General features: G+C 37.8%; 4 protein-coding genes and 1 pseudogene across 4 annotated transcripts; all 5 read right to left on the bottom strand.

Moving 5' to 3' along the window:
* Window positions 1–10126: 10126 nt before the first annotated feature.
* On the bottom strand, window positions 10127–13109 carry LOC113058970 (P2Y purinoceptor 14-like). The gene is made up of 2 exons (XM_026227212.1): window positions 12918–13109; window positions 10127–11210 (listed from the first exon to the last, which is right to left on the bottom strand). Exon 2 carries the CDS (start codon window positions 11206–11208, stop codon window positions 10207–10209), a length of 1002 nt encoding a protein of 333 aa, XP_026082997.1. The 5' UTR covers window positions 11209–11210; window positions 12918–13109; the 3' UTR covers window positions 10127–10206.
* Window positions 13110–14042: 933 nt separating this feature from the next.
* LOC113058969 (P2Y purinoceptor 14-like) lies at window positions 14043–17783 on the bottom strand. The gene is made up of 3 exons (XM_026227211.1): window positions 17724–17783; window positions 16112–16506; window positions 14043–15275 (listed from the first exon to the last, which is right to left on the bottom strand). The coding sequence occupies exons 2-3, from the start codon at window positions 16489–16491 to the stop codon at window positions 14684–14686; spliced, it is 972 nt and encodes a 323-aa protein (XP_026082996.1). The 5' UTR covers window positions 16492–16506; window positions 17724–17783; the 3' UTR covers window positions 14043–14683.
* A 12441-nt stretch (window positions 17784–30224) lies between these two features.
* On the bottom strand, window positions 30225–33048 carry LOC113058968 (transmembrane 4 L6 family member 5). The gene is made up of 6 exons (XM_026227210.1): window positions 32850–33048; window positions 32405–32599; window positions 31819–31887; window positions 31507–31661; window positions 31045–31237; window positions 30225–30771 (listed from the first exon to the last, which is right to left on the bottom strand). The coding sequence occupies exons 2-6, from the start codon at window positions 32579–32581 to the stop codon at window positions 30757–30759; spliced, it is 609 nt and encodes a 202-aa protein (XP_026082995.1). The 5' UTR covers window positions 32582–32599; window positions 32850–33048; the 3' UTR covers window positions 30225–30756.
* A 2480-nt stretch (window positions 33049–35528) lies between these two features.
* LOC113058886 (E3 ubiquitin-protein ligase rnf168-like) lies at window positions 35529–38923 on the bottom strand (annotated as a pseudogene).
* A 2290-nt stretch (window positions 38924–41213) lies between these two features.
* Window positions 41214–71147, bottom strand: LOC113058178 (anoctamin-7-like). Its single transcript, XM_026225848.1, has 24 exons — window positions 70948–71147; window positions 69402–69555; window positions 69088–69145; window positions 68750–68898; window positions 67478–67585; window positions 67256–67392; window positions 66119–66176; window positions 65719–65829; window positions 65255–65420; window positions 62524–62614; window positions 62350–62446; window positions 62084–62227; window positions 61836–61973; window positions 61645–61743; window positions 45173–45275; window positions 44981–45092; window positions 44847–44901; window positions 44535–44632; window positions 44282–44436; window positions 43274–43479; window positions 42750–42886; window positions 42115–42205; window positions 41691–41810; window positions 41214–41586 (listed from the first exon to the last, which is right to left on the bottom strand). Exons 2-24 carry the CDS (start codon window positions 69486–69488, stop codon window positions 41449–41451), a joined length of 2658 nt encoding a protein of 885 aa, XP_026081633.1. The 5' UTR covers window positions 69489–69555; window positions 70948–71147; the 3' UTR covers window positions 41214–41448.
* Between the last annotated feature and the right edge of the window lie 942 nt (window positions 71148–72089).

Below are 72089 nucleotides of genomic sequence, written 5' to 3'. Positions count from 1 at the left end.
ATGGACAAAGTTTCAAAAATTAAGTTGTACGTTTGAAGGAGTATTTCTGTTCCAAAAATACTCCTTCCGGTTTGTCACAAGTTTCGGAAAGTTTTTTTCGAGGATGGCTCTGTGTGACGTTAGATGGAGCGGAATTTCCTTATATGGGTCCTAGGGCACGTCTGCCGGAAGAGCGCGCACTCCCGTACAGCAGAGCACTGAGAGCAGAGGCATTCAGTGATCAGAGCGAGAGCCTCGCGAAATGTCACAAAAGAAGTGTATTTTTGGTTGCCAGGGCAAGACAATCCTGCACAGATTACCAAAAAAAAAACAGCATTAAGGGACCAGTGGATGGAGTTTATTTTTACAGAGCATCAACGGAGTTGTGCAAGTGTTTGTGTTTGTTCCCTGCATTTCGAAGATGCTTGTTTTACAAACATGGCCCAGTTTGACGACGGATTTGCGTATCGTTTATTTCTTAAGGATGATGCAATCCCAACGAAAAAGGGTCAAGATCGTATGTTGGAACCGCAGGCGGTGAGTAAAACTGCTTCAAATATCTCTGCCTCCTTGTTAGTGCGTCCGCCTCCCATGCCGAGACCCGTGTTCGAGCCCCGCTCGGAGCGAGTCATTGCTGCTGCTGCTCTCGTTCAGTTTCAGCCTCGGGATCTGATTCTGGAACATAAATATACGCTGAATCTGACTGTTAGCCTTGGTTTGTTTTGGTTGGTTTTGTCCTCACGGTGTCACAGCTTCCACATGCTCTTAACGCAAAAGCCTACTGGCGCTCGTGATTCTTTAGCTCCGCCCACACGTCACGCCTACAGGCGCTCGTGTTTTTCCGGGAAAAATCGGTACAGACTATCTTTCTCTTATGAATATAATAAAACTAAAGACTTTTTGGAGTTATGAAGGATGCAGTACTACTCTATAGGTACTCAAGATTAACAGGATATTGAGTGAAAACGATTATTTCACCCCCCCTTTAAGGTTATAGAACATTAATTTTAACCTTAAATTTAACTCCCTAGAATAATAGTAATGTAATTTTAATAAAGTACAGCATTTTATTTACTCAAAAAGAAAAAGAAAAAATAGAGATCTAATGTTAGTCAATAACCCGCTGTGGTTAGTCATCTTTTCTAGATTTTGACCAAATGTAGGCTACTAAAAAAAATAATAATAAAAAAATCTATCAACACTTTAAAGACATCAAAGTTATTTTTAAGATATTTAAAAATATTTGGTGCATTAAAAAAAAAAGATTGCGTTTTGAAAGTGGAAAAAAAAAACTAAAGTTGTGGCATTGCATTTTACTAGCCCTATTACTTTACGAAATAATGAAGGCTAAAATGCCTAGTCTAAAGCAAAATGTTTACAAACATTAAAAAAACAGCTATTAGTATCTCTCGAAAACAAAACAAGTTTAGGCTATAAAAACGTCAATCCAAAAACAAATTAATTTAAGCTGAAGCTGATGCCTGCATCTCTCATCCGGCACAAATCCAAATGCTTCCATGTTCCCGACGTATCTGGATGCTAAAATATTATTTATTATATAGTGTTTGTACTTTTATCTACATAAAACATCATCCTTCAAATCGGCTTTACTACCACAGTGAGGCGCGGTTACTCTGAACGCAACATGTTGTACAATGGAGTAATCTAACTTTTTATTTGTTTCTTTAACTCTATTTTATTTTGTTAATGTACAGGCTTTAATAAAGCAAAATTATGCTGTGTCAGCGCGATGGTCATACCAAATCTGGTTGATTATATAAAGGCGAGACATCATTCAAAGCTGTCAGCTTTTGCAAAATAATTTAAACTGTAAAACTTTTGCAAAATAAAGAAAACTTCTCTCTGCAGTTTCGTTTTCCTTTCCGAAAACTTTGGAACGTGTCACAGTGAACAGTAATTTAGAACACTTTTTCTTTCATTTCGTTAATCTGTCAATATGATTTAAGTTAAATATATTTAGTATATATGCCTATATTCTTCTTTTATGTAAGCCTATATGGGTTCGTTTTTTCAGTTTTCTCCATTCAGAGAAGTGCTGCATGTGTGTGATCTGTTGAATTCATCTCACACTATCCTCAGATAAACTCTAAGGGCGGTGCATTGCCATTGCGACATAAGTTCACTGCTGAGTGGACATTTCACTCACTGGCTTCAGCGTCACATTTGCATATGCTGTACTACTGGAATTCATGTTTCATTGACAGCAAATTTCAAATATTAAATGGAACGATAAAATAAAATTATTAACCGGTTAATGGCCATTTCAAATTTTCGATTCTGTTCGGAACTATAAAGTTTGATTTCGTTTCTGGTTCTGTTCCTGTCAAAATTTAGTTTGTTTCCGGTTTTCGTTTCCGTTCCTTGAACCGGTTCAGAGCCCTGCTAAGAACCCAATCAATTTAAAAATGCCATTCATCCATGACCCTTACCTTACGTTCTCAAAACTCAGGCAATTTGATAATACCTAGAATATCAAAATCAACTGCGGGCGGCAGATCCTTTTCTTATTTGGCGCCTAAACTCTGGAATAACTTACCTAACATTGTTCGGGAGGCAGACACACTCTTGCAGTTTAAATCTAGATTAAAGACCCATATCTTTAACCTGGCACATAACATACTAATATGCTTTTAATATCCAAATCCGTTAAAGGATTTTTAGACTGCATTAATTAGGTAAACCGGAACCGGGAACACTTCCCATAACACCTTGCTACATCATTAGAAGAATGGCATCTACGCTAAAATTAGTCTGTTTCTCTCTTATTCCGAAGTCTCTGTAGCCACCAGATCCAGTCTGTATCCAGATCAGAGGGTCACTGCAGCCAGATCCATCCAGACCAGATGGTGGATCAGCACCTAGAAACGACCTCTACAGCCCTGAAAGACAGCGGAGACCAGGACAACTAGAGCCCCAGATACAGATCCCCTGTAAAGACCTTGTCTCAGAGGACCACCAGGACAAGACCACAGGAAACAGATGATTCTTCTACTCAATCTGACTTTGCTGCAACCTGGAGTTGAACTGATGGTTTCATCTGATCAGAGGAGAACTGGCCCCCCAACTGAGCCTGGTTTCTCCCAAGGTTTTTTCTCCATTCTGTCACCGATAGAGTTTTGTTTCCTTGCCGCTGTCGCCTCTGGCTTGCTTTGTTAGGGAAACTTAATTTCCAGCAATTTCGTATACTTGATTGCACAGATACAATTTAAACAGAACTGAGCTGGATGATGACATCATTGAATTCAATGATGAACTGCCTTTTTGCTTTATTGACACTATTTTCCTATTTAATGCTGTTTAGTCGCTTTGTTACAATCACAGCTTTCTTCTTGCTGCCATCAGGGAAGAGACTGCAGAGTCTCCAGGCCAGGACCAGCAGACTGAAGGACAGCTTCATTCATCAGGCTGTCAGGAAGCTGAAATCCCTCCCGATCTTGCAATCAATTATTTGTATGTATTTACATGTGGAATAATTGACAATAAAACAGACTTGGAACTTGTATAGTAAGGGGACACTCACCAAAGTGTGTTCCAGCATTGTGTCCAAAATACAGAGGAGAAATCCTCAGGGACCTAAAGTGCCTGCACAAAAATGTGACCAGATTGGCACCATAATCTTTCTTGAGTTTGACTTCAAATGTAATCAACCGATCCAGTCTCAGATGAGGCGAGTATATGGTCCATTTGGATGTTATATAATAGCCAACTCCTATGGTCGACCTGACATTTTTGTTATTAGGTTTTTAGGAAAGGTGGAGGAATGGTGGCATTTAGAATAAGACTGTGGTGATGGTCTGAGTGAGGTCAAAATAGATTTGTACCTCATATTGGTTTCATATGGATTACTTTTTCAGAGACTAAATGTTTTAGTTAAGACTTACTTCATTTAAGTAGACACTTCATGCTTTCTGGAGATATATCTCTCATGTCTGTGTGTAAAGTAATCACAGAGTTATTTTATTTATTTTTTTGACACGTTTCAGAAATACGTTTTTGGAGACTGAGATGGCAGAGTCTGCACCCTGTTTGTTTTCTTTATTTTTCAAAAGAACAACATTATGTTGTTATTATGAGTGTTTTCAAATAAAAGTACAATTAAAAGTAATGCAGTAAATTGGGCAGGACATTCAAACATTCACCTATCATCCATCGACTTCAAATATGGCTTATAATCTGAAATATGTAAGTATTAGAAACGTAACATGGCTGCCAAATCAAATTTTAACCTAGAGAAATGTTCACTGTTTGAGTGTGTGTGCGGAAAAGCTGAACTGTAGCGCACTTACTGCAGGACAGATGGAGGCACAAGTGTGCTCACTTGCTCTTAATATAGGCTACTCCATCATTTTCGGTCATTCAGATAAGAGTAATACATCTTTTAAATCTATAAAGACTCAACGTTACACTCACAATATTGCACTTTTGTAAAATAATGAAATAAATTTAGGATGGACTTTCTAAAGTTTCAGTCTGTGAACTTGAACATGAAATTCTGTGTATATCTTTGCCTTTCAGACATTAAAAATACATTTAGAGAGAGTGAAATGTCTACCTTAAAATGGACCAATTCAAATGGAAAACAAATATTTTCATATACGTACCCACATAGCAACATTGTGTCGGCCAAGATCTGGCCCACATCTGGCACCCGTGGAAAGATGATCTGGCCCACACGCAGAGTGGAATGATGGCCCTTGGGCGGACCGCTCCTGTTTGCCAGATTTGAGCCACAAGCAGGCCATAGCAATGCCACATGTCAGCCAAGAGAAAAGACATTAACCAGAACTGGACCTTATCAGAGCCACAAAATATGTGTATATATTAAATATGAAGTAATTTCAGCCTTAATAAGCCTGTTAACAAGCAGAATAACTGAAGGAAAGAAGAGAACAGAAAAAGAGATGAGCAGAAACACAAGAACTACAACTGACTTCAGCCACAACCTTAGATGAAATCAATTGAAGATAAAAGATATTAAATCGCTCAAGATCTCAGCAGAAGAGGATTAAACAACTCCACAAACAGCTTTACCAACTTCACTTATTACTAACCAGACTGACTTTATTTCTGTTAGACATCTACAAAAGTTTTTATTGAGAATGAACAGAGGTTTAACTCTAATATGTATCACCATAACAGTGATTAGTGTTTCCATTAGTTGCGCTTCTTAACTCTTATTATACATTTTGGCTTCTGTGATGGTGTGTTTGTTAAACACATTTGCGGCATCAAAGAAGGCTAAAGAGAATTGAGCTCTGGTGATGGCAGTTTTCTGTTGATTTATAATCATTATGAAACAAGCTGATTTGCCTTTTTTTATCTAACAATTGTTTCATTAATATATTCACGTCACAAACCATGGGTTTCTGCAGCATGAGATCCAGCAATATTACAACAATCAGTTAGAAGATTTTAACGAACATGAAAAAGGCAGTCTATGATGAAACACACAGACATCAACAGTCAGCACATGAATATCAACAATGGTGACAATCAAATGTACCTTGCTGCAATGCATGATGGGTACTAGCATAGTACAAAACTCCAAGCATTGCAAGATGAATAAATTATGCAAATGAATTGTCCTATTATTTTGTTTAATTCTTAATATTTTCTTATATTTTTGCTGTTGTTTTTGTTGTGACTTAGTAGCTTTTCAGTGAAGTTCTGAATTGATCGGTTTATATAAATATTTTTGATTGTCACCATTATTGAGATTGATTGTTTATATCTGTGTGTGGCAGCAAAGTTATTTATTTTTTTTTTTTAGCTCATGTTTGCTAAACGTTTTTAACTGATGGTTATAATACTGCTGGATCTCATGTGACAAACACAGGGTTTGTAACATGAAAGTATCATTTGAACAACATAATCAGTGAACCAGTGTACTACATAATGATTATAAAACCATCAACAGATAACAGCCGTCCCTTGATGTTGTGTCACTTTAGCTTTCTTTGAAGCTGCAAATGTATTTAACAAACACACCGTCACAGCCGCCAAAAAAAGACAAAATATATAATAAGAGTTTAAGAGACCAACTAATGAAAACACTAATCACTGTTATGGTGATAAACATTAGAGTTAATCCTCTGTTAATTCTCAAAAAAAACTTTTGTAGATGTGTAAAATAAATAAAGTAAGTCTGGTCAGTAATAAGTGAAGTTTGTAAAGCTGTTTGTGGAGTTGTTTAATCCTCCTCTGCTGAGATCTCCAGAGATTTAATGTCTTCTTTTATCTTCAGTTGATTTCATCTAAGGTTGCGGCTGACGTCAATTGTAGTTCTTGTGTTTCTGCACATCTATTTTTCTGTTCTCTTCTTTCCTTCAGTTATTCTGCTTGTTAACAGGCTTATTAAGGCTGAAATTACTTCATATTTAATATACACAGATTTTGTGGCTCAGATAAGGTCCATTTCTGGTTAATTTCTTTACTCTTGGCTGACATGTGGCATTGCTATGGCCTGCTTGTGGCTCAAATCTGGCAAACAGAAGCGGTCCACCCAAGTGCCATCATTCCACGCTGCATGTGGGCCAGATCATCTTTCCACGGGTGCCAGATGTGGGCCGGATCTGGGCCGAAACAATGTTGCTATGTGGGTTATATGAAACAAGTTGCATCATTATGGCAGAGATGAGGAGTAAGTGTCGCCAAGTGCATCTCTTAAACCGAGAACAAAGCAGGCACTAATTTATCAAATTGTTAAAATGTTAATGCAGTTTCTTTACAGTTTTGTAACACATTCATAATCATTAGGTTACTTCTGCCAGTGTGCTGTGGCAAGCCTTATGTGTGTGCTTAAGCGCTTATGGCTATGTAGGCAATTAAATATTCATTATAATTATTTAAACAGTTTATTAATTATTTTGCAATTAGTTGACTAATGCTTCAAATGAACGACCACTAGTCAACCAGAAAATTCCTTAGTTGAGTGCAGCCCTAATCATTATGCTGTTACAAAGAAAAATGCCACAAAACATGCCTGCACGTTCATCGACCCCAGAGAGTTAACTACAGATGCAACAATCAGACGTGTCTCTGCCATCTATTGACACAGATCAGTATAACAGTCTCTGAGTTGTATGTACATTATACTGATACTAGTAGTGAGTTTAAGAGAGCTGACTACACAATAACTCCCTTACCCCTTACAAGTTAAAGAAAAACAGAAGGATTACTCAGGATTATCTCTGTTATCAGATCTTTTTGTGCAGGTAATTTTGTTTGTTTGTTTTTTTGCTCTTTTCTGCATCTTTGATACTACAGATCCTTATGTCTCTGCTAGAAAAGTGTGGTAGTCCATTTATAATTTTCCTTCTTGATTATTGAATTCTGAGTATGGGTCAACATACTTGGTTATATGTCATGTCACTTTTTCACTTTCATCATTGCAGCATGGAAAAATACAATGAGAGGCTTGTATAAACACTATTTAATAGAAAATGATGAGTACTTCATCTCATTCTACACCATTCAGAAGACATCACAAAAACACAGTTAATTTATTATATGTTGTAAGCTATCACCAAACTACCGAATGCCCCTTTAAATTAAGTTAAAAAAATAAATATGCAGATTTTCTTCTATAAATGTCTTTTGATTTAAAGAAAAATATGACCAGGATATCATCTACTCAGGTTTTGAGTGATTCACACTAAAACAGTAGGTTCTGTGATTCATTTAAAACAGATTCAGTGTGTCTGACAGGAGACTTGCATTTACAGAGTATGAACAAAATATTGCCTCAAACAGTCAACAGTTATTTTTGTAAATAGGCCTGTCATGATAAAAACATTTTATTGTGCAATATATTGCCCCAGAAATAATTGCGATAAGCGATTTTATTGTTCTTTTAAAGACTGAAAATATCATCATAATGTAACAGCATAATAATGCAAGAAGTCCTACACACTAAACACAACAAACTTTTAAGAATATTTAAATCATGTAAATTAAGTATCAATATATTAGATACCTTAAAAAAACTGAATAAATAGTAAATACACATTTTTAAACAAAAAGTGCAAAGTAACAAGTAGGAAAAAAAATGCACAAAGAACTTGTAAGAAGATTTTTCCATCTACAGAAATTTCCCTTGCACCCTTTTGTCTTTTTTTCTGTAAGCTACAAAAGACACAGGCACAAGTGAAATGTACAAAACATGTACATATATATGTGTGTGTGTGTGTGTGTGTGTGTGTATATATATATATATATATATATATATATATATATATATATATATATATATATATATATATATATATATATATATATATGTATATATATATATAATATTGCAAAAGGCCTACATTTATAACATAAAGAAGTTGTAACTGGCATAGTTAACTCCCCCTCCCTCACCTGTGAGAGCTAGAAACTCCTAGTGACACTCCAACAGGAAGTTTAAGGTGTATAATCTTGTCAGCAACTGACCATTAAACACAATGACAAAAATAATTATCTCTTACACTTCGACCTATTTTAAAATAATAAGCAAATTACCCACACAGGTATGATAGGCCCTACAAGCCATAATTCATTCTGGCGCTCGCGGACTTACATTCTCCTTTAACACACATAGATTTTTGCTCACATGGTCAAATGTTTTAATGCACACATTCGTAAAACTTTTTTGAAAGATAATTAGTGGAAAAACAACATTATTGTTTGTCTGTAACTCATAGTATGTTGACATCCATATCAAAACCACTGTCTGTGTCAAAAATACCATTCATATTGGGTTATGCATTCTGGCATTGTTGACTATGCCGCTCTGCCACAGCTGAAGAGGAGTTTGCCCTCTTGAGTCGCAAGACCATGCTTCTGAAATTCAGTGGCATTTCTTTGAATTCATGGCAAATAAATATAATGAAGACAAAATAAATGGAGCTCATTAAGTATATTTAACATATACTCCAAAGTAAAAAAGATTAACAAAATTAAATTGCACTATTCTATTTAGCTCTGCCAATAATCTGTCAATTATTTGATTATGCACTGATCTTCCAGTTTAATCCTCTCATGTGAAGCATAAAAACACAACACCAGTGGTTTGAGAGTGGCTTCCTGGTTTAAGAGGAAGTAATAGATCCCCCACCCCCCTTACATACCTACATATGAGTAAGAATGAAGGTTTGTAAGAGTGTGTGAAAGTGTAAATATGTGAGTGAAAGTTAGAATATAAATATGCTAAAAAGTAAAGCATGTGCTTAAATATATATATATATATATATATATATATATATATATATATATATGTGTGTGTGTGTGTGTGTGTGTGCGTGTGTGTGTGTGTGTGTGTGAAAGGAAACTGTTTGTGAGAGAGACTAAATATATATGTTAAAGGAGAATGAGAGTGTGTGATGAATGAATTGTGGCCTGTACAGCATCTCTCCGAGTAAAACCAACTGAAATGTGTTTCTCTGTAAATAGCTTAGAAAAGTTCAAGCATATATTTCTTAATAACTAAATCCTACAGATTCACTACTACTAGAGAGATGCTGCCAGGTAAAACTAATTCACACACACAATCGCTCTCACTAATGCATTCATATAAATGTAATCTTTATTCTGCTACTTTATCTATTTCTGATTTAGAACGAGCAGAAATCTGTGAGAAATATAACAACCCAAATACAAAAGAACGAATAAAATTAGCTGATATAGAAGCAATAACCACGTGGGCAGCGCTGTGTCATATGCCATAACTGTGCACAAGATGTTTGAGTCTCAACTCCAGAATGAAGTTCATTAATGACGTTATCATCGCCTAGTCAACTTAAACTGACTTTCATCACATAAAAGTCGATTTTAAAAAATCAGAAGTCTTTCAAACCTGAAAGGTTCATCACAGGGAACCCAAAAATGGTTCTTGGAAATTGCATTGCTGCACAAAAAAAAAAAAAAAAAAAAAAACATTATTTTTTTGAGTGAAAGATTTATAATAAGATTAGGTTCAGAAAATTGTCAGATTTTCTATTTATAAGTGAACTCTCCAGTTAAGGGTTGACTTTTCTTCAGTAAATGATGTTGGCAGCTGTGGTTGAGTTGTGGTGCTTTATTTTTGTTTTGAAAATCCATTTCTTCATTCTGCATTTTCACATGCAATGAAACCACAGCTAGTGGTAGCATGTGGTTTTGAAATCAAAATATCTTTTCCATCTGACATATGGCCAGTGCTCATTTCCTCTGTTGCTCTTGATTTTACAGAATGCTGATACTTAGCCCAATGCCTGTTGGAGGCCTCTTGTTTTCGCGGTTTACAGATGGCATCTTCTTCAAAAGCAACTCTCTGAATCTCCTGCACATGAAAAAGTAAATGACAGGATCCAGACACACATTGAGGGCAGTCAGGAAGAGCGTAGCTTCTTTCAACTGGAAGAGGATGAAACAGCTGTAGGAACTAAAATCAGCTTTGGGCATTTGGCTTATTGTGTAGGGCACACGACAAACATGGTAGGGAACAAAGCAAAAGACGAACACAGCCAACAAACTAAAGATGCTTCGATTTGACCGCCTTCCCGTCTGGCTGCTATCCTGTTGCACCCGTTTGTAAGAGCGGTACACGTGACAGGCGATGGAGGTGTAGCAAAACACCATTAGCAGGAAAGCCACCCAGAAGATTCCAACATTGAAGTGGGCTGAAATTTCGTGCCAGCGCCGTCCTAGGTCGCTCTTGACGGCCATGCAGGAGAAATCCTTAGGTATGGGCTGGTTAGATAAAATGGAGTTTGGCAGCATGAAGAACATCATGATGACCCAAGTCAGCAGTCCAAGAGCCTTCGCTACCGAAATGCGCTGCAGAAAGGAAGACACGGCAGAGGTGCTGCGGACAATTTTAAAGTAACGTTCCAAGCTGATGAGGCTCATGAAGGTTATTCCTGTGTACAAGCTGAGGTAGAAAAGCACAGCAGTGTAGCGGCAAACTATCAGCTTCAGCTGCAAGCCACCATAACCAAGGTCACCCACTACACGCCACGGGTAGGTAAACAGCATCAGAACATCTGCCACCAACATGTTTTTTAGGTAAACTACTAAGGATGAGGAGCTGGGAACCCTGTAGAAGATCCAAACGGCGAGTCCATTGAGGACGAAGGCACAAGCGCAGATGATGGAGTAGAGTACAGGCAGAACCTGATGTGTGAACACGCTGCTGACATTCGTAAAGTTTTTTGATTCAGTCTGTGTAGTATTGATGTGGTACATATCTAAAATGGGAAATAAAAAAACTTCTTTAGCTCTGATGATATCAAGAAATATTGTGACATGATTCAATGTTTTAACTTCTGCTATGCGTTTGTGGTTATGTTCAGAAATTAAAAGTGCCGTTTATGCCACTTTTATGAAAAATCTTTGTAAAGTCTTTTTCCTTACATCGTTTTATTTCTACTTCAGATTCTCTTGACAAACCTCTGATTAAATTATTATTATTATTATTATTACTATTATTATTTTGTACTTTGTCAAATCCAGTACAATACCTTGTGAAAAAGTACACTTAAGCATACTTTAAAAAGTGTGTTATGGAAATAATATACTTTAAAATAATATACTTAGGAGTGAAGTGAATGTACTTGTTTCAGACATTACATGAAGAAACATGACCTCCAACCAATATGCCCACATAGGTTGTTTGTCAAAATCTCTGCAATACGACCGATCAGAGCATATACTACAATTACAAACTTTCATTTTAATTCTTCGTACTCTTTTATCTGCGTAACACTTCGGGTTTCGTATAGCTCAGTTGGTAGACTAGAGTATTGTGTTATATGACAATATGCAATAATGGGTTTGATCCCAGACAATGCATGTGCTTATAAAATGTATACGCACTGTAAAGCATGATTTCTGTGAGGTGTGGTTTTCATATAAAAATTCATATGAATTGGCCACCCAGGAAAATATATACAAATTGCTGTGAGATCGGATTGGATCATAGAAAAAGTATTTAGATAAACACACATTTTGATTGGTAATGACAGTCATACGTCATTTCATGACAACATAAGCAAAGAAACACTATTTGTACGCTCGCTAGAGGGCACTAAACTTCAAAATGTAAATATAGGTCATAATAAGGTGCTTGCACATATGACCTATAGGGTTGTTTTTTTGTTGGCGGACAGTCTGACATGAAAACATTATTGTTTAAATGTATATTCAATTAAATTAGCTGAACTTAAGAGTGTTTTGTATTTTTGACCTACTTAAGCAGCACTTAAGTACATCTTTATATGTCACTTCATAATTACTTCTCGTGTCTACAAAATAAAATACATTTCATAGAAATTAAACTATATGTCATATATTTAAATATATTTGAATTACAGCTTTGCAATGTTGAAGTTGCAACTAGTACATTTAAAATAAATGAAATATATAATAACACACAATTAAAATTATAATTAGTTTACATCTACTTTATTTATAACTTATTATTCTATTACATAACATAATAATCAAGAAATAAAAGTAAGTATTCTTCTTAAAAGCATGGCAAAAGATTGTTAGAAAAATAATTTAAAATGTACTTTAATAGAAAACTTTTAATTTGGTATTCCAAATTGCATTTTATTTTAGTAATATTATCCAAGTAGTGTATACTTTACAATTTTGAGTACACTACGGGTGCACATTATATACAATTCAATACAATAAAGTTTCTAACAGTCTGTCTAATGTCTTTGTGTCATATTTTGTTTAATTTTTTTTTTTTTTCATGTAAACTACTGCATTTCTTTTTGTATCTGCTGCCTGTACTAGATGACTTTAGCCATATCATGTTGCTATTTGTACTCAATTTCAAAATTGTAGATCCCTCAAAGTAACTTTATCTCATATCCTGATATTAGATGGAAACAAATTATAATGCAATTAATTACAAAGTTTTCTCACGATGATAAGAAACTTACTTGAAGAGTTGAGTCAGCTTGTATCACGACAGAGAATAAGAACAGCGTTGTGAACAGCCACAGACAATATTTTAAAGGAAGGGGGCGTTGAGTTTGAGACAGGAACTAAAACCCAACCTGAATGGCTGGGTTTGTCTTGTGGGTGACACTTGCTCAGAACTGCAGGAGTTTCCTAGCACTTATGTCTTTACACAAACAGCTTCCTCCACCTTTTCTCCAACATAAACCCACAGGACAATGTAATAGCTCTTTCATTGCTCATTAGAGTCAATAGAGTCCCAGTTGTGTTTCAGTAAAACGTGTTGTCTCAGAAGTTTCTAAATTCAAAAGAGCTTTATTGTCAGCACATTCGTACACAAGTATACAGAAGAATGAATGATGCTACAATGAATGGTGTGAGAGGTACAACAAATATGAGACAATAGGACAAATCTCTACCTGGTTCTCATAGCATAAATGTACCTGGGTGCACTTTTTATCGAGAAGCAAAACACGTACCAATAAGTACATATCATGGCAGTTTCCGTGATATGTACTTTCGATTAATAAAGCATAATTTTCGCACAGTTACTTGAAAAATATAATGTTATGACAAAACAGTATTAATATGCTGAGAGATTTTAAAACGGATGCTTTTGAACGTTCACGTCGCACATCTGTTTATATACCAGTTTTGCATTTGATAACACTATCGAATAGGTTTAGGTTTGGGTTTGGTTTAGGGCATATTCCCAAAACTGTAAATCATTAACTTTTAGCAACAGTCCACGGATATTTGAATTCTGATCCGCCGCAATATGAACCAGAAGCAGCACAATAAAAACACAGCAATACGTACCTATATCAACATAATAAAAACTTGCCAGGCTTCACGTATTGAACCTGTGTTTTTGCGCCACTCAGTAGACATTTATTTTTGAAATTGCAGCGAAACGTGCAACAGTACGTAAAAACGGTGTTACACAAAAAGTGCACAGAGGTACGTATTTTTATTAAACTAGGTTGACAAATCTATATTATATTTTTAACTTTAAGTGCCATACGCTATGTAAATTAGCTACTGTGTAATGTAAACACTATAATTTAAAGTAACTTTAAATTTAAATACTTTGTCATTTTTACAAATACAATAAAATCCAGTCAAATAAATTACAGTATAAAAAGAATGTTTACAAAATAAACACTTGATAACATTTACCAACATTTGCCAGTTGTCTGAAAGGTTTTCCTAATTTATTATTATAAATCCCTGCAGTCACCCAATTGAGGATTTACTGGGGGTTCAAATCGGGTTTAAATATGGATGTTATGTTTGTCAAGTACAGTTTTAGATGGTCTTCTCTCTCACCCAATGCTGAGTGTTGTGAAAAATGAGACCATAATAAAGCAGCATAATATAAGCAAAGAGATAGTTTACTCAAGTTTACGTTTAATCGCCCTCAAGCTGTTGCAAACCTGTATGATTTTCCTTTTTCTTCTGAACACAGTAGAAGATTTTTTTTATTTTTTAAAGAATGTTTGTAACCAATCAGTTACTGGTCCACATTGACTTCCATAGTATTTTTGTCTTCCATAACGGAAGGCAGTGGCTACCATCGACTGTTAAACACATCCTTTTTTTGAGTTTAAAAGAAGAAAGAAACACATACAGGTCTGAAACAACATGATGGTGAGCAAACAGTGTCAGAATTTTCATTTTGGGGTGAACATTCCTGTAATTCAACTTAATATTTACTTTTAACCCAGAGCTTTATATCTCAATATGATTAGCAAAATCTCTGAAGTTTAAGCTGTGCTCTGAAGGTCTTGCAAAAGACAAAGTGGATAAGTGGATCCAAACAGGCATTTAGTACTGCGAGCAGGACGCTCAGCTCCTTCAGGAAGTAGAAAACCTGCTCTGTTGTGCAGTCGTTCAGCAGGGGTTTAATGAACACGTATGGCAGTCTCACCAGATGATACGGCACAAAACACACGCAGAAAATGACCACCAAAACCCGCATATTACGCTTTGACTTGCTCAGCTTAAAATTACCATGCTGATTTGGCATCGTAAACTGCGCTTGACAAAGCTTCCGTACGTTCAGCCAGTAAAACAGAATCAGGGATACCAGCACAAAGAAAAACATTACAAAGGACATGATCTGCAAGGCCAAGTAGATCTGTTGGAGAAAGTTGTTATGAAAGCTGTCACAGTCGAAACCACTGTGGGCTAAGGTTTGTTTATCAGCGCTGAAAAATGCAACAATGTAGGGACAATTAAGGCACAACAGGACGGCCCAGGTCATGGTGCAGATGTAGCGGGTCGAACGGACTGTTTGCAGCATGTGGGTCTGCAGTGGTCGTACGATCTTCATGTACCTGAAACAAAAGAGCAGTGATTTGTGTATTTATGACTAGCTACTGATAATTTTTTAAGCTTTTATTCAATAAATTTGAAAACAAAGCAACTGAAATAAATAAGAAAAAATCTTATAAATTGAAAAGTAATGTGTTGATTTACTAGTTACTGGAAAAAACTAAAAGTGATTGTTACTCGCATTATTTATGATACTTCATCCCTAACACTGATAATAACATATACGGTAATATGTTTTTTTCAAATAATGTTGTATTATGCATGTTATTTTTTGACAGACATTCATGTTGTAGTGTTCAAATGATGAGGATTTAAAAATATATTGATCATAAGATAATAGTTATTTTTTTTAACAAGTGTTCAGTGAAGTGACTGAGTGTGTTATATTAATATTTTCAATTGTAATATTCCAACTGACAGCCAGAATACATTTTTGGCGGAACTGATAATGTTCATGAGGGATGAACTATGTTCGATTTTTGGGTTTTATAAAACATACTGGAGATATTTGCAATGCTTTTTGCTAAGATCATTATATGTATTTACAGAATGAAGGTTATTTAGGTTATTTCATGGTATAAATAGTTACGTCACTCAGAAACTGACATATTTAGCTTGTCAAAAGTGTTACATTAAGCTGTCAAAAATCTGTAGAAAATCAAGTAAATTTTTTACCAAAAAAAAGGGTAAAGATTTTGATGCACAAAATTGTTTATTATCTATTATAATGATAATAAAAATATACATATTTAAAGCAATGAAAATGCAGATTGTGTAGTACATTATAGTGGAAAACCACTTTTTCCTGAGACTGGCCCTCTTTTATGAGCATCCATACCTGTTTGCAGCTATGTAGAACATGAAGAGAATACTGGAGTACATGTTGAGGTAGGAAGTGGGAGCACCAAAGTTGCAGTAGATACGCTGAATTTCCATTGAAGTGCTAGCATATTTAGCAATGCGTAATATCAAACACAGGCACACAAACAAGTCGGCTATAGCCAGATTCTTCATATAGATTGTGATGCTGGACTGATGTATAGCTTTACAAAAGTATACGTATATTGTAATACTGTTGAGCACCAGGCTTGCCAGAAAAATTACTGTGTATAAACAGAAGAAGAACGGACGAGCTGGCATTTCAGACAAGCCACAAGATCCTTCAGTTGAATTGGTTGCATTTTGTTCCATGATTGAGCTGGACATTGAACCAGACATGAGAGAAATATGTACCTATAGGAAGAAAGGTTGTATTTTACTGTACATCCCTTATGAAAAAAACAAAAAAAAAAACAAAAAAAAAAAACTTTGAAGAAGAACTTTATTTGTTGTCCATAACATGCATGAACATATAATAGTAATCATTAAAATCTACAATAATAATTAATAATCATTATTAATATAGTTTTGATCTCTTGGTTATGCCATTGACGTTTGCATTTAGCATAAATGAGAGCTACTGTAAGATTGAAAATGTATTGTCTTGCCCCTGAAATGCCTTTTGAAATATATTTTGGTATATATTATATATTTTGTTCATTCATATATATATATATATATATATATATATATATATATATTGTTTTTAATAATGCTACAGTTCATAGACCAGTCCCTATGTGGCTTATAACATCATAACAGAATTTTCATGTGTGGGTGAACTGGTTATTTAAATGCACTTGAAAGACAAACAACTTTTTGTACCACTTTGTTTCTTAATCTAGATTACTCATTCCTCAGTATTCAGGTTTTATTTCCCGTCTGTCTTGGTTTCCTGTTCTCTAGCCTTACCCTTAGCAAAGCCTCAATTGACCACACATGCACACTAATCTATTTCATGCATCATAGACACACGCTATTTTACACTATTATTCTCTGCTGTCATTTTCTCACTAAATTGTTACATAATGTTACAATACCTAATGCAAATATGCATTTCATTTTGCTTTTCTATCTGATAAATATTATTATTACTATTTTTAATTCCGGTTTATTTGAATAGCGTTTTTCACAATACAAATCGTTGCTTTACAGAAAATTAACTTTCTACAATTTATTTAGTCGTAGTTTATCAGTGGTGACTGTCAGTTAATGTACATGTGGCAGAAATGTATGTACATAATCAGATGAATCAAATGTAATCAAAATATACATACATCTTTGTTATACTGAGAAGAATGAAACTATATTCTCACAGATATGATTATATCAATATGTTCATGTTTCAATTTAAACTTTTAGCCAAATATCACAAATATAAAAATACCAACATGTTTAACAAATCTTTTGCAACATTATTCTAAATGCCACATACCAGAAAAAATAACAAAATAAAATCATGATTAAACTCAATTTGATCTGGATTAATTAATTTTTACTGTCATTTCTTCTTTTTAACTACTTTTAGGATACTTGTGATTACATGTTATTTAAAACAAAGCAAGACCTACCGTAACGCTCTATCTTGAGGCTTTACAGACGAACACTGGCTATCACTTCCTTAAATACAGGAAATTCAATCATCTTTAGTCTGTCAGATGATTTAGATGACACAGTAAAACAGTATTAGTTTGTTTGGTAAATGAGAAGGTAAGGTTAATTTGCATATCAGGGCCACTGTGAGAATTAGTGACACTTTTTACAGAATCCGCAGATAGTATTCCTGTACTATATGTGTGTGTGTGTATATATATATATATATATATATATATATATATATATATATATATATATATATATATATATATATATATATATATATATATTTATATACACACACACGCACACACACACACACACACACACACATATATATATATATATATATATATATATATATATATATATATATATATATATTTGAGAGAAGTTAGGTTTTTTGCAGTCAATTTTGAATCCTGCCCATTAATTCAGAAATTTAAATGAACTTTAAAATGCTTTCTTAATTAAATTCTGACTTAAAACATATGTCAGCTAAAAATACATTGCATTCGTCTAAATAAAGCCAAATTACCTCTCAGTTCAGTTTTACTTGAACTTAAAGCATCAGTGCATTTAGACAGTAAAATACAATTAATGCAGCCTTGGGGTGCATTCTTTAAAAAAATTATAATTATTTATGATAAACCAAAAATCTTCACTGTTAAAAATCTTTGTGTGAAATTACAGTGTATCCTGGCTTAATAATTGCATGACTTTCACAGTAATTTCACAGTGGGACTTCTCTTGTATCTAACTGCACTCTCAGAAATGTATTGTGAACAAACAGCATCATACTGTGTTTCTACAGAACAGATGAACTCTGAAGGCACACAGTATGCAATGGAGCATAAATAGAATATGTTCTAGGGTTGTTTTTTTAAATAGTTTGACTATTTTTGTCAGACGTCTACAGAAGCTCTTTTTGAGAATTAACAGAGGTTTAGATGTTGATGTTTTATTTGAAAATGTTTGGTCACCATTATTGTGATCAGTGTTTGGGTAGTCTTTAGTTGGGTAGTTTGACTCATGGATTAGTAAGTTTATGGTTCTTGTAATAGTGTTTACACATAATTTATTATAAAAAGAGACATAAACAAAGATAAGGTGTTATAGTTTTCATCATCAGAAAGAAAAGTGATGGAGGGCTCTTGAGGTTATATTCAGCAACTGCTTTCTTTCCACAGATCAGACATTCTGAATTTTCATTTTTAAATACATTTTGGGAGAAACACACTACCACAGCTGCCAAAGAAGACAAAAGATATAATAAGTGTTAAGAGCTCAACTAATGTATACACTAATCACTGTTATGGTGTTTAACTGTTATGCTGTTATGGAAATTAAACAGATTACAGTTAAACCCTGTTAATTTTCAATAAGAGCTTTTATAGACGTCTGACAGAAATAAAGTCAGTCTGGTTAGGAATAAGTGAAGCTGGTAATGCTGTTTGTGGAGTGGTTTAATCCTCCTCTGCTGAGATCTTGAGATATGTAATGTGCTGCCATGCGTTTGTTGCAGTGTGGTGCTTATTCCAACCAAAATTCAACGTTTGTCTGATGTTGGAGTTTGACGTCAAACAAAGATGGGTTTAGACGTCAACCCGACTGACGTCTGACTTGCGTTGGATTAGGTGGAGTCAAACGTCTTTCTGACGTCACTTTGATGTACTGTGCCTGTTGGGTATGCTCATGTTGCACCATCTGGTGTTGGCGTTTTTACAATTTTGCGCATTATAACCAATTCCACACGAGACTGTTGAGCTTAGGAATGCAATGGCCAAACAGAAGCGATCAGATGAGTCCAAAATGCAGATGTACGTAAAATGTAAGAGATTAATTTTGCAATGTGTGATTATGAGGACACTTTTTTTTTTTCAGAATGCCCAAACTCACAATAGATCAAAGTTAATGATAATGTCACTTAGCCTACTGGCTATGTAATGTATTTGTCGTTTGAGTAACCATGGAAAGGAAATGTTATATAATTATTAATTTCTAATGTTTTAATAAAATTATAATCATGTCAATGACAAATTCAGACCCATATTTTATTACCCTACATGACACCAATGTCTGATTCTTGCATAAAAAGTCATGATGCTTGTATTTAATAGATTTGGCTGCTGTTATCCTCACCCTGCTCTTAACCCTTAACTTTTCTAACATAAATTTTTCTTTGGTCGTTGTGGCTGTGAGTTTCTAAAGCACATTTGTTATAATAAAACTTGTTTGTTGTTTGTTTAATCACTGAGTATGTTAGCTGTTAGTTTTGCATGACATATTCTGATGTATTTATTTATTTTAGTCCATCCAAAGTGCACACACACACACACGCACATACAAGGAGCAGTGGGCATCATTTATGCTGCGGCGCCCGGGGAGCAGCTGGGGGTTCGGTGCCTTGCTCAAGGGCACCTAAGTCGCGGTATTAAAGGTGGAGAGAGAACTGGACATGCACTCCCCTCACCTACAATTCCTGCCGGCCCAAGACTCGAACTCACAACCTTTCGATTGGGAGTCCAACTTTCTAACCATTAGGCCACGACTATTATTGTTCATTATGTAGAAAGCACGTTGTATGAAAGGAAAACTAATGAGCCTTTATATCTAATTAAAACTGAATGCAATGCATGCATTTTATAAATGCTTTTAACATCACTTTGTATTCCAGTCAAACACTGCAATTTGAAAATGTTTTTAGAATGTTATTAAAGGACTGTTTGCTCTTTTGAAAACTGAAAGTGAAAAACTGTTTATTGGAAATTGCTTCACTGTTTTGCAAAACAAAAAATGAGTCAAACAACCCTTGTTCTAGGAGGTTATAAAGTGGCAACAGCCGATTCTTGTGATTTGTTGCCTGACTTGTGGTGTGTTACAGTCTAAAGCATGTGTTTTCTGTACTTGGTGCTGAACCACATCAGGTGTGCCAATCGGAGTCAAGCTGCATGCTGAATGAAGGGAAGTAAGTAGAAACTGGAACATAAATTTGGTTAGCTGTTTTCCCCAAGAGGAACAGTCCTTTGACTACTGTAATGACCTGATGGCATGTTTCTAGGAATGCAATGATATTCTTTCCTTAGAGTTCCTTAGAATATGACATCTGATGATTTGTACACTCATGTTATGTCATCAATGGACAAAGTGCTATTTACCAATAGCAAACTTGTATGTCTTTTAGCGTAATGTACATTATACTGTATATGTTGATGAAAACACTACTACTCCTAATAATAATAATAATAATAATAATTCTCAAAATAAATTACATGCATGGGAAAATATAGCACAGAAACTCACTTTTATTAGCCAATATATTTGAATACTTACTTGATACTCCATTGAAAGAGATTAATTACATGTTAATGATTAATCATTGTATAAGTATATTATGTAAAATACACATTTTAATAATTAATTTCATACTCATATTTTAATGATTATTTAATTTAAATGTTCATATTTTTATAATTAAAATTATTATAAATAGATTTATCCATAAATGCATTATATATATATATATATATATATATATATATATATATATATATATATATATATATATTTTTTTTTTTTTTTTTTTTTTTAATATATATATTTGTATGTTAGGAGCATTGTTGTTTATGTAATTACCAGTGTCGTTTTGTCTGGTCAGTGTGAACGTCACTAGTTTAAATCACACGGAGCAAGCATTATCAGAAATATGACCTAGCGGTTAGCGCGCATGATCTGACCTAGTTGGGCTCATGCCATTCATGAGATATAGTTGGGCTCACGTAATTTCTCAACCCCTTATCAACCCGTAAACCACATTAGGTTCTTGTTCTCTCTCTGTTGAAGAAAAAGGCCAAAATGTAAAACCATTGCAAAAACATTTAACTTCCTTTTTCTGTTTCTTCTTAGATGTATCTGTATTTCTACAGAATCCAATTCTGCCAATAATTTAAAGAAGTATGTGAAATATTTAAATAACTGCTTCTCAGCACACATAAATAAACTTATTTTCACTACCTGAAAGTCTCTTCTGTGCAACACAAAATAAGGAACTTGTAAACAGTTGCATCAAGATTCTACATAATTCCTTATTTTGCATTTCATGGAAGACAAAAAGTCAGACAGGATTGTGATGACATTAGGGTGAATGAACATATTGTTTATATATTTACAGAAGTGATATATTCCTTCAAAAAGAATAGTTCATCCAAAAATGAAAATTTACTGAAATGTGCTCACCCTCAGGCCATCCAAGATTAGGATGAGTTTGTTTCTTCACCAGATTTGTGAAATGCAGCATTGCAACACTTACTCATCAATGGATGCTCTGCAGTGAATGGGTGTCAGAATGAGTCCAAACAGCTGATAAAAACACCACAATAATCCACAAGTAATCCAGTTCATCAGTTAACATCTGGAGAAGACTAAAGCTGCATGTTTGTAGGAAACAAATCTATCATTATCCATTGCTTGTATCCTCTATGTTGCTTTTTCCAGTGATAAATTCATCTCGTCTGAATCAGGAGAGAAATCTGCATGGATCAAACCATTTCCAGCCCAAACAGTTCTAAACATTTTAATGTGAGAGACAACAGGAGGTTTTTCTCTGGAGGAAGTATTATTATCGATCATGGACTTGAAGTTAAACAATGCCTTGATGGATTTGTTTCTTACAAACACGCAGCTTTTCTCTTCACAAGACATTAATTGATAAACTGGAGTGATGTGGATTATAATGTTTTTATCTCTATCTGATGACACCCATTCACTGCAGAGGATCCATTGGTGAGCAGGTGATGTGACGCTATTTCTCCAAATCTGATGAAAAAACAAACTCATCTACATTTGCATTTTCAAAAATTTTTCCTTTAAGAAAAATTCTTCCTTTAAGCATCTCATTCTGACTGAATAATTTCAGCACGATCAGATTGCCGAAGCTCTCTGATGCATGCAAGAGGATGTAAGATTACCGTTCCTGTGCTTTTCTCCTTCAAAAAACAATCCACTCTGAGTCACTGTGTTGAAGGGACAGGGTTGTAGCTGTAAATATTTGGCTGACCAATTAGAGCAAGTTAGGGAAGAAAGGTAAGAGGAAAAGAGAGGAAAGTGACAGCTGTGACAGAGGAGACCCCAGCAGAGAGAAAGTATAGAAGAGAAAAGAGGAAGAGGATGAATTACATCCTGAAAGCCCATAGCAGGGATTGCCTCAACTCAAAGTTATTTTAAGTCCGTTGTTTACAGAAAACTGCAGTGCTAATTCTGTTTGAAATGTAGGCCTAATAACAGTGGAAAAGTTCAAAACCCTTTTGTTGTCAAGACTTCATAACATAAAATGTTATGTTTGTGTGTTTGTGTATGTAATGTATTTTAAAGCTGTGATCACAGCAAAAAGTAGTTCAATACACAGTTTGAGGACAGTAAGTGGAATAATTCTCAATTATGTTTCATGTTTATTACGTCTGTATCTTAGTTTTATAGTCTGTAAAGCACAGTGGTCAATTCCACCACTTAAAATGAAATGATAATGATTACTTCCATTGTTTGTAATTGCAGGTGCTGCCAGTTTCATAATTTTTAATAAAAATAAAAATAATAAATACAATTATTTGCACACAAGGCACTGATACTGGAGACAGGAATGAACTTCACAAGAGCAAGTATATTGTTTGCACATGTTTATTTACATTAAATGTAACATAACTGAAATAGAAAGCGCACAAGTATAGATCTGGAACTTTTTCAAGTCTGTCTAAATATCATTTAGTAATTGCAATGTCTTCTGATCCTTTCCTTACTTACGAAGGTGTGCTAGACACTGATTAATTTAACATAAAAATACTATACAGATTTATATATTTTGCTATTGTATTGTGGAGTGACACTTTCAGAAACTTTTCTGATTATATAATGGTAAATATTATAATAGCAACAGTGATCAGCAATAATTATAAGCCTAATACTCACAATAAAAATAATAGTCATATAGATCATAACACAGTCTTGGAGGTAAGTGGTGGATCATCCTTCATCTGAAATGTTTGTCTTTTCATCCTGAAGTGCAAATGGCAAATGTTGGATCACAATAATTAGGAACCACAGTTTTCACAAATCCCTTCACTTGATTGAGATGTTCTTTTTTATTCTGGACTGCAGGGCAGTGACTGTAACATTGAGCAGATCTTGCAGTATTAAACACGTATTTATACTGATTTCATCAGGCTCCAATTCTTCAAAAAGAACATAAAGAATGGCCTTCTCCAAACCCATTTAAGTGTAGGATTTTAATTGAGGTTCAACAAATAAAAAAAAAGATGCAATACGGATAAACAAATGATAAAGCTTGGCGTATTTAATATCAGACCCTTTTCTACGAAATTACTATTTGTAAATAATATGATCACTGATAATAATCTTGATGTGCTCTGTTTGACAAAAACCTGGCTTAAACCTGATGATTTTATTATTTTAAATGAGTCCACCCCCCAAGATTACTGTTATAAACATGAGCCGCGTCTGAAAGGCAAAGGGGGAGGAGTTGCTTCAATTTATAACAACTTTTTCAGGATTTCTCAGAGGGCAGGCTTCAAGTATAACTCTTTGAAGTAATGGTGCTTCATATAAAATTATCCAGAGAAAGAAATGTTAATAATAAATCCGCTGTTATGTTTGTACTGGCTACTGTATACAGGCCACCAGGGCACCATGCAGACTTTATTAAAGAGTTTGGTGATTTTACATCCGAGTTAGTGCTGGCTGCAGATAAAGTTTTAATAGTTGGTGATTTTAATATCCATGTTGATAATGAAAATGATGCATTGGGATCAGCATTTATAGACATTCTGAACTCTATTGGTGTTAGACAACATGTTTCAGGACCTACTCATTGTCGAAATCATACTCTAGATTTAATACTGTCACATGGAATTGATGTTGATAGTGTTGAAATTATTCAGCCAAGTGATGATATCTCAGATCATTATTTAGTTCTGTGTAAACTTCATATAGCCAAAATTGTAAATTCTACTTCTTGTTACAAGTATCGAAGAACCATCACTTCTACCACAAAAGACTGCTTTTTAAGTTATCTTCCTGATGTATCCGAAATCCTTAGCATATCCAAAACCTCAGAACAACTTGATGATGTAACAGAAACTATGGACTCTCTCTTTTCTAGCATTTTAAATACAATTGATCCTTTATGCTTAAGGAAGGTTAAGGAAAACAGTCTGACACCATGGTATTATGAGCATACTCGCACCCTAATGATAGCAGCCCGAAAAATGGAGAGCAGCAGGAGGAAAAACAAACTAGAGGTATTTTGTATTGCTTGGCAGGAAAGTAAACTATGCTACAGAAAAGCATTAAAAACTGCTAGATCAGACTACTTTTCTTCTCTGTCTGGAGAAAACAAACATAACCCCAGGCATTTATTCAATACAGTGGCTAAATTAACGAAAAATAAAGCATCAACAAGTGTTGACATTTCCCAACATCATAACAGTAATGACTTTATGAACTACTTTACTTCTAAAATCGATACTATTAGAGATAAAATTGTAACCATTCAGCCGCCAGCTACAGTATTGCATCAGACAGTGCACTATAGACCCCCTGAGGAACAGTTCCACTCATTCTTTACTATAGGAGAGGAAGAATTGTATAAACTTGTTAAATCATCTAAACCAACAACACGTATTTTAGACCCTATTTCATCTAAGCTCCTAAAAGAGGTGCTTCAAGAAGTCATAGATCCTCTTCTGATTATTATTAATTACTCATTGTCACTAGGATATGTACCCAAAACTTTATTAAGACTCTCAACAAAAACACACAACCTGACCCCAAAGAACTAGTTAATTACAGACCGATCAACACTTTGTAGGCATTTATGGAAGTGCATTAGCATGGTTTCAATCGTACTTAGAACGTCATCAATTCATCGCAGTGAATGAAGAAGTATCAAATCTATAACAAGTGCAGTATGGAGTACCTCAAGGCTCAGTACTATGGCCGTTACTCTTCATGCTTTACATGTTACCCTTGGGAGTTATCATCAGGAAATATGGTGTTAGCTTTCACTGTTATGCTGATGATAATCAACTCTATATTTCTTTGCGGCCTGGCAAAACACACCAATTTGAAAAACTAATGGAATGCATAGTTGATATAAAAAACTGGGTAGCACTTTATTTTGCAGTCCTGTTTCCCATGTACATACTATGTACTTATTATAGTAATTACAATAACTATGTAATAATTAGGTACTAACCCTGAACCTACCCCTAAACCTAACCCTACCCCATGTAGTTACCTTGTATTACCAGAACTTTCTAAGATAAATACACCGTAAGTACACTATAAGTACATGTAAGTACACGTACTGTAAAATAAAGTGCAACCAAAAACTGGATGACGAGTAATCTCCTACTGGTAAATTCTGAAAAAATAGAGCTGTTAATTATAGGACCTAAAAAGTCTGCATGTAATAATCTAGAATACTGTCTAAGAATTGATGGCTGCTCGGTCAGTTCTTTCGTCATCAGATAGAAACCTAGGTGTACTATTTGATAGCAATCTTTCCTTGGAAAGCCAAATTTCTAGCATTTGTAAAACTGCATTTTTCTATCTCAAAAATATATTTAAATTACAGCCTATGCTCTCAATATCAAATGCAGAAATGTTAATCCATGCATTTATGACCTCAAGGTTAGATTATTGTAATGATTTTTTGGGTGGTTGTTCTGCACGCTTAGTAAACAAACTGCAATTAGTTCAAAATCCAGCATCAAGAGTTCTTACTAGAACCAGGAAGTACCGTATTTTCCGGACTATAAGTCATACTTTTTTTCATAGTTTGGCTGGTCCTGCGACTTATAGTCAGGTGCGACTTATTTATCAAAATAAATTTCACATGAACCAAGAGAAATGAACCAAGAGAAATGAACCAATAGAAAACATTACCTTCTACAGCCGTGAGGGGGCGCTCTATGCTGCCAGAGATGCTGCTCAGTGTTCCTGTAGTCTACACTGAAGACATAGAACGCCCTCTCGTGGCTGGAGATGGTAATGTTTTCTCTTGGTTCTTGGTTCTAAATAAATGTGACTTATAGTCCAGTGCGACTTATATATTTTTATTAGGGGTGGTACGGTTCACAAAATTCACGGTTCGGTTCGATACGATACACTGATGTCACGGTTCGGTTCGGTTCGGTTCGATACGTTTTAGATACAGCAAAATGTAAAAACATCTCAACTTTTCAGAATGCCGCAAGCGCACCGCGGGTCATGTGACAAGAACCAACCAATCAGCTTCATCCTTTCCCGTAACAACGTTGAGAGCTCAGCCAAGATGAAGGAACAGCTGATCATAGTTGTATATGGATTGCAATTTTGAAATAAATTCAGTAGCAGAGCTACTGCAAGCGATTTTTAGAGCTGCAAATCCATTTATCCTTCGCTGAAATTTCCGCGTCTCATGGAGAGAGCACGTCATTGTTGCTTAGCAAAGACAGACGCCTCAGGAGCGCTTCTGCCCGAGCGCTTTGGAAAGGAGGAGAAAGACGCGCTTAGCGTTTTCCATGCGTTTTTAGGCACGATATGTGAACGGCCCCTAAAGCGCTCGCTCACTCAGCACGCGCTGAAGGCTCGTTGCAAAATGTCTAATGCATTTAACAGACCAGAAATATAAGATCCTAAAATAACCAACAGGTCTGGTGTTTGGGTTGGATTCCCTGTAAGCTATAGTGTCTAAATGCTGCAGGGATAGTTTGCTGCGTGCATGTTTCTCCTTTTTTTCGTCTTTTCCCAGATAGTACTGACGCATATATCCCAGATATTCCCGCTGGTGTTTTTTTTTTGTTTTTTTTGTAATCCCGCTGGTGTACCCTGTCATGTTGCAGATGCGACATACCGTTGTTTTTTTATCCACCACTCTCTTGCCATCACCATTATAGCTTAAAGGGAATCCAAAGTGCACCCAAACACCAGACCTGTTGGTTATTGGAGGATCTTCTCATTTCTAGTCTGTTAAACGCATTGGCTATTTTGCAACGAGCCTTCAGCGCGTACTGAGTGAGCGAGCGCCTGCTGAGTAGCCTAACATAAACATATAAGATGGTGTTTTTTTCTTCTTCGGGAGTGTCAGGGGCGTTGCCTGTTACGTTGTTTGGGTTATTGGGCTACCTTGTTGAACGCATATCATTATATTTCTTTCTCTCTCTTTTTTTTTTTTTTTCAAATATAATTAATTACTCCAACGAACCGTTCGGTATACATAATGCGTACCGCGTACCGAACCGAAAGCGTCGTACCGAACGGTTCAATACGAATACGCGTATCGTTACACCCGGAATTTTTATATATGTATATTTGTATATATGTATATTTATTCTTATATATGTTTTTTTCTTCATCATGACGTATTTTTGTATTGATGCGACTTATACTCAGGTGCGACTTATAGTCCGAAAAATACGGTATGACCATATTAGCCTGTTCATGTCAACACTGCACTGGCTCCCTATCAAACATCGTATAGATTTTAATATATTGCTTATTACTTATAAAGCCCTGAATGGTTTAGCACCTCAGTATTTGAATGAGCAATTGATACATTATAATCCTCCATGTCAGCTGCGTTCTCAAAACTCAGGCAATTTGATAATACCTAGAATATAAAAACCAACTGCGGGCAGCAGATCCTTTTCCTATTTTGCGCCTAAACTCTAGAATAACCTACTTAACATTGTTTGGAAGGCAGCATTAATTAGGTAAACCTGAACCGGGAACACCTCCCATACCACCCTATGTACTTGCTACATCATTAGAAGAATGGCATCTACGCTAATATTTGTCTGTTTCTCTCTTATTCTGAGGTCACCGTGGCAACCAGATCCAGTTTGTGTCCAGATCAAAGAGTCACTGCTGTCTCTCGGATCCAGTACGTATCCAGACCAGATGGAGGATCAGCACCCAGAAAGGACCTTTACAGACCAGGACAACTAGAGCCCCAGATACAGATGTAAAGACCTTGTCTCAGATGACCACCAGGACAAGACCACAGGAAACAGATGATTCTTCTGCACAATCTGACTTTGCTGCAGCCTGGAATTGAACTACTGGTTTCATCTGGTCCGAGGAGAACTGGCCCCCAACTGAGCCTGGTTTCTTCCAAGGTTTTTTTCTCCATTCTGTCACCGATGGAGTTTTGGTTCCTTGCCGCTGTCGCCTCTGGCTTGCTTAGGCTACGTTCACACTGCAGGCTGAAACGACCCAATTTGCCCCTATGTGACCTGTATCTGATCTTTAGAAGATAAACAACAACCATGGCAGACGATGCTGCTGAGACCAGTCAATGGAAGGGAAGCAAGGTCACAGATTTAATTAATATTTGGGGTGACAGCTCTATCCATGTTTAACGTTAGCTAGTTCCGCAAACAACGAGTGACGTCGTTGACAGTTGAGTACTCTTCTGTGCATGTGGGTCACTTCTGGGTCATTTCACGTTCACACAGGAGATCACAAAAGGTCGCATTTAATTGGAAATGTGAACGGCCTTGCAAAAAAATCTAATTGTTTAAAAAAAATCAGAATTGAGCATCAAGCCCTGCAATGTGAACGTAGCCTTAGTTGTGGTCACTTCATTTACAACGATATCGTTGACTTAGAAACTATTTAAACTGGACTGAGCTGGATGATGACATCACTGAATTCAATGATGAACCGCCTTTAACTGTCATTTTGCATTATTGACACACTTTTTTCCTAATTAATGTTGTTCAGTTGCTTTAACGCAATGTATTTTCTTTAAAGTGCTATATAAATAAAGGTCCCTTGACTTGACTATTTAGCTGCCATAGTTGCAACTCTTGCGTCATCAGAACAGAGTGTTCAACGCACCACCGTTTCCATTAAAAAAAATGTTTTATTTCCATTTAACCATTTTGTTGGGGCTGAATGCAGCCCTGGTCATACAATGGGGCAAACATGACAGTGAAAAAAATGCATACACATTACAGTCACTGAACAAAAATAAAATAAAATCATACACAAAAATGCACGTTCAAAAGATTGGGGTTGGTAACATTTATTTTATTTATAGATTTTTAAAAGAAGTCTCTTATGTTCACCAAGGCAGCACTTATCAGCACTCATTTCATTAAGAGAAATATTATAAGATCTAAAATAGCTGTTTTCTATGTGAATATCTATGATATTTTTATTTATTTTAGTGATGCAAAGCTGAATTTTCAGCATCCTATCTCCAGTCTCACATGATCCTTCAGAAATTATATTTTAGTTATTAATTTATTAATAATAATAAAGTTTTTTATATATAAAAATAATTTTACAAATGGTGAATTAAATACTATTTTCTAAAAAACAAACATATTGATAGAAGAGTTAAGATGTTGGCCATTAGGATAAATCAAGTGTGCTGTTTGTATATTTCATTCAAATAAATGCAGTTTACTGGAATTTGTGAATAATGCTTTCCTTCACACAATGAAGTGTTCATACAATTAGTTGTTTAATCTAGTAGAAATCAAACAATAACATTATATTATATATAACATAATAACAATAACATCTATTAACACTCAGCATTTCCTCATCCCAGTATTTTATCACATACATACACCATACATTAAATTACACGCATGCATGCATACATACCAAAGTGCATTCTGAATATATATTACGATAAAGAATATTTTAAACAGCTTATTTGTATGTGTGAGTTTAGTAGGTTATTCAGAGTGTTTAATTTGTTCAAGGGTTTCTGGGATTCAGTGTTTCCAATCACTAGTGTCTCTCAAGCAGCTGAACAACAGGAAAACTGGACGTGTGCGATGAGACACTTCAGGGACCTGAAAACTGGCTTTCCTCATCCACTTCCCATTTCTATATTTTCCTCTCTGTTTAAAATAAGTTGAGCAGTCAGAGCTGACTGTTTAACCCAAAAATGGCGTTCTCATTCTCACATGGAGATGAAAATAACAGAAACTCATTTTAAGCAGGAACAACCTAAAAAGAAGGGAAAAGTATGTATTTTGTTAATTGCTAAATTTAGAGTGGATTTTTTACTCATTTAAGTGATACTTAAGTACATCTTTACATATAAATTCATCAAGCAGTCATGAAGGTGCGCTCTATTTAAGCAGCCTTTTATTTCATTAATATGCTATTATGCTAATATGCTATTAAAGTAAGATTTAGTCTTTTAAGATTAGAAGTATTCTACAAGTGCACAGTAAATTCAATAAAAGTGTTTTGAAGGCTCTTTGTAAAGATCTGTACCTTATTCTTGCAGAATCTCGGTCCACACATGAACTCCAGTAAGGCGGCGAGGAGATGAAGAACGCAGAAAGCCAGCTCAAGGCCACTTGCTGCCATTAGGACGGAGAAAAGAAGTATATTCCAGATCACAACACCTCGAGGCTCCACACAGGTGGACGACCACCGCTCCGGAGTGTAGAGGTAGAGCTTCTCTCTGCGTTAACACACACAGAGGAACATGACGTTATTTAATATGCTTGAGTTCAGTGGACACAAAGCAAAAGAACACCACACATCAACACTAGCACACACTCTCGAAGCGATCTTCTTGGTCTTTAACTGAAGTAAAATTGCTTTAATGCAGCTTTTTATTGTATAATGCTTTAATGTTTGATTGGTGAGGTAACGTCAGGTTTAATGTGTTTCACAGTGAAACAAAACTACACTAATGTTGAGGATGAATGACTGTGAGTTCTTACACACCCAGTTTTGACTTGTTTTAAAGGCCGTCCCCACTCCAGCCCTTCAGTGCTGTTGTGTAAACAGAGGGGTCCCAGAGCCAGCCCCGTCCCGCTCACCACGAAACACACGCCAGCTCCCAGAATGGCCAAACATGCGTAGCCCATTTTACGCGAAACCTGCAAAAATCCCCAAAACATTTTGTTCCATGAAGTGGCATCATTAGGACAGGTTAATTGTTCAAAGCTTCATTATGTTATTCAATTACTGCTAAAATGATGATAATGCTTAAGAAGAAAACACAAAAACAAATTCCACACAATACAATTCTCTGACCTCAACAGTAAAATAACAGCATCCTTTCTTTTCGTAGCGTGTCGTAAAGCCTCGCGCCGCCACAAGCACCTGACAAAACACACGACACGGATGACAGTTACATCATGTGTCCTACTAAAACCCTCCTGATAGCACTACAAATACAAATAAGAAATAATATGTATAACAAATACTAATAAATGTAACATATATATTTTATTTAATAAATAATATATATATAGTTTATTATTATATATTACATTTTTATTATTATATATTCTGTCTATATTCAATTAATATAATCTATATAATTATTTTAATTGTTTTATTCTATTGTATATAACATTTTATCATAAAGCATTATTTATTACTTCATTTTAAAAATAGGTAACTATAAATATAATAATAATAATAATAATAATAATCTTATTTATAGTATATATAAATACATATACAATATTCTAATAACAATAATAACAAATAATAATAATAATAATAATGCACACTTTTTTCTGCACTTGTTGTTAATATATGATCTAAATGTTTTATGATGTTATGGATTAGTATCAGATCTCCTACAAATCCAATGAGAGGACAGAAGTCTCACCAGAAACCCTGATGCCCAGATCCCAGAGCACCACATGGCCTCTCTGGTCACATGACTCTCTGTCAGGTACTGATACTTCAGGTCAGGAAACAGCAGCAGTGTATTTGCCAGCATGCAGACGATGGCTGTAGGGATCAGAGCCATTCCCACAGACCTGGAGCAGTGACCGGTGCACATCTCAATCGCCCAGAGATCCTGCAACCACACAACACCATAATGGCTTTTTGTCATCACTATTATATGAATTATATGAATGTAACCAAGTGGCATCTGCAAACCAAAATGATGACTTTCTCAGTTTGTATTCTGAGTTTTACTCAGAATGAAGAATTTTTGCAGTAAATTATACATGTATAAAAAAAGTCTACATAAATTATGTTGTATATATGATCAAGTTTCCAAACACTGGACTCGCTGTGTGTTGAAATAATGAAAAATATCCTACCTCGAGAGAGCAGGTGCTGTGAGGAAAGCTCACAAGTGTCTTGAGCCGTGAGTCTTTGATGATTCCAGGATGAGGAACCTTTGCTGCTTAAATACAGCTGAGTGTTTCCTTCCCACAACTCAGTGACACACACACAAACAGCTGAGGACGGTGAAACTGAAACAGTGACGCTGTGCTGATCAAACTACAGCCGAACACTGACTGGTTAGTGGAACCGTTAACTCATGGAGAACAAATCAAATCACTTAAAAGACAGCAGTGCACGCAGAGAAATCAGACGTTTTGAACAAAGTTTACTTTAATGCACGTTTTAATTAATTCTGTTTTTATAATCTTTGGTTGTGGTTTAAAGTATGTGTATTTTGATGTGTTGATATATATTTAATATATTTCCATTTAATTGCAATTAACATGCAGTTGAGTGTGCAAAAACATTATATTCAATTCGCAGTTAAGATTTAAAGCATATTATTGCCAAGTATTTAATAAGTACTTTTTTTAAAGTATATTAAAGTGCACTATTGTTCCACAAACAATGGTTTCAGAAGACTATGTATAGTGTGCATGATTTGTATAAACAGTGCTATTTTTAAGATAATGTATTATGTATTTTGTAGCTTGAAATCTCCAGTGTACTTTATAATTGCAGTGGCTAGTCCAGCTCTTCAAAATCTCTTATCAGTTGAGGGTGAATGAATGAATAATATCAGACGTTTCATTTTTTAAGGCAACTATTATGATGGAATAGAGAATTGCAACTTTGTTTTTCGCCGATTCATTGTGACATTGTGATGCACATTAGCACTGAGCATACCTCTGCAATCTTCTTGCTTTGGTTCGAGTGTGCAGTTTGTCGCTTTTATGCATCATATCTGCTCCACAGTTTACAGCACAATCTTTCACATTGCTTTCTGAGGATCCCATATTTAAATGATTTGTATTTTGTGCTCTTTAAGATGATTAGATATCAGCCACTGTGGTTGTGTGCCACAGCCGGAAGCGAACTGTGTGAGCAAGCGATGATGCAGCTGTGCATGTAAAGCTTCAGTCAAATGACCAGAGCTCCATCAGTCAGCGAGCTCAAAGCCAACCCACCTCAGTAACCACAACTTTGTTTACATTCAAAACTAAATGATATGTGAATATTAATACTGAGAATATGTGGTTGTCACTGACTTCAAACTTCAAATCAGCATGATAATGAATGTAGAATAGTTCATATATGCACCACTTAAAAGATTTGGGTCGGTCTATTGAGGAAAGAAGTTACTGATGCTCACTAAGACTGCGTTTTTGACAAAAAAGTACAGTAAAGTGTAATATTGTGAAATATTATTGCAATATCAATACTCACTCCAGTCTTCAGTGTCACATGATTATTCAGAAATCATTAGAATAAGATGAGTTGGTGCACAAAAAAATAAAAATAACAATGTAACACTTTTGATTTACTGAATGCATCCTTGCTGAATATATTTATTTATACTGTTCCCAAACTTTTGATTTGTACTATATATACAGTATATGATTAGACGTGAGATTTTTAAAAACATTTTTGCTATTGCATTTGCGATTATCATTGCACACTTTAAATAGAAATCATTTCAACACCTTAGATAGCTATCATTTTGGACATCACTGCTTTCTGTGAAACGCTGGGGGACTTTTTTGTCACCAGAAGTGAGTATTATTACTCATGTCGAATGAAGATGCACAAGACTCAAGCAGGAAGTGGTAAAAGAAGTCCATAACAGGCTTTAAGCAATGCCAGAAGGAAGCAAGCGAGTCGATGGAGTTGTTACCGTAACAGACAGGAACGTGATGAGGAAAGACTAGACCGATCATCTGACAGACTCTTTCCCAGGATTCACATGACAGTTCAGACGTTAACACTTCTCCAACTAGTGGTTGTGCAAACCTTGTACAGAAAAATCCCACGGACGGCCGTGACAATGCACCAGGATCTGAGATTAACTTGAGAGATTAATGTGATATTTTAGTGCACAGCCATTCATTTGGATTAGTTTTGAAATAAACCAATAATTTTTGTGTGGTTTGCATATTTGTCTGTTATACATAAATGAATCGATGATTTCTGCAAACTATGCATCTTTTTTCAAATGCATGTTATATAACTGTTCATAATCAGCATAATCTGTTCATTGTGGAAATAAACCGATTCTGTAAAAAACAAACACATGGTTAAAATATGACTAGCTATCTGACAAGCAATATTCACGAAGTTAAATATAAAATTACATGCATGCTTTTATTTATTATGTACTCATTCATATTCTGATCACTTATATAGAGAGAGCATGAGTGTTCAGCAGTGTTTAAAAAAATATGGAGTTACGATTATAAAACCTGAAATAATTTGAGAACAATATGAACTTCGACATCTCCCCAGACCGAACAAATCATCTGACTTAAACCATTGTACAGATCCCCTCCTCAGACATCTCTGAAGCAGCTAGCTATATATATTTATATAAAACTATGCGTGTGCATGTGTGTGTATATATATATATATATATATATATATATATATATATATATATATATATATATATATATATACTGTATATATATATATATATAGTTGTATATAGTTTTTTTTTTTTTTTTTTACTCCTAGCCCACCCAGAATATTTTAGGCCTTTTTTTTATTCACTCGTCAAATAACCACACAACACAGTTTGTTTTTTTTTTTGTTTTTTTTTTTGTGAACCAAACTTTCCTTTTATTCAAAGTGAAAATGACTTTCTTCTGCAGCATTCACACCATTTCCAAACTCGAAGTTAGTCCGACTATAAAAATGCTCCGGAAAACGAAACATTTGTTCATGACTTCACAGGATGACCCTCCCCAGAAAGGCACTGAAGGAGTGTTAGCAACATACGAGCAGAAACCGAAAAAGACCACGGAAACCGGCTGCGTCAGTGACGTCCTGTCCACCTCACAAGGGTTTGAGTCTGAAGGGTAACAAGATCCCAGATAAAAGCAGCAGAGCATCGTTCAGCTGCTCAGGTTGGGGAACATCTCAGTAAGGGTGGTCTGTTTCGGGACGGTTGTTGAAGGAGAAGATGCAGAGCTCGTTCCTGCTGTACCAGACACTCTGTTTTCGGTCTTCTCTCTGTCCCTGCATCCCGTGCTGTTCCTCGCAGTCGACCGTGTCGTACTGATGTTCTTGCTTGTGTTTTCCTCGTCTGTGTCTGTGCTTGTGGAAGGCGGGGTGTGTTTTTGCCGGAGCGAGTAGCTGTTGGCTGAACCCTTCCTGCGGTCCACAGTGTTTTCACAGTTCAGCTCTTCTGAAGTCTCATGGCCAGTCTGCGGCCCTCCTCCTCCTGCTGCCAGCGGCTCTGTAAGGCCTCCTCGTACCACGTCCCTTCAGACAGGAACGTGCTGTCGGCTGAAGGAGACTCACACTGTGGAGCTGTGTACGAGGAGGCCTTACAGAGCCTTACAGATCCTCTTACTGAGCTGGAGCTGGGACTGGAGCTGGAGCTGGAGCTGGGACTGGAGCCGGAGCCGGGACTGGAGCTGGAGGGGTTCCCGCTGTAGTCCAGCACAGACCTGCTCAGTTTGCTCGTGTCCTCCACAGACTGAGATGAGAGGGATTTTGTAAGGCTCAGAATGTTCTCCTGAAAAACAGGAACATTTATAAACTTGTTTTCTCCATTAACAACTGGAAATTGGCCAGAAAGTGATTTATCTTTTTATCGTTTTGATACTTTTGCACTAACTGACAGTGTGCGAGAATTGTTTTCTTATTCCTTTCAACTTTCTATACGTCTAGAATTCTTTTCTTTTTTTTAAATGATCATGGTTCACAAATATTTATTACATTTTACAAATATATTTGAAGAAATATTGGTTATTTTAAATTGTAATAAATACAGCATTTCACAATATTTTTGATTAAATGAATGCAGCTTTGGTAAACAGAAGAGACTTTTCAACAATAAAATTAAAAAACTAAAAAGCACAAGAGTTTGTTTCCGATCATTAATTTTACTTTGACTTTTTTAACCTCTATTTTTTTATATTAATTCATTTTAAAGCAAAACTATTTTAGTTTGGTACAAAAAAATAAAATATAATAGTATGAAGTAACTTAACACTGATTTCACTTTTATCCTATTCATCTGTAAACATGCATTGTGTTTCCCTACACATGTATATAATCAATGTGTTTATTAACACACTCAGTTTTCCTCAGATATTTATTTACAAAGAAAAAAAAATACAAGAATATAACTATATGTAAATAAAATAAAGCTATGGTTTCTCATTTAGCATGTTTCGTCTCAAATACATTTATTTAAGGATTTATTGTTTGTTTGTTTTTTTTGATCTGATGGATTCTGATATTCGTTTTTAATCATATAAATTTTAGTTGATTTTGTTTATAAACAAGTTACATAATACAATATACTGGGTGTAAACAGCAGCTACTCACTTCTCAATGCCTCCGTGTTTGGTTTTGTCTTCTTCGCTGGTGTATTATCAGCAGATTTAGAGGAACATGATGTTTCAGAGATTGGTCCTGAATTCTGCACAAACATCACAAAACAGCATTACATCATCTCTGATTACTGAAACTTCAGCAGCATTTCCAGGTTTAGTGTCACGACTTTATGAATTCAGGACATTTTTAGGCCTAAATTTGTGGACCTTTTTAAAACTCACAGAAAATGTGATTTGTTTTTGGCAAGATTTAATTACATAAATATTAAAAATGTATGTTTTGTTTAAGAACTTGTAAACAGGAACCAAAAAAAGAGGATGCAGATTGTATGCAGGTTCAGCCTAAATAATGCGGTCACTTAGTAAGGGTTCAATAGTTCGGCATGTAGTTTTGTTTTGTAGTTCAAATTGACCATGTGCATACAATAAAAATAAAAATGCTATTCATATTTAAAAGAATTTGAAATAGGTCTTCAATAGTACACCACTGTTTGAACATTTGGGGTCAGCTTTAATTTCAGATCAGAAATGAATACTTTATTAGAGAGGATGCATTAAATTGACCAAAAGTGACAGTAAAGATCCTTCAAATTTTAAAAAGATTTCTATTTTAAATAAACACTGTTCTTTTGAATCAATTTAAATGAATTGTTTTCAACATTGATAATAATCAGAAATGTTTCGTTATCAGTAAATCATCATATTATTCTGATTTCTGAAGATCATGTGACACTGAAGACTGGAGAAATGATGCTGAAAATACAGCGGAGCATCACAGAAATACATTACAGTAAAAAAAAAGATATATAAATTTTTTTTTTTTATTATTGCAATATTTCAGAATATCAAATAAATGCAACCTCACATAAAACACTTTTTTCAAAACATACTCATTTTCAACTTATTTTTTTACAAACAATAAACATTTAAATGACATGATTACTATTCAAAATAATGCAAATTTCAGACATAAAATTTCTTTTTTTAAAGGTTCAACAGCAAAAAAAAAATTACAATATACATACATACATACATGCATACATTTTGTAATAATAATAATAGGAGTATGTGATTGATTAACAAGAGTATCTATTAAAAGAACCAAATGAACCAAAGACTTGATCTTACTGAATGATTATTATGACAGATCTCTCAAAACTTCCATTGCAGCTCAGTTTGAACACAGTATTACGCTCCATACACACTGAGCAGTTTTATAATCTGGTCCATGTGAACCCGGGACTGCGCTCTGTAATGATCACAGCTGTCACTTCATCTACAACAGAGAGACCCTGGAGCTCTCACCTTACTCATCTGATCCTCATACTCTTTCCTCAGCTCTCCCGGCCGACACATTACAGGGGAAATACACTGCAGAAGTTATTATAATGAACGCAGCATGCATTACCATGAAACAGTTGTGTAGCACATATTGCTTCAGTCGAGCTCCTCTCTTCATCGTCCTCGATCCCCTGCGCTCTGTAATGATCACACCTGTCACTTCATCTACAACAGAGAGACCCTGAAGCTCTCACCTTACTCATCTGATCCTCATACTCTTTCCTCAGCTCTCCTGGCCGACACACGCGGGGTCTCGGGACCATTACTGGGGAAATACACTGCAGAAGTTATTATAATGAACGCAGCATGCATTACCATGAAACAGTTGTGCAGCACATATTGCTTCAGTCGAGCTCCTCTCTTCATCGTCCTCGATCCCCTGCGCTCTCCGCTCACACGGAGTGGGAAAAGCCTCCTGTATGCGTCTCCACAGATCCTCGTTCACCAAGGTCTTCTTCCGGCTGTGGAGTCGCGCCCAAGTGGACACACACAGAGCGGACAGCACATGTTGGACTTGTCCACGGTTTGCAGAAGGTGTGCATGCAGGGCAAAGTGACCGGCTCCAGGAATATGTCCAGACACACCAGACAAAAGCAGTCTGAACGTTTGAGACCCCCGGAGCTTTCTTCCTCTCCAGACACAGGAGGCATCGTGAGAGACGTCTCTACACTCACTGTGTGAGGTGTCTCTCTCTCTCTCTCTCTCTCTCTCTGTCGCTCTGTCTCTCTCTCTCTCTCTGGTTCAACAGCAGCACACCACAGTCAGCTGAAAGACCAAACAACAGCAACAATTATTACCTGCATTTGAGAGATTTGATGGAACTGCAAGGGTTGAACACTCCTGCCTTAGATGCATTCATCCAATTAAACCTCTACTGTTTCAAATCAACAAATCAAGAACTCAGTAACTATTAGACGCCTACAATCATGCACATCACATCGATAACCATCTACTTATTAAATAAATAAAGCCATAGTTAATTGTGTATATATATATATATATATATATATATATATATATATATATATATATATATATATATATATATATATATTAACCTGTGCGAATTATACCACAACACGCCCAAAATTTTAATTATTATTATCATTATTAAGCATATTTTCATTCAAATATATTGTCAGATTCCGTCCAAATGAACTGAGTTATTTGACAGAAGTTATGCTATTTTATGCTAACTCACATCTTTGTAGCAGTGTGAGGGATTACTGTAAAATAACACTGATGTAAACCGTTCATTATTCAAAGCAGTTAACGTCTTAGTAGTTAAAACGGTCTATTGATGTGAGTGTTAATGACAGATTCAAAGTATTAGAATTCACACTTACTTATTTATTCAAGACCCCAATTTCCCGGTTCCCGGTTGCGCCCTCCTCCTCCTCGCGCCTGTGAAGCCACGAGCGCAGAGGACTGAAGTATATTTCAAAATAAAAGTCACTCGGTTTAATTGTGGACTGCTAAATTATATATATATATATATATATATAAGGAGCAAGGATGAAAACAAAGTTGTAGTCGATGTAGATATTATAAAGAAAAAAATATTAAAGTAATAAATATTTTGAGATTTTCTATTAAGACTTTTGAAATATTTGAAGCTATGCTGTTCTCTTCATTTGATATTGGTTTGATGAAGCAGTAAAAAAGCTTAACAATCAAATGTTTCACTGACCAGAAAGGCTGAAAGACAGTCAGAGAGACTATTAAAAATAAATAAATAAAACAAAGAACGTAATAAGAAAAATAAATAGATTTGAAAGAAAAATTAATCAGATCATTGCCCATTAAGGAGCTTTATTTGTCCAAGCTGAATGCCTTTTCAAACCGTGTCAACACTGAATGTGTCTGTTTAATAAATCTGATAACCTACTTTATAGCAATGGCCTGTGACACTTTACACCAGGTATGTGAAACAACACCATTATGTTTATAATTAGAAACCTAGCTTTTTTAGCTGATATTAACTGGGCCCAGGCTGAAGGATCTTACAAAACAAACCGTTCTTCTCAGGATAACATTGCATTGCTCCCAAAAATGGCCAACACAGCTGCACACATTTTCCAGCTATGTGTTAAAGATTAAGGACATTCGTTAGTATCTTTGTATTTATTACAGTTGATCCGACACTGCTGCTTTTGTCATCTTTTATTAGTGGCACATGTTTGAGATGAACGAAAATGACTCTAGTCTAGTTGTTAAAGTTGATCATTCATACTGAACTGCTTCAGTTTTTACATTAAATAAACAATAACCAGAGAAGGGAGATGTGCGGACTGATCTGAATACTTAATTCAGTCTCTCTGTTGTCACCCTATGAACATTCTGGCCTCAAATATAGCATAAACTTTGTTTTGAACAAGTTCGATATAAGAAATAAAGGTCATAAAGTCATGATCTTTTGAGAATACTCGGGAAAGTATTTGCAACACTATTACAATTGAGTCTAACTAAAACTAACATGTTAGACCACATTATTTTCTCCAAACTATATATCATCAATAGTTATACATTTTAAAAACAGCAACAACAAGCAAGTGACATAATCCGGCCTTCTTTAATCATGTACGACCCTGTGACCTTGGAGTGATACACAATGATTGATTCTTGTGTGATTTAGGATGCAGGGTAGGTCTCTAAACCATTATTATAGGATGCCTTTAGAGCTCATCTCAGCTCACGAAGGACAGAAGATATGTTATCAATATTCAATAGGCAACAGTTTACAAAAACATCTTTACATTGTATAAAGGTGTATTAGAAGAGTCAAATATCAGCCTGCAGGTTTGTCTTTATGTTCAGGAGATGGACTGGAGGGAGACGAGATGTTGTTAGGACTCTGTGCTCTTCCTCTGTTTCGCAGCGCAGAGATCTGCTGCTCCATTTCTTCAAGAATGGTTCTACTCAGTGACTGGAGAAAAACATGAGGGACAATATACAGCGGTCCAGTGCTTTAATTATTAGATTAGAATAGTAATGAGGTGTTGCTACTGATCATAATGTATTGTGTCTCACCTGATTCTCAGCCAGTGCTTCTTTGGCCATGTAATGCTCTCGTTTGATCTTAATTTCCACCTCCTCAGGAATATCTGGCACCATCCAGTCAATAATACGCCCAATCAGGAGAACAACATGCTGAAAAAAAAAAAAAAAAAAAAAAAAACATTAGCATCAACGATTAAAATTGTGCGCCGTCTTCATTTTATAATCATCGTCTATATCAAATCTATCGTAAGGCACTTTATACTGAAAACTCTTAGACTATATACTAAAAAATTAAACTTTTGTATATTACTTTTAGTAATCATTTCATAATTAAAAGTAAAGTACATTCTATGTACTGTACTAAATGTTTTTAGTTTTAGGTAGTAAAATCACGTGCCCATCTTCAGAACAAATGTACATGCAAAGTAAAAAAAAGGGATCCTAGACTGTGCACCTCAAATATAATGACGAAACTCAGTCGAATGGCCAGCAGATGATAGTAATCTTGTGTGGGTTGTCCTTTATCATCCCTGAGGCCTCGATATCTGAAAAAAAAATAATTAATATAGATATATATATAGGCTCAGTTTTACCCCATTAAAAGTGATAGTAAAGACTTACTGAACATTTTTACAACAAAAAAAAAAAAAAAAAAAACTGTTTCAACCAAATGCTGTTATTTTGAAATTTCTGTTCATCAAAAAATTCTGAAAAAGTTCATGGTTTCCACAAAAATAGGAAACAGCCAAACTGCTTTGATCTTTGATAATAATCAGAAATGTTTCTTGAGCACCAAATCAGTACATTCAAATGATTTCTGAAGGATCACATGACACTGAAAACTGGAGTTATGAAGTGGAAAATTCAGTTGTGCATCACAGCAATGAATTACATTTTAAAATATATTCAAATAGAAAACAGTTATTTTAAACATATTTTATATAATATTACTGTTTATCATTGAATTTTTATCAAATAAATGCAACCTTGGTGAGCAGACGAGACTTCGTTCAAAATCCTACAATCCTGCTAACCGCAAACTGTTGAACAGTAGTGTTGGAAATGGTGTATGAAGAGTTTGATCTTCACCTGCATGTCAAGTTGCTTTGGGTGAAGTTTGCAGGGGCCACTGAGAGGGTGAAGTTGACGTATCCGCTCATGCTGCCTGTAGTGTAGCGATAATAGAGCCGTGGCAGGAAATCAGACGTGAAGGAAATCAGGAAAGCCTGGCAAGACATCAAACAAGATATGCAGACTGTTTAATTAACTTAATGTTGGACGGAAATTTGCTAATAAATGGTAAATTTGTAGGTAAATGAGCTCACAATTTAGTGTTGATCAGACTAACAGTGATATCAGGGCCAAGAAGACCAATGGTGCACACACTGGAAGACTGATCCCAGAACTTTGAGATGATTACATTTTGCAGGACAAGGTTGAAAATGTAAGTTTTATTATTTATTTATTTTTTTGACTAGTGGTTTAATTTTTTATCTAAAGGAAAATCCATGAAAGTACTGAATATACTGCAGGTGGCACTAGAGAGCAGAATAAGATACATTCAGAATGGTGCTTTGTCCCAAAAGATCACTATAAATGAAAAAGAAACGTACATTACTGATGACAGCCAGGTAGGAAATGAACTTTAGGATGGTCAGCCAGATCCCAATGTCTTGTGCTCTTTCCACAACAGGCCTGCGGTACTCACACACAAACTTCTGGGCATCGAGACGCAGCTCCACCCAGTTATTTATCAAAGCAAACAATGGAGCCAAGGGACAGGCTGCTACAAAGATGGTGATGAAGCCAAACTGCAGAACTGACAAGATAAAGAGTTTTAAAATCAGCCTTCATCTGAGCTGAATGGTAATGCCATTTAATTTGAAAGCCACCAAAATTGTAGTTTTTAATATAATGGTAATATATATTGTGTTGCAAATGAGATATAAAATTAAAACTGATCTCTTCTAAACAGGCATACTATAAATGTAATTTATATATATATACACAGGGGCGCTGGACTTGGCCCCAAAGGAAGAGAAGGCCCTTAAAAAGTCTGCAATATATATTTTCAAGTGGAGGGGGCCCATTAGGATTGTCTATGCAGAAGAGGTGGTATAGTAACTTTATCTCACATTTCTAACTTTTTTTCTCATAATTGTGAGATATAAACTCACACTGACTTTATAACTTGCATTTGCGAGTTTATATCTCACAATTCTGTGAAAAAGTCAAAATTGTGAGATAAAAAGTCACAATAACCTTATTTAAAAAATGTTTTATTCAGTGGCAGAAATGGGCTTCCATATTTTAAAAAAAGTTGAAAAATAGATGAAAAAAATGTATCCACAAAATATTAAGCAGCACAGCTGCAGCATTGATAATAAAATAAATAGCATGCAAACCAGTCTATTAGAATGATTTTTAAAGAATCGTGGGACACTGAAAACCTAAGTAATGATGCTGAAAATTCAGCTTTGCATCACAGGAGTTAATTACATTTTAAAATATATGCAAATAGAAAACAACTATTGTAACATATGTACTGTATAATATAATAATATAATATTTTTACATCTAAAATTCAGTCTAAAGTAGATACAAGAGACATAAGGACTCACCCATTTCCAGATACTCATCGAACAGCCCCTCACACACCAGCAGCTGATAGTTTGCTTCCCATGGGCTGAGCTCTGGCTCACTGTCTGGTTCATCAATCACTTCCTGACTGGGAGCTGGCTTCAGCTTCCTCCTGTGCCACCATGTCTTTAATTTACTGTTGGAAAGAGAGGGGTAAATATTGGGCCTAACTATTTATATATAACAATGAGTAAACAAGATCTTTAAGAAGATGCATTGAACATAAAGACCTACGGCAAGACAAATTCCTGGATGTTGCTGATGACCTGTTTGCCTACCATGATGACTAACAGCTCTTGAGCTAGTTCAGTGAGACATCCAGAGGCACCACACTATGTAAAACAAGAACAGAACCAAGTTACACAGTATTAAAGAGTTATTCCTATTCCAGAATATGCATATTTTGCCAAATTTTATGATTGTTGGGGAAATATTTCAAGATTGTGTATTTAGGTATGACTGATTGTGTACATTTTGTTAGATTTATTCCATCAAGGGACAACCAAGTGAAAGATAGATTTACTTTCCAAAAATGTAAGCACTCACATCTTCATTTCGGATTCCTAGGAGTGTATTATAGTTTCCAGGATATCCAACAAACCTGTAGAACAGATCAAATATTAGATGAAAATTTAATCCTCATACATATTCATTAATTCATATGCTGCATAGCTACCCACCTGCCCTTGAAAAAAGCAATGTAAACAGGAGATGAGTAGAAGTTGACAAACTGGAAGATGAAGACCTTGAGGATGAACGCGTCCTCATATTTGGTCTGGGTGCGGTGCATTTCTTATAGAAGGAAGTGGATGATACTTTGTATTTGCATAAAGAAATAACTAAATAGTATGTGTAAACATGAAATAGCTTACCCCATCGTGTAAGAATTTGGGCCAGGTAAGTGTAGAGCCGTGACAACAACAGAATAACCAGCAAATTTAGCATAGAACCAGTAAGGCTAGCTATCCTTCCAGCCTACAGAGGGGTGAAAAAGCTCTCTTAGTAAGTAAATTATTATGTAAAAATGTTGCTGCAATATCTGATCTAATCAATGATTATTTTAAATAAGTTTTATGTGTTAGAAAAAGGTGTCAACTTTTTAATCATAGTACATTTACATTTATGCATTTAGCAGATGCTTGCAATGTGTTCCCTGGGAATTGAACCCATGAACTATTGCGCTGTGAAAGCAATGCTCTACCACTGAGTCACAGGAACTTAATAGTAGGCAAAATCTAGCTAGTCCAAGCTAATTGGCTGATCTAGCAGACCATCTTGAACAAGCAACATACCAAATTTACTATATTCCAAAACTCAGCTAAAATGTTAAGCTGATTTTGCCTTGCTATACTCCTTCCTAAACCCTATATCTACTGTTTCATGGTTGCTTTGTCATTCCTACATCTAAATTGTCTAGGCAGTTTTGGTAATTTTGCATTGCTGGACATCCCTTGTGAAAATCAAGTATGCTAAATGATTATATTGTGGTGTACTTCAAATCTTAAATAAACTTAAAAAGAAAACAGCACTTACAGATACTGTAATATAGTTTTATTGACCCATTTTTGGAGGGGTTTGAGTGCTTCAGTGACACAGGGTCTCCCTGGGCAAATTAGTCCCAGGTGAGAGGCCAGATATTTATAGTGCATGGTACAGCATGGTATGGTTCACTTTTGGCGGGTTTTCCACCATCATCACCACTACAAACACAAAAGAACTGCTAGATTTAAACCAGCAAAGCCAGCGAAGGAGCGAACGCAACTGTTTTGAACGAGTGCACCTTTTATAACAACCCAAAAATGGCTGTTTTGTTGTCTGTTGATGAAGTACAGATGTTCCTCTCATTGATAGCAGAGACCTTGATGGGTTGACGTGGAATGAAAAAGTTTTTCACAATTTGTGGCAGTAGAGGTGGCTCAACAATGATATGTGAATAATCCCACCCACTCTAAAGCAGTACTAAACTGCAGTGGAAACGCAAACCGAGCCGAGTCGAGCCTTGACATACTGCATTGAGCCATACAGAGTCGAGACATAACACGCAGTGGAAAAGCGCCAAAATAGTGACCCCCGCCCACCTCCAATAATCCCCTTTGACACAAATGAGTCAGAACAGTGAGACCCTGACCAGAAGACCAGAAGAAGAATAACAGGACCCTCTCCTGGAGCCAGGTCTGGGAGAGGAGCTTGCAGGTTGCATTAAGGACTGTACCTTGATTGTGGAACAGGGAATGTAACATCTCTGGTGAGGAAGAAGCCGGAGTAAGTACAGGAGGCAGAGCATTACCAGCTAGATATAGTTGACCTCACTTCTACGCACAGCTCTGGCTCTTGAACAGAACTCCCAGATAGGGATTGGACTATCTCCTTCTTTGGAGTCACCTAGAGAGAGAGGTGCCGAGCGAGGGTGGGAAAATTCACAAGTCCCTGACTCTGCATCACTGTGTTGGAGTATAGCCCGGTAGACAAGAGGGTCCACTAACTGCAACTTTGTGTCATGGAGGGGATGGCTCTGACTTGCTTCTTGCTTTTACAGTCATGTATTGGACATAAGAGAAACTTGAAGGGGGAGGGGGGATTTGGAGGACCAGTGTCCTGACATTTTATCCTACACTTCAGATTTTCCTACCATGGTTTACTGCGCATGCACACATCAATATCGGGACCTTTTTCTCATTCTAAACAATTATTTTTAATGTATCTGCATTATTGTAAGGGTAGGTTTAGGGTTGGGGTAGGTGTAGATATTAATAAAAACACAATCTAATTGGTAGAAAAAATATTTGTTGGTTTCCTGTAGCTGTATCCCTTCTAGCTGCAACCATGAATGTAACACAAAATTGTACTGTATACTGTATTTGCATTACTTTAAGGGTAGGTTTAGGGTTGTGGTAGGTGTAGATATAGTAGTTATAAACCATAACTTTACATTAGCATTTTTCGATGTTGTATTGTACTACCCACTGTTTTAGTGGGATGTAGGAAAATCTGACAGGGTAGGACAAATCGACAGAACATCGGCCTGCCAGATCTGAACCCAAGTGGTGTTTTAATTTCTGTGCTTAGTATTGATTGGCCATAAACACCATGTTTGAACATAAGGTGATTCATACTGTAAGTGTACTTGGTACCAGACCACATTAGGCCAAAGGTCTTTGATCAACTTTGTAGACTATATTTTCTGGACAGACAAGTAAAGAGAGGAGCAGAGCTATTTACTGATCTTCCCCTGGTGGTGAGTTGGATACGATTACGAACAGACCTAGGAAACCCCAAAAAATACTTAGGTTCAAATGGTAACATTGGCTGAGGATCCTTTCTGGATTTCCCTAATTTCCCACCTACGGAGAAGCTTTTCCTTATACCTAGGTATGCTAGGTACATACACTCAGAGTGAGCCCTGTTCAAAGCCTCAAATGTGGAATCGGCTGCCATGAGCTGTGTCTGGAAGGCTGTTGGTGGCTGTTGAACCTGAACCCAAAGAACCTGCTGGTGCATGTCAACATTTAGGGAGGCCACCTGGACATGAAGGAGAACTTTTGGGATTGGTTAACTTGTGGGTCTCCTTATTCTGCAGACATGTATTGGCAGGCTAGAAGGGCTGCAGTGTTCAAAGGAAGCAAGCATTTGGGTGTTGGAGGAGCTTAGGTAAGCCATGGAGAAGGGCTTTTGGTTGCCCTCCAAGAGGTTTTGGCAAATCATCACACAGCTGAGACAAAGAAAGCATGGCCTGTTCTAGGCTGTTGTAATTCGGGATGGGTATTTGCTGACCTAACCTGAAGATGTAGTCTGGAGGATATCTGCCAGAAAAGAGTGGATTGTCTATTTCGGATAAGTAGTGAGTTCACCAATTAGAGGAGTTTAAGTACCTAAGGGTCTTTTTCAAGAGTGAGAGTGGGTTAATGAGATCAACAGGTGGATCAGCACAGTGGCAGCAGTAAATGCCGTCATTGTACCGGGCTGTCATGATGAAGAAAGAGCTACGCCTGGAGGTGAAGCTCTCAATTTACTAGTTGATCAATATTCCAAACCTCACATATGGTCATGCGCAATAGCTAACGACCAAATGAATGAAATCGCAGATTTGGGAGGCTGAAATTAATTTTTACTGCTGGGTGTCTGGGCTGATCCTGAGAGACAGGGTTCGAAGTACAGACATGCATGAGAGGAGCGTTGAAAGGACTCAGTTGAGGCAGTTAAGATATCTGTTCACAATATTTTCTGATTGCATATATGCAAAGACAGTGTAAAGAAATACCCTTTGTGAGAAGCAGTTAATTCAGCGGGAGTTAAAAGCAGTTAGTAAGTGTATTTATTTCTTGTCTTATAAGTGTTTAGTGCAGTTGTCATTGCTAGTAAACACTTGTTTGTTTACGGTGTAGAGACATACTCTATCACATGCGTTGTCAGTGTCGTGCGCTTGCTCAGACCTTTGTTGTGATAAACAGTAAAGTGTGTTCAGCTGAATTCAATTTCCGTTTTGTCGGGTATAAAAAAGGTTAGTATACCATGGCAGCAGTTGCGGCAGCCCTACAGTTAAGCCCTCCTTGTGTGAAGACCGAAGAGAGTAAAGACCATCAACTCTACCATGCAACTCCACCGGGCAGGGACACTGGCAGGGAATTTAAGTATTGTTTTGGCTACGTTCACACTGCAGGCTGAAACGACCCAATTCCGATTTTTTTGCCCCTATGTGACCTCTATCTAATCTTTTCACTCTGTCTGAACGACACAGATCCGATCTTTTCAAATGTGACCCAGGCCACTTGGATATGTGGTCCTGAATCTGATACGTATCTGATCTTTTGAAATGCGACCTCAGTCTGAACAGCGAGGCCACATGTATCCGACCCGCACGTCATTGATACGCTACAAACGTCATAATTCTGCGTTGAAGTAGGCGGGAACGAGAAGAGCCACTCACATCAGTATCCCACCATTCCTGGCTGCGACTCTGCACCCACACGTTTCTCTGTACCGACGTTGCTAACACTGCTCCACAAAACGCCATGGCCAAAAACCTTGCTCTACTTCTTTTTAATTTTCTTCTTAAAACGAGAAGATTGTAATTGTGCTGGCTCCGTTGGGAAAATAACTTTAATATTGCAAAAAGAGCTCCGCTGTTGACTACACTATTGTTTACATCCATGTTTAACATTAGCTACTTCCGCAAACAACGAGTGATGTTGTTTACCATTGAGTACTCTTCTGCGCATGCGGGTCACTTCTGGGTCACTTCATGTTCACACAGGAGATCACAAAAGGTAGGTGGCATTTATTTGGAAATGTGAACGGCCTTGCAAAAAAATCAAATTTTTTCAAAAAAAAACGGAATTGAGCATTAAACCCTGTAGTGTGAACGTAGCCTTTGATTAATCTCTTTTTCCTTCTCCTTGTTTCATTTCTGTTTCAGTTTTTTGTTTATAACCAATTCTTACTATGTGTTTCCAGAACCCTACTATCAATACCACTCGCAAACCACACATCACACAATGTAGGCAGCACAATCTTAACAACCTGCACACTTTGCCTATGTCTGCTAATACACTACTTTTTTTCTATTGGTCTCTGGAATTGCCAGTCTGCTGTAAACAAAGCCAATTTCTGTTATTAGTCATTCAAGGTTTAACCTCATGGCTCTAACAGAGATCTTGATCAAACCAGAGGACACTGCAGCACTCTCCAATAATTTCTCATTTTCCCACTCCCCCATTTGACTGGAAGAAGTGGAGGTACTGGTCTGCTCATCTCTACTGATTGGAAGTTTAATCCTTTACCATCGTTGGGTATTGTGATGGCTACGACCACACAGGGTAACATCACCTCAGTTCTAAACATTTTATTACTGTTTTATTTCACCTCCTTAGTTTGTTGCACTTATTTACAGAAATCTAAACTATGATATTTAAATAAGGAACACAATACAGTTTTGATTTGGTTTTTTTTGCTTTACCTTTACATTGATTTACAGGGAGTGTACTAATCCTATGTTTCTTTTTTTTTTGTTGAGTTACCTGGACCTGTTGGGTGCAGTCCCTTCCTGGTTGGGCAAAAGTAGAGGCTAAGGGCTGAGGAGGCCTACATCTGGGAGCCTATATCATTAGGCCATACCATGTCTCACAATGTGCCAGGGGGATTTTGTCCTTAGTTAGCTCTCAAGTTCCCAAGTGTTAGTTTTGTTTACCCCTTCTATGTCATTTGGTTGTGTCAAGCTGTTATATAAGCTTTCTTCTGTATCTTTTTTTTTAGTTAACCTTACGTTATGAGTTGATGTATTTCAGCTTATATTCTGTTATTTTTGTTGACCTTTTTATAGGCCTAGTTATTAATTTTGGTCCTTATATAACTTTTCAATAGTTTGTGTAATAAAACCCCACTTTATGAAAAACCTCCTGTGTCCTCTTCCCTCACTGTCTTGGTCCCTGACAGGTATCAACAGCTCCTTTGAATCTCATTCATTTACTGTTACCTACCCTCTTAAAATAAATTTTGTAGTTGTCTATCGACCCCCAGAACCACTAGGTCACTTTTTTGATCAATCACCTTTATTTATATAGTGCTTTAAACAAAATACATTGCGCCAAAGCACTGAACAACATTCATTTGGAAAACAGTGTCTCAATAATGCAAAATGATAGTTAAAGGCAGTTCATCATTGAATTCATTGATGTCATCTCTGTTCAGTTGAAATAGTGTCTGTTTTAATTTGCAATCAAGTCAACGATATCGCTGTAGATGAAGTGACCCCAACTAAGCAAGCCAGAGGCGACAGCGGCAAGGAACCGAAACTCCATCGGTGACAGAATGGAGAAAAAAACCTTGGGAGAAACCAGGCTCAGTTGGGGGGCCAGTTCTCCTCTGACCAGACGAAACCAGTAGTTCAATTCCAGGCTGCAGCAAAGTCAGATTGTGCAGAAGAATCATCTGTTTCCTGTGGTCTTGTCCTGGTGCTCCTCTGAGACAAGGTCTTTACAGGGGATCTGTATCTGGGGCTCTAGTGGAGCTCTGATGAATTAGATGTGCTGCTCTTAACCTTTCCTGAGGATGGTACTCCCCTAGTTATGCTTGGGGGATTTCAACATCCATCTAGAAAAACCTCTGTATGCTGATTTTCACACTCTGCCTCTTCTGATCTCAACCGAGTGTCAACTACTGCTACTCACAAATCAGGCAACCAACTGGACCTTATTTATGCACAACACTGCTCTACTGATCATGTACTGGTTAATCCACTGCACACGTCGGATCACTTCCACCTCACTCTTAACCTTAACATGGTCCCTGACACATCACTCCACATGTCATCTTTTGACGTAACCTACACTCACTCTCACCCTCTCCGGCTATCTGCAATGCTTTCATCCTCACTTCCTTCCCCTAAACTGTTAGCATTTTTTGATGCTAACAGTGCTACTGATACTTTCTGCTCCACTCTTACATCTCTTTTAGACACTATTTGCCCCTTGTCTTCCAGGCCAGTCCGTACCACCCCTTCTGCCCCTTGGTTATCTGATGTTCTATGCGAACACCGTTCTAAGCTTAGAGCTGCTGAAAGGGTGTGGTGCAAATCCAAAAACACTACTGACCTTAATGTGTATCAGTCACTCCTCTCTTCCTTCTATGCTAATGTATCCACTGCTAAAATGACATACTACCATAACAAAATTAACAATTCATCTAATTCTTGCATTCTTTTTAAAACATTTTCTTTCGTAACATTTTCTTCTTTGTCCTCCTCCTCCCCCTCCTGCTTCATCTCTAATAGCTGACGACTTTGCCACGTTTATCGTTAATAAAATTAAACACATTAGTGCACAATTTTCCACATATCACATATCACCAGCAATCTTACACTCATTTACATCCTTCTCTTCACTCTCTGATGCAGAAGTCTCCAAACTCATCCTTTCAAATCATCCTACTACTTGCCAGCTTGATCCTATTCCATCTAATTTCCTTCAAGCCATTTCTCCTGCAGTTGTACCTGCACTCACTCACATCATAAACACATCCCTCCACACTGGTGTTTTTCCCTCATACTTTAGAAAGGCTCATATAACTCCACTACTTAAGAAACCCACCCTCAACCCATCTCTTTTAGAGAACTACACAGCAGTTTCCCTTCTTCCTTTCATTGCAAAAAACACTTGAACGAGCTGTGTTCAACCAAGTCTCTGCATTTCTCACACAGGACAACCTCATTGACAGCAACCAATCTGGCTTCAGAAGTTGAAATTCAACTGAGACTGTCTTGCTCTCAGTTGTTGAAGCCCTAAAACTGGCAAGAGTTGAATCCAAATCTTCAGTACTTATCCTGCTTGATCTGTCTTTGACACGGTTAACCACCAGATCCTCCTATCAACCCTACTGGCAAAGGGCATCTCAGGAATCACACTTCGGTGGTTTGAGTTTTACCTAGCAGATAGGTCCTTCAAAGTATCTTGGAGAGGTGAGGTGTCCAAGTCACAACATCTAACTACTGGGGTGCCTCAGGGCTCAGTTCTTGGACCACTTCTCTTCTCTGTCTACATGGCATCATTAGGTTCTGTCATTCAGAAACATGACTTTTCATACCACTGCTATGCTGATGACACTCAACTCTACCTCTCATTCCATCCTGATGATCTGACGGTAGCTATTCGCATCTCAGCTTGTCTAACAGACATTTCTTCCTGGGTGATGGACCATCACCTTCAACTCAACCTTGCCAAGACAGAACTACTTGTGATTCCAGCAAACCCATCGTTCCATCACAATTTCACCATCAAGTTAGGCATATCAACCATAACTCCATCAAAAACAGCCAGAAGCCTTGGAGTTATGATTGATGATCAGCTGACTTTCTCAAACCACATTGCTAAAACTGTCCGATCCTGCAGATTTGCTTTATTCAACATCAAGGAGATCAGGCCCTTTCTTTCGGAACATGCTGCACAACTCCTTGTTCAAGCTCTTGTTCTGTCCAGGCTGGACAATTGCAATGCTCTCTTGGCAGGTCATCCAGACAGTTCTATCAAACCTTTACAATTAATCCAGAACACGGAAGCAAGATTAATTTTTAACGAGCCTAAAAGAATCTGCACCCATTTACCTAAATTTATTACTTCAGACTTATGTGCTCTCTAGAAGCTTGCATTCTGCAAGTGAATGTCGCTTGATTGTGCCATCCCAAAAAGCACAAAGTCACTTTTATGGACTTTTAAATTAAATTTTCCCTCCTGGTGAATGACCTCCTCAACTCAATTGGAGCAGCTGAGTTATATATATTGTGACGAGTCAGCTGCCTCCTCCCTGATTGTCACCAGCACCCCGTCGTAAATCGCCGCCCTTCACCAGGCTCCCGACTGGAGTGGGTGTGTGAGAGGGGGGCTCTGGAGGAGTCAGGGCTGGCAGCGTGTGATGGGGCACACCTGAAGGAAATCGAGCCTCATCACCGCCGCCGTTTAAAAGCCCAAAGCGCCCGTGCATGCACGCTGGTGTCCTCATGGGTCCAGGAAGGGTGCGTTGAGGGATTCCCGCGCCACCAGAGACGTGAGCTGCCAGACCCGTGATCCGGAGGAGAACTGCACCCATTTACACGGCCGACGGGCCAGGATGCCCATCCCCTACCATCGTCGCGGCCAACGAGAGAGATGCAGCTGCTAGAGGAAGCCGCCACCCCTCACGCCCCGGACCGAGGAGGGGAGCGCTCGCGGTCGCCAGACTCCGCCCCTTACCTGGACCCTTCCTCCATGAACACTGCCCGACCCACACGAACCATGCAGCACGACGAGGACACCAGATCCCCTGTTATTTTGGATACTCTTCCCCTTTGGCCACCGTTTATCCCCTGTTTTATTTGATTTTGTGTTAATAAAAGCCTCTCTGAGGCCTGACGCCACGCCCACTGTGTCTGTCTTGTGCTCCCCCTGTGCCAATATATAAAAGACCTCTAACACTAGCTTGCTCTATTCTTTTTCTATCTGTTTTCTTTTTATATATTGTATTATTTAAAAGCCCTTGCTACGTGTACTGTGTTAAGCTAACTGAGATTTAATAATAGCACTTATATATCATTGCTCTTTTTGCTGTTTGCTTTTGATTGCTTCCACTGTTGGATAAAAGTGTCTGCTAAATGAATAAATGTAAATTTAAATATAAATGTGTCATGACTTAGGTCTGTGTTGCTATATTTTTGTCTTGTTGTCTGTGTGTCTAGTCTCAGAACACATGGGTTTTGTTTTGACAGCTCATGTGTTCTGCTGTCAGTGTTTCTTCCCCCTCCCACTCGTTACCCTTAATTCCCTGTGTTCCGTCACACCTGTAGCCACTCCTTCCTCATTAGCTCTCCTCTATTTTAGTTCCTCTCGTGCTCTGTCTTTTGTCAGACCGTTGTGATTGTTTTGTGCTTCGAGTGTGATTGTTTCAACCTGTCTGCCTAGTCCTGCCTTGTCGTGTTTTTGGATTTGTATTCTTTCCCCGGGTACTGCTCTTGTCAGTCTAGACTGGTTCTGCCTCCGGTCCCTGCCTCACCTCTCTTTTGGATCTTCTGAGACCTGACCCCCAGCTCCTCTCTGCACTCTGTCCTTTCCTTCAGGGATTTTGGTGTGACTTGACGCTGCGTCCCCCAACGACGCTCTGGTGGATGAGACCTGACGTTGCGTCACAGAAGACGCTTGGACTGGTCCCCGCTGATAGATTTCTTTTGCTCTACTCTGAGGAGTAGCCATTCTTCTGTTTTTTTTTCCTGTTTGCCCAGTGTGGGCTAATAAACTCTGTTACCTGCATCTGAGTCCCGCGTATCCTTGACAGAACGGTCTGACCACGATGGATTCAGCAGGTGCAGACCAAGTAAGAGTCGCAGTCAGTCAACAAGGCATTCTTCTGGGACAGGATTCCAGCCAGTTGACCACCACCACTAGGGAGGTTGAGGGCCTCACAGCCCAGGTAGCGGACCTCAATCTCCAGATTCAGAGGCTCCAGCTTGAAGCCTTGGCCAGCAGATCGGCTACTCGTTCTGAGCCTGAACCCCATGCCAATTGTCCACCGCCATATGATGGGGACCCTAACTCCTGCCGTGCCTTTCTGTCCCAATGTTCTCTGGTCTTCGCCCTCCAGCCTCGGCGCTATGTTACTGAGGAGTCCCAAGTCGCATTCGTGATCACCCTCTTGAAAGGAAAGGCCCGGGACTGGGCAACAGCTGTGTGGGATGCCCGTGCTCCATTCTGTGCCACTTTCCAGGACTTCAGGGCAGAGATGATCAAACTGTTTGACCGCTCTGCTCAGGGCGATGAGGCAGCTGCCCAGTTAGCGCGGTTGAGCCAGGGCAGGCAATCAGTCACCGATTACTCCATCCAGTTCAGAACTCTGGCAGCCTCCTGTGACTGGAATGAGGCAGCGTTGCGTGCAAGGTTTCGGGAAGGTTTGGATGATGACATCCAGGATGAGATCGCCACTCAAGATCTACCGCAGAGTCTTGACATCCTTGTGGATCTGGCCCTCCGTGTGGAGGGGCGCCTTCAGCGTAGACATCAGCGGCGTGGTGCTCAGTCCCCCTGGATGCTGGTGGAGGGCGTTCCTAGTAGTGCTTCCACCTCCTTGTCACCGTCAACAGACCCTGAGCCTATGCAAGTGGGGCGTCTTCGCCTCACCCCTAAAGAGAAGCAGGATCGTCTGACTCGGGGCCTGTGTCTGTACTGCGGGAAGCCGGGCCATCGAGCTATCCAGTGCCCGTTAAAAGCCAGAGCCCATCAGTAGTCCGGGGGATCCTGGTGGGTGCTACTCCTCATGTCGACTCCCCCATCTCTCGTACCATGTTAAAGGTCTCGATTCAGCACAAGGACTCCTTTCATTCCTGTTCTGCACTTATTGACTCTGGTGCTGAGGGCAACTTCCTGGATGCCTCTGTTGCAGCACGGTGGGGTATTCCTACTATTCCTCTTCCTTCTCCTATTTCTGTTCGTTCCCTAAATGGTCTCCTCATCTCTTCCATCACCCATTCCACTACCCCTGTAAGTTTGACTGTGTCCGGCAATCACTGTGAGGTAATTGAGTTGTACCTCCTAGATTCCCCGGGTGCTCCTGTTGTCCTTGGGCACCCGTGGCTGGTGCAGCACAACCCTCATGTGGATTGGTCCGGCAATTCTGTGTTCTCTTGGAGTCAGTCATGTCTTGCGTCTTGTCTTGGTTCTGCTTTGTCTCCTGGCTCTGTGTCTCCTGTTTTTCAGGTTGAGGAGGGTGATCTTGCCGGGGTCCCGGAGGGGTACCGTGATCTTTGTCAGGTCTTCAGCAAGTCCCGGGCCACATCCCTGCCTCCTCATCGGCCGTATGACTGTGCCATCAACCTCCTCCCAGGCACTTCTCCGCCCAAGGGTGGTTTGTATTCCCTGTCTAGTCCTGAGAGAGAGGCCATGGACAAGTATATTCAGGACTCCTTAAATGCCGGCCTCATCCGGCCCTCTTCCTCACCTGCTGGGGCTGGGTTCTTCTTTGTTAAGAAGAAGGATGGGTCCCTGCGACCCTGCTTTGACTACCGTGGCCTCAATGACATCACTGTAAAGAACCGGTATCCTCTGCCTTTGATGTCATCAGCCTTTGAGTTGTTACAGGGAGCCAAGGTCTTTACCAAGCTAGACCTCCGTAATGCCTACCACTTGATCCGTATACGTGAGGGGGATGAGTGGAAGACAGCATTTAACACCCCGACGGGACACTTTGAATACCGGGTCCTACCCTTTGGGCTTACTAATGCCCCAGCTGTCTTCCAGGCCCTGGTGAACGATGTGTTGAGAGACATGGTGAACAGATTTGTCTTTGTGTACCTTGATGATATTCTCATCTTCTCTCCCTCATTGCAGGTCCACACTCACCATGTCCGTCAGGTGCTACAACGGCTGCTGGAGAACCAGCTGTACGTCAAGGCGGAGAAGTGCGTGTTCCATGCCAAGTCGGTTTCGTTCCTGGGGCATATTATCTCGACGGAGGGGATCAAGGCCGATTCCGCTAAGGTAAGGGCCGTGGCCGAGTGGCCAACCCCTGACTCACGGAAGGCGTTGCAGCGGTTCTTGGGGTTCGCCAACTTCTATAGGCGATTTATCAGGAACTTTAGCCTGGTTGCTGCACCCTTAACTGCACTCACCTCTCCTAAGGTATCGTTCAAATGGAATGTACAAGCTCAGGAGGCCTTTGGTGCTCTCAAGTCCCGTTTCATCTCTGCTCCTGTTCTTTGTCTCCCAGATCCGGAACGGCAATTCATTGTTGAGGTGGATGCTTCTGATGTCGGGGTAGGCGCGGTCCTGTCCCAGCGGTCCCCCAAGGATGGGAAGGTGCATCCTTGCGCCTTCTTTTCTCACCGTCTGAGCCCAGCCGAGCGAAACTATGACATAGGTAACAGGGAGCTGCTGGCAGTCAGGCTGGCCCTGGGGGAGTGGCGCCACTGGTTGGAGGGCGCAGCGTTGCCCTTCTTGGTCTGGACGGATCACAGGAATTTGGAGTATATCCGTTCGGCCAAGAGGTTGAATGCCCGCCAGGCCCGCTGGGCACTTTTTTTTGGGCGGTTTAATTTCTCCCTCTCGTATCGGCCAGGATCAAAGAATGTTAAACCTGATGCCCTTTCTCGTTTGTTCGAGAATCCCGGTGAGGAGGTGAGCCCCAGTACCATTCTCTCCAGAGAGGTGGTGGTGGGGTCCCTTTCTTGGGATGTCGAACGACGGGTAAGAGAGGCCATGCGGGAGGGGGAGGTCCCAGGGGGGTGTCCGGGGGGTCGGTTGTTTGTACCGGCTGCGCTGCGTCCTGAGGTCCTTCGGTGGGGTCATGAGTCCAGAGTTGCTTGTCATCCAGGGGTTCGGAGATCGCTGGCTGCCATCCGTCAGCGATTTTGGTGGCCATCCATGGCCCAAGATGTCAGGCAGTTTGTGTTGGCTTGCTCAGTTTGTGCTCAGAATAAGACTTCTAACCAGTCTCCTGTTGGTCTGTTACAGCCCCTACCCATTCCCTCTCGTCCATGGGCACATCTGGCCCTTGATTTCGTCACTGGCCTTCCCCCGTCGAGGGGTAACACTGTTATTCTGACGGTGGTGGACCGCTTCTCCAAGGCGGCCCATTTTATCCCCTTACCCAAACTCCCCTCCGCCAAGGAGACAGCTCAGGTGGTCGTGGACCACGTCTTCCGGATCCATGGTCTTCCGGTTGATGTGGTCTCCGACAGAGGACCACAATTCGTCTCCCGGTTTTGGAGAGAGTTCTGTAGACAGATCGGGGCCTCTACGAGTCTGTCTTCAGGTTTCCACCCCCAGACCAATGGGCAGGCCGAGCGAGCCAACCAGGATCTTGAGCGTGCTCTCCGCTGCCTAGCATCACAGAGTCCGAGCTCCTGGAGTCAGCAGTTGTCGTGGGTTGAATATGCCCACAATTCCCTCCCGGTGGCGTCTACGGGTATGTCTCCTTTTCAATGTTCTGTTGGCTATCAACCACCCCTTTTCCCTGCACAGGAACCCGAAGCTGCGGTCCCGTCTGCCTTGGCCTTTGTCCGTAGGTGTCGGCGCACCTGGAGGAGGGCTGAGGAGGCCTTGGCCCGGGCTTCCAGACGGATCAAATTGGCGGCTGACCGTCACCGGACTCCGGCTCCCCAGTACGTTTGCGGACAGAAGGTATGGCTTTCCACCAAAGACCTGCCCATCCGGGAGCCTTCTCGTAAGTTGGCACCCAGGTTTATTGGGCCATGTCGCATCACCAAGGTCCTGAGTCCGGTGGCAGTGCGGCTCAAGCTTCCTCCCACGCTTGGTCGGGTTCACCCTGTCTTTCACGTGTCCAGGGTTAAGCCTGTGTTTAGATACCCCCTCCCCCCCTTCGTCTAGTGGATGGTACTCCTGTTTACACTGTGAGAAAGCTTTTGGATGCTAGACGTCGTGGTTCGGGGTTTCCAGTATCTAGTGGACTGGGAGGGCTACGGTCCTGAGGAGAGGAGTTGGATTCCGGCTCGGGATATTCTGGACCAGACTCTGATTGAGGACTTCCGCCGGCGACGAGGTGAGACCCTCCGGGTTGCGCCTGGTGGCGCAGCTGGAGGGGGGGGTACTGTCATGACTTAGGTCTGTGTTGCTATATTTTTGTCTTGTTGTCTGTGTGTCTAGTCTCAGAACACATGGGTTTTGTTTTGACAGCTCATGTGTTCTGCTGTCAGTGTTTCTTCCCCCTCCCACTCGTTACCCTTAATTCCCTGTGTTCCGTCACACCTGTAGCCACTCCTTCCTCATTAGCTCTCCTCTATTTTAGTTCCTCTCGTGCTCTGTCTTTTGTCAGACCGTTGTGATTGTTTTGTGCTTCGAGTGTGATTGTTTCAACCTGTCTGCCTAGTCCTGCCTTGTCGTGTTTTTGGATTTGTATTCTTTCCCCGGGTACTGCTCTTGTCAGTCTAGACTGGTTCTGCCTCCGGTCCCTGCCTCACCTCTCTTTTGGATCTTCTGAGACCTGACCCCCAGCTCCTCTCTGCACTCTGTCCTTTCCTTCAGGGATTTTGGTGTGACTTGACGCTGCGTCCCCCAACGACGCTCTGGTGGATGAGTCCTGACGTTGCGTCACAGAAGACGCTTGGACTGGTCCCCGCTGATAGATTTCTTTTGCTCTACTCTGAGGAGTAGCCATTCTTCTGTTTTTTTTCCCTGTTTGCCCAGTGTGGGCTAATAAACTCTGTTACCTGCATCTGAGTCCCGCGTATCCTTGACAAAATGTGTGTGTGTGTGTGTGTGTGTTTGTGTGTTTATATATATATATATATATATATATATATATATATATATATATATATATATATATATATATATATATATATTAATATCATTTGATAATAAATTGAAAGTTAATATATTTTAAATGTTCTAAATTGCAGCTTCTTCATTATAAATGTGTAATTAAATGTATTTAAACATGACACACAAGTTTCAATAGCAATTACATTAAATTATATTTTAGTTTATACTATATTATGTATTTTAGTATTCTTTAACCATATTTTAATATGAGTAATTGTGAATTTATATATAAAGATGTACCTAAGTCCTAATTAAGGTATCGTTCTTTGTGATCCCATGTTTCAAACTTTAGTTAGTGTGTAATGTTGTTGTTAGAGTATAAATAATATCCGTAAAATTCTAAAGCTCAAAGTTCAATGCCAAGCAACCAGTTTGGACTACATCACTCTACATCCTGCAGTAATGACGTCACTAAAACCGTTTTTTGACTAACCTCCGCCCACAAGAATACACAAAAAAGGGGGCGTGGTCTTGTTGTGCTCGCACAGAGAAGAAGGAAGAGTTGCGTTTATCGCCATGTCGTCGAAGCGCTGTTATTTTCATCTCAGAGTCCAAAAATCTTTGTTTGGGCTTCCCAGGGATACTGTACTTAGAGGTCAATGGTTACAATTTATGTTTAACTGGGTTTCCCATGTGCAGCACATTTTGCTGAGGACAGTTTGCTCAATCTCAATCAGTTTAATGCTGGATTCGCACAAAGATTATTCTTGTAAAATGGAGCTGTTCCCTCTTTGTCTGGAGAAGGCGTTGTTTATGGACAACAACTGGTAAGTGTATTTTATTATTTAAGTTGGCGCGTTTAAGTTTCTGTAACTCATTACACAAAGGACAACAATGTTTAGCTTTGTGAAACTAGATGGTAGTGATGTGCAAAAAATCAAATGTGATTTTCGTGCACATCTCATCAGTAAAGGCGCTCCTGTGATTCGTAGTACATCTCCAACACGTGCGTTCAGATCAGGATTGCCAGGTTATCAAAACAAATCCTGCCCACTTGCTTTTCAAAACTACTCCAAAACTAGCCCAATCGCGTTTCCAGGAGGGCAGCGTGTGCTCAGCTGCTGTCGAATCACAACACAGGAACAGCTGGCACAATCAGAACTCGTTATGTATATCTGAAGGAGGGACTTCATAGAACAAGAAAGTCATCAGCCTGTTTTTATGACAGTTAAAACAGCGGTATACAGGTTAATTGTGTGAAAATATACAGAAAAGTTAATTGTGTTTTTTACACGCGAAACATGAACACGTTATATTGCACACTGTAACCACAATCAAAGCTTTAAAAAAAAACAACAACGAAAAACGTGACCTTTAAGAATATTGTTTTCATAATGAGTACTTTTATTAAAAGTGCACTTCTTTTTCCCAAGGGTTTTTAAGTTATTTTGAATAGAAGTGTCAGATAATGTAAATTATCATGTAAATGTACGTGCAAATGATCTAATCAAAAAGAGCAACAGTCACTTCATAATCTTTATTCACTATGTAGATAATTTGGTCAGGTATCAAAAGATAATCTGTTCAGGAATCAAAATAAATTCAAAGAAACTTACGAAAATTATGAAGAACTCATTCTGTGATCTGTAGATAATGATACTTAGGATAGTTCGATACAGGATAATGGCTATTAGGAATATCAAAACAATGGCAATCTGCAAGCACAAAGAATAATATTGAGTCATTGAACGTTTTGGGATTACTAAAGATTTCCCAACAGATGTGAGATGGAAATCCATTGACTAACCATTAGAATGATGACCATATTACCAGTTAGAGTACGACTCAGTCGTTGACTCTCTGGGAAATAGGGTTCTTCAGCCCCAGTCACAGGATTACGAACCGTCATGGGTGCCAATGCTGTGAATTCTGGTCTTGGCCTCTCCTAACATCGGAATGGAAATATTATGGAAAGCAAGAGAGGTAAAGCATTTTTTTTTTTTTGAGGACTAGTTAATATTGAAGGTTAAGACACCCTGTAACTAATTTAATCACCTCTATTTCTTCAAATTCGAAGCAGTCCCATCGGTGGGACAGTATGGAGCATGTGCGTTTCCAGTACTCCAGGAAGGTGACGGCCCACAGAGACATGAATATACTGAAGAACACAGTTCCTCCATTGTCAAATAGTAAGCCTGCCTATTGAAAATGGATGAACAAGTCTTTTGAGAACAAAATGTGATAGCTAATTCACAGAGAATGTTATTTTTGGCTTTATACCAAAATGCTGTACATAATTTAAAAACTTGTAGAAAAGTCACCTTATAAGTATAGCAGATGCTGGAGAGATTCCAGTAGCTGCAGATGTGGCATAGTGGACACATGACAAATGCGCCTCCACTGGAGCAAAGTTCTTCTCTGTGGGGTCAAAGGTCACAATCAGCGCTGGATCATCAACATTATGCCATTATTAACAAGACTGTGATAATACTCACGCTGCCACATCAGTGATCATCAGCCAGATGCCAAATAGAAAAATAATAAAACCCACTACTGCTGCTGGTAATAACCAGCCTGTGTAGAAACCTACAGAAATAAGGAAATAAGAAATACGGACAGAAAGCTAGTCACAGCCTGTTATGATAGAAACAGTTTAAGTTAAGATTTCTGGTGCATTTTTATTTCATTTTTTCTTATTATTAAGTATTCCTAATCAGTATTAACAAAATCATTAATGGTAACACTTTGCAATAGAGTGTCATTACTTAACTTTAGTTACTGCATTAACTAGCATTAACTAACAATTTGCAACATATGTATTACTGTATTTATTGATCTTTGTTCATTTTAGTTAATTAAAAAACAACTGACCATTGTTAGTTCAAGTTAGCTCAAGTACATAAAACAATATTAACAGATTAACATGAACTAAAAATGATAAATGCTTAATAGGTATGTTAATTAATGTAGTTAACTAATGTTTACAAATGGAACACAATTATAAAATTCACCATATTAACTAACATAAATTTGGTTGAATTACTCAATAATAATAATAATAATAATAATAATAATAATAATAATAATATTATATATATATATATATATATATATATATATATATATATATATATATATATATATATATATATCAATCATACATACAGGTGCTGGTCATATAATTACAATATCATCAAAAAGTAGATTTCATTAATTCCATTCAAAAAGTGAAACTTGTATATTATATTCATTAATTACACACAGACTGATATATATCCAGAGACAGTTTATAAGAGACATGTCACTTCCTCAATCCTCAATACAACTATATAAGGAAAACCCATAATGGCAAAGATGGCGGTTGTGTGCACATGTTTCGCCCCTCCCGCTGGAAAGCCAATCATCTGCTTTTAACAGTCAAGCCGGGAAACATTTAAGCCTATCGTTTGGCTCCACTGATGTATGCGCACAGTTGAGGAACCCTTGCGCATGTGTAGTAAAGGTATATCCTGTGGGGAAAAAGGCATTTTAAACCTTATTTTGGGGCAAAATCATCCATTTTTTTCAGCGATTTTTATCATATTTCACTGCTGTTTCTATACATGCTGTTTTTATGTCCCGGTGACCAGTGAAAGTGCAGTTCTGACCATTCATTTAGATAGGAGCTGGTCTTGTTATTCTGAAATAGCTGCCGGAGGCGTTGCCAAGATGGCGGCCGACTGGCACGACTTTGATATATCTCAGTAAATTACAATATAACTTAGGACCAATACAAAGAAATATTTTATCCTGACCAACTAAAAGTATAAAAATGAAAAGTTTGACCATGTACAGCACTCAATACTTAGTTGGGTCTCCTTTTGCCTACATTACTGTAGTAATGCTGCGTGGCATGGAGTCAATCAGTCTGTGGCACTGCTCAGGTGTTATGAGAGCCCAGGTTGCTCTGATAGTTGCCTTCAGCTCTTCTGCATTCTTGGGTCTGGCATATCACATCTTCCTCTTCACAATACCCCTTAGATTTTCTATGGCGTTAAGGTCAGGCGAGTTTGCTGGCCAATTAAGAACATGAATACCATGGTCCTTGTAAATGAAATCTGCATCTCCATAAAGTTGGTCAACAGCAAGAAGCATGAAGTGCTCTAAAACTTCCTGGTATACGGCTACGTTGACCTTTGACCTCAGAAAACACAGTGGACCAAAACCAGCAGATGACATGGCACCTCAAACTATCACTGACTGTGGAAACTTTACACTGGACCTCAAGCAACGTGGATTCTGTGCCTCTCCTCTCTTCCTCCAGACTGATATCCAAAGGAAATGCAAAATTTACTTTCATCAGAGCACATAACTGTGGACCACTCAGCAGCAGTCCAGTCCTTTTTGTCTTTAGCCCAGGTGAGACGCTTCTGAGTGTTCAAGAGTGGCTTGACACAAGGAATGCGAAGCTGAAACCCATGTCTTGCATACGTCTGTGTGTAGTGGTTCTTGAAGCACTGACTCCAGCTGCAGTCCACTCTTTGTGAATCTCCCCCACATTTTTGAATGGGTTTTGTTTCACAATCCTCTCCAGGGTGCGGTTATCCCTATTGCTTGTACACTTTTTTTCTATCAGATCTTTTCCTTCCCTTCTCCTCTCTATTAATGTGCTTGGACACAGAGCTCTGTGAACAGTCAGCCTCTTTTGCAATGACCTTTTGTGTCTTTCCCTCCTTATGCAAGGTTTCAATGGTCGTCTTTTGGACAACTGTCAATTCAGCAGTCTTCCCCATGATTGTGTAACCTACAGAACTAGACTGAGAGACCATTTAAAGCCCTTTGCAAGTGTTTTGATTTAATTAGCTGATTAGAGTGTGGCACCAGGTGTCTTCCATATTCAACCTTTTCACAATATTCAAATTTTCTGAGATACTGATTTTGGGATTTTCTTTAATTGTCAGTTATAATCATTCAAATTAAAAGAAATAAACATTTGAAATATAGCAGTCTGTGTCGTGTGTAATGAATAAATATAATATACAAGTTTCACTTTTTGAATGGAATTAGTGAAATCAACTTATTGATGCTATATGTCCAGCACCTGTGTGTGTGTGTATACAGTATATATATATATATATATATATATATATATATATATATATGAATTATTATTTTTATTATAAAAATATGATAGATACAGTTGTTGTTTTTTTGTTCTGGTATAAACATTTGTAGGTTCAGTCATACCTAACCATGCAAAGTAGAGAGCTATCTTTTCGCCAAAGTATTCACGAATGTGATCCAGAGGTTGGTACTTCCTCCAGCAAGCCCAGCGAGCCCAGTAGTGATGCAGGATCTGTCTCATGTTGAGAGACTGTGGATCTACTGGAGTCTCTGGCATCTCAAATGGGCCCTAATGAGAAGAACACAAATCATTGCCTGTTCAAAATCAACACGATATAGTGCTTGCATAGATTAAGGAAATATTATAAAGACTTTGTGTGTGTGTGTGTGTGTGTGTGTGTGTACGTGAGTGTGTGTGAAATGTTGAAGAACATCCATTAAGAATGAAAGAACATGCATAAAAAAAGGTCAGTTTTGATTTCATGTTTGAAAAATAATTAGTGCTACATATGTAAACAAAGAAATAAATATGTGCATAATTAGTGTGTTTAAGTAATATTCTGATATCATGTAGAAGACTACGGTACCTCATGTAAGGGAAAAGCAGCAGTGAGAACGTGCTCACTAACCAGTCTGCCAATGCCAACCTCCCCTCTCTTCAACGATCCATATGGAGTCCTGGCTAATATCTCATACAGCTTTAGAACAAGAATAGAGTTATTACAGAAAATTGACAGACCAGTGTGACCAGTGTTACAGAAAGTGAAAAATTATGTTTGTCCATTGTACAGTCATTGTACACACTACTCATTTTTTTAAATAAATGAATCTTGAGTGACAAATATGCAAATATGCTTGCAAAAGTTTCTTTGGCTTTGGTAACTGAAAACTTTCATGCAATGCTGAATCCACAGGTGTCAGTATAAAGCTCAATCATGTCGTATCGCTTAGCAACCAAACAAAACATAAAAACCTCTCAAAACTCACTATCTGATGCCTCTGTGTGGTCTTGAAAAAGGTATCCTTGTTTTCATGACCAAGAAACCTAAAAGCAGCATTAAAGATTAGAGTAAGATCATGTATTCTATTAATCACTCTCTTTGCACACTCTTTATAACAGTATATACAATAAAACATACAAAAATACAAAAACATTCATTAGTTAACATTGGTTAACTACCTTAGTTAAAAATAACTAATGGAACCTTATTGTAAAGCATTTCACAAGTGATATTTATTCATGAGACCGCACATCTCATATCTGAGCTCTTCCCAAAACAATTACACTAATTTCTTAAAATAACTTCATTAGGGTAAACTTGTTGCTTGTGTTGAAAATGATGCTATATTATATGAATTATATTTTAACCAATAATATATCATCTTTATATAACCAAATTAAAGTAAACAAGTTGTTTGTAGGTGTGTGTGAGTAAATAAATGGGTCATTTGACACAGCAAGAACTTTGTGTAAGTGTGTGTTTGGAGTGTGTGATGTGTTAGTCTTTAAGGAGGTGCTGACTCTGCAAACACTAAACTGTATGAACTGTATGCTGCATGACAGGCTCAGATCCTCTTTGTTAGGCACGCAGGGTTTGGATACATGTTTACTGGTTTACTGTTTTTAAGCTCACTTATTTTATTCACAAACCCTCAACTTGGTAAAACTGTGTGAGGTGCATATTCTTGAAGTAGTGCTGTCAATAGTTATGTTTGAGGCAAATTTTGGGACTACTGCATTAAAAAAAAACTTGCAAAAAATAAAATTAAAATAAAATTGTACAATACATTTACACATGTATGTGCTCAGCTGAGGTGGATAATTATTTATTTATTCTGTAAGGAAACTAAGATGAAATGACATTTACTGAATACATTCCTGGATTCACAATTATATTATCTTAGAAAAAAATCCACATGCTACCCATGTTGAGCCAACTTTTTATTATTTTATCATTGATACTTGGTGCCAGTTTTTACTCTCTTAAATACATGTGATAGAAACTTGCTTATTTTCAAATGTTTTATGCAATATCCAAATTTTTCCAAAGATTAATTCACAAACATTGGATGGAAACATGGCTAATGTTAATTTGATGACCAGCAGGCTTCTTGGATCAGTACCTCTCTAGTTTATTGGTGTGGAACTGGCAGGTGTAGTAGTCCGGCGGAAGGTTAGGCACATCTTGTGCCATTATGTTTGGGATGTGCAGTTTTTCTAGGATCTTCTCAGACCAGTTTGATATCGGAGTAGTCACAACCTGAAAACACCCGACAGAGCAGAACAGTAAGTAATACTTGAGTATATCATTTACTTTTTGATTTAAAAGATCAGGTATGATTTACCTGTAATGGCACTCGAAGGCTGATCTCCTCTGCATAATAACACAGAACATTCCAGGGTGCACTCAGAAGGACGTAAGTTGTCTTTGTTTTTTCCTGCAAAACCTCTTTCTGAGACACATTCACAGCAGGAGAAAAAAATGACATTAGAACAGGGGATCTGGCCCTCGAGGTCCGCTTTCCTGCAGAGTTTAGCTCCAAACTTGATCAAACACAACTGAACAAGCTCATCAAGTATTCCGGATCACTAGAAAGTTACAGCAGGTGAGTTTGAGCAGGTTTGGAGCTAAACTGCAGGAGACACAGAGACAGTTTGGTTTGGGACACCTAATAAGATCTGATTTTGGTTCTTTAAAAGGGCACTTAGGTGTTGATCCTTCTTTAAAGATGTTGAAGCATCCTTAAAGAAAATGTTTTAACTCTAGAGCATGCTATGAATAAATCAGTATTGCCAAGTCTGTGGTTTTCCAGCATTATTGGTCTACTTTATCACTGTTGCCGCCGATTGTTTTTCATGTCAGTGAGTTAAAGCGACCACGATAACATGATATGTACCCCCTGGAATGAGATTTTTTTATAGAGAGCCACTCTCGAAATGCGATTGGGCTAGTTTAGGGTAGTTTTGAGTAGCAATTGGGCGGGTTCTGTTGTGAAAACCTAGCAACCCTGGCATAAATATTCATCAGAATGTGGCAATTTTAAGTAGTATTAATTACTGTTAATCTTAAATTAGTTTTAATTGTTTAGTATTTAGGACTGCCAGCCCAGGCTAAACAGATGCATTTATGTGTTGTCCGACAGTGTGGAAGGTGTTCAGAAGTGTTGTGGAAAAGTAGTAAAAAAACTAATGCTGTATAACCAATGTCTTGAATCTCCAGCCATGTATGCAGGAATATTCCAATGCCTGGCCTTGTGAAAAAGAAGTGCACTTAAATGTATTGAATGTGCACTTGTAAAGTATAGTTTTTAAAAACTGCAGATGACATTAATGAAATAAATGACTTCATGACAGTTTCTTAACACACTTAAGAAAACTTTTAAAAAGTGCACATTGTAATAAAGCCTTGCTTACTTTAAAGTACATTTTAAATCATTATGTTTTCCAAACACATTACATTCAGTTTGAGCTTAAGTATATGCTTTTATATTATGCCTATTTCCATAATAAGTACACTTCTTTTTCACAAGGCTGTATAGGACTGTGGCTGCAACCCAAATCTAGAACTCGATGCACATGATGTATGTAGTACATGTAAATGTAATGGCATTACCTACCGTCTCCTGATGAAGGCCGGCAGTCTGGAGTCTGGAAAGAAACTCTGCCCTCCACTTCCTGTGAGTGTCACGAGAGGAACCGGACGATACTTCATCTGATTCTGCAAACTTCAGGGGGTTTACAGATTCCTCCCACACCAAGACAAAATCTGACCACACATTCACAACGATGTCTTCATGTTGATCAAATTAATTGAAAATAAAAATATTCAGACATATTCAGAAATAACTATTTATCAGACATTGATAGACAAATGAATGGGAAATGTTGTTATTAGAGAATTTCTTTGTCAAAATTCAAGTCTTTTGATTGCTGTGTTTGTCTGCCCAGTCCTCACCGATCCGGGTGACCCCATCACTGAACACGTTCTTGTTTTCCTGAGGTGCTGCACTCATCTGTGAGTAACATGCAGAAATATCCATTATCAATATGCTTATGAAGAACTGATATTCATATAGAAAATTCGTAGGAAAACCTGTAATGTATGTCTATCATAGATATTAATGGTGAGAGGTGAGGAAATTTGGCATGTTTTCATACATTGTTAACTGCTAATTAGCTTCCTCTCTTTGTGACCACTGATGATTTTTGTAAACCTGCACTTATTTAAACACACACACACACACACACACACACAGATGGTTGTGGTACCTCCATGCTCCCGTAGGCTTTTTCAGGATGGTCCGAGAGGGTGATAAGCGTGGAGATGTCCTCCACTAAATTCTTCTTCCTTTTCATCTTTATCCCAAAATAGCTAGTTCACCTGTGTGTTTTCTGACCGCCAATCTGAAAATCCTCTGCACGTCTTTAAAACATGATATTATATGTTATTATTTTGTAATAAAGCACCAAAAAAAAAAAAAAAATCTGCCATGTACAATATCAGTAAAAAGTTTTTAATATTTTTTTTTAAATGATCTTCTGCTGACCAAAGCTGCATTTAAATGTATTACTGTTCCTTTTTAATGCCTCTACTGAACAAAAATACTCATATCTTCTTTAAAAAGAAATTTTGGTAATGCCAGAACTTGTGACCATAGTTGTTTTTGGGAAACCAACCCCAGTTTTGGCTGTTTCAGTGTAGTTTTGAGGTATTGCAATAGTCTTGGGTCAAATAGAACATGAGAGCAAAATAGTTCTCACCATAAACGTGCACATAAAACTTAAACACCGACATGTAGATAAAGTGAGATGACTAATTATTGAATACAGAAAAGGAAACACTTCAAAACATGACCCAATAAAAGATGTGCACCTACTTATAGAAAAGCTCCTTAAAGAGGCTTGAGTCCCTGAGAGACCATCATACACACAACAAAACAAACACAAACGCTTATAAAACAAAAATATATTTTCATATAACTGGAAGTACTTAAATCTATGCGTTTTAGCAAAATATCTAACCAAGTGGTGTTAAGCGCTCTCTTTTTGTGCCACTACAGCGATGTTAGCTCTGATCTGTAAAGCAGATGTAGTAGAGAACAGAGGAAGAGGATGTTAGTGGAGGGGTCAGCGAGTACAGCGCTTACGAATTAAGCCATCTGAGGGTCGATCTGGGTCAGGTGTCATGTCACAACAATTCATGCTTTAAGTTAATACAAGACATAGTCATCCAGACGATGAACACTATTAACAGCAATTATAATGTGATTGCATAGTAAGTAGCAATATTTTTTTGTATCATTTTAGGCAGTTGATCCTGCTTATATAATGTTCAAAGCTAAATGGATTTTATTTTTATTACTAAATGGATTGTATAGTAAGTATTGGTTTTGATTGTATTGATATATATATACTTATATAGAATATATATATATATATATATTGTTTGTAACATAAAACCCAGTTTAAATTAGGATTTCAGTATTATCGATGTGATAATTTTGAACACTATATTGCTTTAGAATCATGGCTTAAAAATATAACTCTATAAAACACTTGATGTTTAGACAAATTAAGTGACTTCACTTCACACCGAATTGCTCTTGACTTACAAGGATTCGAACCCTATTAGTCAAAAAGGAGAACGTTTTTTTACATTTTCTCTATAAATGTATTTATTCATCCATACAATTTGATCAAAGATACTTATAAATAATACAATACACTCCAACTTCCTGTCAACTACGTCTCACAGCTCATAGGCAGTGCTTTTTGTTTGGGGGGGGGGGGGGGTATTCGCCATCTCTCTGCTCACCTGTAGTTTCTTTCCTGAATCTCTCTCCTCCTCTTGCATTGGCTGACCGTCGCTGCTCCAGTTCTCCTCAGCTCAGAGATGGTGACTTTATATTTAAAAGCCTGTCCAAGCGGCTCTTTCCAAGACTCCAGAGCAGCTGCAGGAACAAACTCTAAGACAGGAAAGGAGGAATAGAGTGCAAGTGAAGAGGGAAAGAAAGGGTAGAGTCTGCTCGTGTTTACTGTTAAGGAGGAGTCTCTCTCAACTTCACCTACACATTTGCAAATACGGACACAAAAAAAAAAAAAAAAACACACACACACTGAAACCAAACACTAATAAATGACTGATATGGTTTCAGATGAAGAGATCTGGTTAAGTTTTCAGCTTTAGTTTTAAACATTATTTCTTATTATTATTTGGTGCTATTAAATGGGGGAAATAACATGATAAATAACACAATCTTACACTGATGCAGTTGCTGACACACATGATGCAGATCAACGACTGACTGTGTGATGGGGGACAATTGCACGATTGTGAAAGTTCAATAATCAAAAAGATATGAGTTAAATTTTAGACACAGTTTTGAACTTTGCAAATGGAAAGTTTAATACAAAACCACAATAAAACTTTTAACTTTTTAAGCGACACAGTGTTTCGTTACCGAATGAATTCATGCATTGAGTGAACAAATAATGATTCAGTGACTCATTCATAAAGATAATTTCCTGCATTTCTGAATGAATCAGCTGTTTGAGTGAATCGGTTGAATGAATGACTCACTTATTATTTACACACAAACGCACACACACACACACACACACACACACACATGTATATATATATATATATATATTAGGGCTGGTAATTTAATGCGTTAATTAGATTAATTAATTATGGAGCAAAAATTATGTGTTAAATTTATAAATGCATTTTATACACAAAATATAAAGACAAATCAGAACTGTTCAACCTTGAGCTACCCACAGTGGCACTTCATTTTTAATCCACATTTTGAACGGATTTGGTGAACCATTGGCCATGGTCATGTTGGATTTGAAGTGGCGCTGCACAGACCGATTGGTGTATGACATCAAAGTACCACGACAGCGATTCAAAAGCACAAAAAGTCGTCTGCTCGCTTAGCTCTTGCGGTACTT

Source organism: Carassius auratus, chromosome 40 (assembly GCF_003368295.1).
Source record: "Carassius auratus strain Wakin chromosome 40, ASM336829v1, whole genome shotgun sequence".
Taxonomy (NCBI): domain Eukaryota; kingdom Metazoa; phylum Chordata; class Actinopteri; order Cypriniformes; family Cyprinidae; genus Carassius; species Carassius auratus.
Note: the sequence above shows the minus strand (reverse complement) of the source record. Positions and strands in the feature narration are given on the sequence as shown.

What these genes read in the sequence shown, in the direction of transcription:
- LOC113058178 (XM_026225848.1), bottom strand. Translation starts at nt 69,488, where the DNA reads ATGAAAAGGAAGAAGAATTTAGTGGAGGACATCTCCACGCTTATCACC. An exon ending in AAGCCTACGGGAGCATGGAG is followed by an intron (nt 69,146 to 69,401) that starts GTACCACAACCA and finishes TGTTACTCACAG; the next exon opens with ATGAGTGCAGCACCTCAGGA. An exon ending in CGATGAGTATCTGGAAATGG is followed by an intron (nt 43,480 to 44,281) that starts GTGAGTCCTTAT and finishes TTATCTTGTCAG; the next exon opens with TTCTGCAGTTTGGCTTCATC.
- LOC113058968 (XM_026227210.1), bottom strand. Translation starts at nt 32,581, where the DNA reads ATGTGCACCGGTCACTGCTCCAGGTCTGTGGGAATGGCTCTGATCCCT. An exon ending in TCTGGGCATCAGGGTTTCTG is followed by an intron (nt 31,888 to 32,404) that starts GTGAGACTTCTG and finishes GTGTTTTGTCAG; the next exon opens with GTGCTTGTGGCGGCGCGAGG. An exon ending in GCTGTTATTTTACTGTTGAG is followed by an intron (nt 31,662 to 31,818) that starts GTCAGAGAATTG and finishes GGATTTTTGCAG; the next exon opens with GTTTCGCGTAAAATGGGCTA.
- LOC113058969 (XM_026227211.1), bottom strand. Translation starts at nt 16,491, where the DNA reads ATGTCTGGTTCAATGTCCAGCTCAATCATGGAACAAAATGCAACCAAT. An exon ending in TTCTACATAGCTGCAAACAG is followed by an intron (nt 15,276 to 16,111) that starts GTATGGATGCTC and finishes CTTTTGTTTCAG; the next exon opens with GTACATGAAGATCGTACGAC.
- LOC113058970 (XM_026227212.1), bottom strand. Translation starts at nt 11,208, where the DNA reads ATGTACCACATCAATACTACACAGACTGAATCAAAAAACTTTACGAAT.